The following is a 72,089-nucleotide window of genomic DNA, read 5'->3' on the forward strand; positions in this document are numbered from 1 at the left end:
AACATTACACTAATTTCCTATTGTTAAAGTTAAAAATTGAACTACAAATAGGATATTGTTTAAGAAAACTTATATAAAAAAATGTTAAATTAACAAATATAACTATTTTAACTTTTTAAACGCAAGTTATATTATCCTTTTAAGTTTATAAACTTTGCGATTTTTAATTCTACAATAGCAACAAAATCAATCAATTTTAAGGAATTAATTAATTTTAAGTATAATATAAAAATGTAGTAGTCATGTTATGTGAAAGCAAAATATATTTTCGACTTTTATTTTTCATTATCTAACATTGTATTTATAGTGCTTAATACGTTTTTACAATTTTATTCAACAAAAAATTGATTATATTTCTGGAAAATAAGATTTTTATATTTTAGTTAACTATTGTAACAACTCAAGTTAGTATATACTACATGTTTAATCATTTGTATTATAAAAAATCTTTTAAAAAACTTTTTTACTGTAGTTTATTTAATAATTCAGTGTGAATAGTAAAATAGAATTTTGTAACTTTATTATAGTTGGAATATAAAAATAACAAATAGTAAAGTTTTTAAACATTAACGGTTGCTTTTGAAAATTTATTTTATTGATAAACACAGTGAGAACATAACAAATACTATATTATAGACCAAGCTAAGTATTATAAAACAAATACTACACATAAAAAGAAGCTTAATATAAAAGTATATCTGTCAACTCATAAAACCTTACTTTAAATATTTACTGTGAATTCAAGTACGTAGAAATTATTTGTTTTCAACTATTTTTATGTAACTACAATGGGTATATACCGATATTTATTCTAAAATATTATAAGTAGGGCTTTAAAGATGTTAAAAAGTTCGCGTTTTAAGATTAATGTCAGTTAAGATATATGTATAGAGAGAATTCTAAATCAGATAAAAGTTTAATACGATTTAATACGTATATAATGTTTTTTATATCTTAAACTTGAATATCTATTTTTTTAAAGGATTTAAGGGTTTTTCAAAATTTACTAAAAATATTTTAACAATAATTTCTTTAAAATTCAAAATAGTTTACAAAGTTTATAAAACTTTGAATAAAAAAAGGGATTAGTATTTTCTAGATTAAACTAAACAAGATATGTTAGAACTAAAATTGTTTCGAAGTATACAATTAGCAAACTTGTTTGTATTTTTTTTCAACAAGTCAAAACTTGGAACCTATTTTTGACTTTAGTTGTTAAAATACAAGATTGTACAAAAAGGTTTAGATTTTTAACAAAGTTTAAAGTGAAAACTTATTTCGTTTTACTGATAAATTGTTATAAAGAACAATTAATCAAGCATACTAACAAGCAGATAATACTTATTTAATTAAAATTCTAATTTAGCTTAGCTTCGTAAAAGTTATTAGACTAAAATTAAAAATAAACATAATAATTAACAAAAGTAAAATGTTTTTTGCTATTGCAACTTATTTAATTGGTATACTCGAAAATTCAACTCTTTTTTTTTTATTAACGAACTTTATGCAGATTAGTTGTGCTGAACTAAAATTAATGTTTAGTCAAATATTCAAGTGATCACAACCGTTTACAACTTATTTAAACCCAAAATATAGGGAAAATTTATTTTATTTTTAACCGACATATTTTAAAATTAAAAAACCTTCGAACAGTAAAAGTTAAACAAATTAAAAAAAAATATTAAAACCGTTAAGGCTTTATAAAACAGAAAAAACTTAAATAAGCATATTTTTTTTGTATTTAGTTGTTAATAATCATTTAAGAATTCTTTAAAAACTTCAGTTAAATTTTTTACCAAAAATAGTTTTTGTTTTATTAAATTGATTTTTTAAACATTTTAGTTGTATGGTCTTTTTAGAATTTAAACTCGAAAAATAAAATAAGTAGAAAAATATACTTAAACATAGTATTGCATGTAGTATTTGCTATGATTGTTTTAAACTAGTTTTTCTTCAATTATCTTACCAAATTATAGCTAAATAACTTTTTTTTAAATTAAATGAAGATAAAACTTTATAAAATTATTTTAAAATGTTTGATTAAAAAAACGAATATTTATTGTAATCTTATTTGCTTTTATTTTGTGACTGGGTGTTTCAAGTTTTTATTTATTGCTTAATGTATGAATTCATAACAATTTTAAGTTACGTAATTTAAAAGAATAATTCTAGAAAGTAAAATCTCGAAAGTACTTTCTATAAATCGAAATTCTAAAAAACCACTAAATTAATTATCACTTTAGGAGTTTCGTATAAAACCTTTTTTAGTTCGTTTTGTAAATTACATTGATTATGTTCTAATTATACTAAGCCTTATCATTGTTTTGTTTCAGCATTATTCAGTAAAATATAGTGTCAATCTTTTATTGAGGTTTATATAAATATCACTAATGTTCAAAATATTGTTTGAGAAGTATTTTGTATACTAAAAACAAATAACAAAACTAATAAATGATATGAAAAACTTTAGGTCATATGTACTTAATTACTCTATCGATTTTTTAATAAAACATAAAACACATCTTATCTTAAAGCTGAAACTGCTATAAGCTTGATTTTATATAGTGTTTTTTTTTCTAAAGTAAACTATTTTTTAGTACCCATTTTTTATGCCATTTACCCAGTAAAAAATTATACATGTTTTATTTGATAATAAATAACTACTGTAACCTAGTTAATTAAATAAGTCTTAAGCATAAACTAATCAAAAGTTTGATTTAATTTATGGTCTAATTTATATTAATAGGCAATTTAATTCAATACAAACTTATAAAAGAATTATCTTTTAAGTACCATAGTGTTAATATTGTTTTATGTCAGTATATTGTTATTTACTTTATTTTTGTTTACTTAATTTAAACCAACTACATCTATTTATATTAAAACTTAAAGCACCTAAAATACTTCTATAAAAAATTTTGACAAAATTTTTTATTAAATAAGCAGTTTTTCTTATAACGATTAGTAAAAAAAATTAGGCTTTTTAGTAAATTTATTAAAATTATTAACATTTTTATAAATTACATGCAAACATTATTCTCAAAATTTAAAACAGTTTTAATAAGTTTCTTCTAAGTTTTAGATTATTAAATTCTTATTACTTCAGTTTGACTTTAAATTCCGAGGTTTTAAAACATTAGATTAATGTGGATTTATCATAAAAATAGCAAAAATGTTACACAATCATTACAACACAACAAGTTTTTATTAAAAATTTCCCGATTAAAATTACATTATAAATCACCAGACCTTAAGCTAATTTAAATTGTTTTATAACCACATAATATACATCCGAAGTAAAGAGTTTTTTAAGGTGGTTGATTTGCGGAAAATGTATCGTTGAGAAGCACGAAATAGTTTTTAATATTTTTCATCTTTTTGTGTAAAATAATGGTTACTTATAACCTAATAAAAAGTTTAATTTTTTTTTTATATTTTTACTAAAGTTAAAACATTTTTTTGGAATACCACCAAAAATTTAGGTATTTTTTATTGAAAAAATTATAATTTGCAGCTGTACTAATACCGACAAAAGTCATTATTTATTAAGTATTTCATTTTCTTAAATAGTTATGTATACTGCATAAACGTATTACAATTTTTAAAATGGTAGTTGCAATATTTATATTTATAATAGTAACGTTATTTGAACTTAAATCTGTGAAACAATTTATAAAATGTGACAAATTTTAATGTGATATGCGTATAGTTTATAACTACATATTTTCTGGTTAAAATACTTACTACTGAATACAAATTTTCTGTTATCTGATCAAATTTTCTCTTTTATTTTATGTCATTTAACTGACATCAACCTCAAAATACAACGCTGTTGACGACTTCAAGTTTAAAAAAAAAGTTTGGTGTTTTATAAACATACATTTGCATATGCTTATAAAAATAATCGTAACAATTATATTTCTTATATCGTTCTGAAATAAACGTTGTACAGCTTGCTTTATTGTTAATTGTTTGAACAACTTTTATTTTATTTTGTAGTTGGTATGATTTACATTAAATATGCCTAAATAAAGTTTTTTTAACTCATTTTGTATTAAAGTACGTGACTTAAGTTTTGCTTATCAATTACAAAACTTCTGATCTGTTGTTTAATGGAAAAAATATAAATGTACAAATAAAACAATCAATAATCTATGACCATATAAAACACTAAAAAAATTTTCTAGTATATTTTAACAAAGATTAAATAAATACAAAATTGATCAGATAAGTAAAAAAAATCTTACAATTGATTTACGTATTTTAGCACAAAAGCAATAAAAATATTAGTTAAGTATTTGCTTTGCAATCGTAAAATTTTCTCTTTGAAAAAATAATAGTTTTCTAATTAAAACGAACTTAGATTATATTTTACATGATATTAAATAAGAGCGTTTGATTAAGACACGAAATTACAATTTTTATCTAAAACCATTATTTTAATTTTTTTTTAAGTTACAAAACAAACCGTATGTGTTCGAAACACAATTTTGTTTAATTCACATTTTCAGCTAAGTCTAAAGTATATTTTATTGTATAATTAAAAATTAAAAACTGATATAACAGCTAGACTAAGGTACTGACAAACGTAATGTTAAAAGTTTAACTTGTTAAATAAAACAGGTAAAGGAATAATCTCAAGCCTAGTACTTGAATACCTCTTTTGTTTATAAACATTTGTAGTTTTTATGATCAAAATTAAACTAAAGAAATTTTGAACTTTTCTTAAAAGATGTATTTTATGTCAGTCAGTTTAATTTAATTTATTTATTTCTTGTATTTTATATTGTTTGACAAGTATTATTTCGCTTCCGTTAAATTAAATGTTATATATGTATAACAAAAAACATTTGATTTATTTCCAAAGCTATCTGTCGCTTTAGTCAAAAACAAGTTGATGTAATTACTTAAATAACAACTATCTATAACAAATTTAAAATTTAAAAATTGTTGTAGATTTTAAACCAAACAACATAGTCGAACGCCTTTTAAATTAGTGTGTATTTCATTAAGATAATTGATTAAATTTGTTTTGTATTTCAACAATTTCAGTCGTAATACAAACTGCATAAAGTTTGTCAATGACATACACACAAATAAAAATAAAACTGTTTGTCACTTATGTATGATATTGTAATAAAACAATGTTAGATAAAGGGTTAATAAGTTAAATTTAAAAAAAGACATATAAACAAAGTTTAAAAACTAAAACTTACATATATAATATAAACTGACATGTAAGTCTACACAAATTAAAATTAAAAGATTTTATGATTGTTCAGTTTTTTGTTTAAAAATAATATAGAGAAACTGTAAGAGCTTTCTAAAATTTATAGATCGTTGTTTTTTTTTTTACTTACTTAACGATTTTATTTTAATTTGCGTATTTTCCATTTGACAACTTTAAATACAAAAGTGAAACTATTTTTTGGTTTAACATTAAGTACAACCTGACAAAAATTTTAAGTTTTAAGCTAATTAAGCATATTAAACTTCTACTTGGCCCTACTAAGTCTAAAAACTACGTTTTTCAAAGCTTTTACTTTGTAAATTTTTACTTAGTTAAAGTACTTTTAAATGGTTTTTTAAAAAAGTTTTATGTTTATAACAAATATCAGTCATTCACTTATTATGCAATATGTAGTATAATATTTATAAAAGTTCATCTAACTACTAAACTTTTTAAATCATTTGTGATTATAAGTTGAAATAAAAATGTTTACGTAACAGTTATTTTTTAACTAAATTAAAGTAAACTATCTTCATTAAATTAAACCAGATTGGAAATTCCCAGATTTATAATTTAGAAAGATTTACCTACATAATTTGCGCAACATTTTATTGTCTTCTGATATAGTTATGTAAAAGAACTGGTCCTTGAAAAACCTGTCAATTGGTTTTAAAATTTATAACTTTTATTACTTTGTACAACTTTTTAAGCTATTTCCAATTTAAATCGGTTTTAACACGTAATTTGATTTTATCTGATTTTCAGCTCTATTCAAATTTGGCTTTGATAAGCTGACACTAAATTTCAAAATACTTTGTACATTAATAAAAAATACATCAAAACTCAATAACTGTATTACACTTTTTAGTAATTATGTCTTAAAAATGCTGTACTGTCTTAAAACAAAACTGTTATATTATTAAAGATATGTTTTTATGTTCACAGTTAGGAATTTTAAACTGTTTATTTTGCTAAACTTAAATCAAAAACGTTTACTTTGTTTATTAATACAGATAAAAGTTTGCTGTTTTATTTAAAAATTAAACTCAATTGTTTGTTCTCAAAGAAAAATATCTTTATTAATTTAAGTGCATTTAAAAAGGGCACATGATAAAATAAGAACGAACAAAATCTAAATAAAAAGTACTTTATAGTAAAAAATTAGACAGTAATCTTCCTTTATTGTACCAAGATATGTTTCTGTGTGCTAACGGATTAAAACATTTTAACTGGGTTGTGTAAAAAAATAAATACTGTAATGAAAGAATAGAAGCTAAAGTAAGTGTATACATGTGTTCATTAAAATAAAAATAATTTTTACGGAATTTTAGAGGTTAATAGTTAATAGTAGGTAAAATACTTAATGTTAATGTAGCAATTATATTTTTTAATGAACACATGTATACACCTACTTTAGCTTTTTTTCTTTCATTACAGTATTCATTTTTTACAGAATCCAGTTGAAGTGTGTTGATTCGTTAACACACAGAAACATATGTTGGTACAATATAGAAAGATTAGTGTATAATTTGTTTTTAGTATACTCCAGTGAATTTGTTTCACTAGGTTCTTTTGTTGAAAAAACACTTAATTTTATATTTTTAATAATTAAAGTGAATTTTATTGAAATTAAATTTACTACATTATTTCGTTTCTTATGTCTATTTTGAAACGAAACTTAAACCAAAATAAAACTATTTGTTGATAAATTTTAGAAAAGATAATCGTGAATTGAAAAGTAATTAATATTTAATTATGAAAAACAATTCTACAAATAAAAAACTACAGAACAATATGGGTAAAGCTTTAAAGCAAAGTGTATTTTCTCATAGTAATTTTTGTATTTCATTTACTTAATTCGAATAACATAAATTTTTTAAGTATTCTGTAGAAGATAATTTTTCAAAAAATTAAACAAATTAAACATTTAATAAAAATAACTTTACCACCATGAAGTTTGAGGTTTAATTTAACATTAAAACCAGAACGATTGAACCATTATATGAAAACTTTCGCATTCGATATGACTACGTAGTTATTTATTGTCTGATCTTTGTTTATCACTTATTATAAACTATTGACTGACATTGTACCAAAACACAAAAACTGTTGACGACTTTAAAGTCTTAACTTACTTCATAAAAATCGTTTTTCTCAAAACATGTTGTAAACTTCCTATTTATAATTTTTCCATAACAACATAGTTTGTGTGAATAATCCAATATCTTTCACGTAATATTTCAATGTGAAAAGAAACTGATCAAAATATTTTGTAAGTTTGTTTCAAAAATTACACTTTTATTTGAGAATTTCTTACAGGTATTTCCAGATTAAACCAGTTTCGGGATGTAATTAGATATAAAGCTATTTTTGTATTCGCTTTTTATAAACTGACATTAATGTATTAGTACAGTAATTCAGCTACTTTATGCCATAATTTACCTTTAACGCGAGTTTTCTGTTTTCTAAGTTCTTTTTTTGTCAATATTTGTAAAAAATTACTCTTTTTCCTGAACTTTGTTTTCAAGTGCTTTTGCAACAGTTTAGATAAACAACTAATATAGGGTTTTCAATATCAACTTTTATAAAACAGAATAGTGTATTAGTTTTATATTAGTTTTTGTATCTCACTTTGTAATAATGATTTTAAAAAAATTATGTATTTAGAAATATGTAGTTTTAAAATCTACTTATGCTTAATATAAACGGGTTCTCATTAATACAACTTCAGTATTATGAAAATATTGTTAAAACAAAAAACTTTGAGTTAAAGAACTGTTATACAAGTTTTATTATTTCTAAGCAGCATGCTAATTACAAGTTTGATGAAAATATTGAAACATGTTTAATAAAATAGATTTTATAATGACATTTGTTGTTATACTTTTATTGTATATATATATTTGTTTGTTTTAAATAGTTATGATATTTTAGTAATTTTGAAGCAAAATAGTTGACACAGAAAAACTTTAAATGTCTGTAGTGTTTAGAGACTGTTTTATTCATTGTACACTTTAATTATACTTTAACCAAATGTATACAAAACAGATTACTACCAAAATGCTAATTTTTTATAATACTAAAGTACATTATAAGAAACAGTTGTCTAAAGTAAGTTTAAAAAACTTTATTTACAACTAAAAACTAAAAAGAAAAGAAAGCAAAAAACTTTATTCATGTGTTTTAAATTAAGTTTTTTTAAATACTTGTTTATAACGTGTTAACGGCTTTCGTAGTAACATTTAGTTTTAAGTGAAGTATTTTTTAGAATCTAAAACTAATTTTATCTTGTATTTATAAAATGAACATTATACAAACTTAACGTACTAGTGTGCTATATTAGAACGTGAACAATTAAATGTAAATTATATACAATTTGCAATATTTTGATAATATAAACCTGTTTTCTGTAAATTATTTAATAGAATACATTAAACACGATTCTTAGCCCCTATTCCTTAGCCCCTCAAAGTTGTTTCGAACTTTTAAAATTTTTTAATTAAGTCAGATTTGATAATGCTGTATTATTTCTTTAAATCAGTTTTAGTTTTTCAGCTATTTTTGAATATCTAGTTTCAAAAGTGTTTTACACTACTTATACTATAAGTTATAAAGTTAAATAAATGTAATTAAGCAAGTTTCACAATGAAAAGACTTAATAAATTTTATTAAATAACTTATGTTTGAACTAAATTTTACTTTTTGTTACTCTCATAATCGAAAAATAAAAGTTTAAACTTTGCTAAAATTTGACAATTTTTTTTTAACAGTTTAACAGGTTTTTATCATCAAAACTTGCCGTATAAAGGGTTTAAACCTTCTTTATATATAAAAATATGTTTGTTTAATCGTAATCACATTAATACTTTAATGCGATCAAAGTTATAAAAAGCAGACGTTTATGTCTGAAAAAAAAGCCTATAATCAGGTGCAAAATTCTAATTAAATTAATACACATTAAACCTTTTTTAAATATTTCTTTACAATATTTGACCGGCTTTTCATGGTATGATTTAGTTTTAAAATATATATTTTTTATAAACTAAAATTAATTCTATCGTGTATTTATTTTAATATTATAAATAATAAATAATGTTGTAATAAATAATACAACTCTAGCATGCTAATGTACTACATTAAAACGTGAACAATTGTTTAAAGATTATATATAATTTGCTATATTAGACAATATAAGCTTGTTTTCTGTAAGTTATTTGATAGAATGCATTAAACGCGTTTCTAATGCATAGAACTTTAGTTTACGCCCCTCGAAGTTACGTACTCTGAACTTTTTAAAGTTTTAATTAAGTCAGATAATGCTTAAGATAAGTTTTGATAATTCTACTAAAACCATAATTTTGCTTTATTGATAAATAAGTACATCAAAAAAATTATCTTGATTTCAGGCATTAAACTGTTTTTTGCTATTACATACTAATTTGATTTCTTATCATCCGTAAACCTTGTTTTTTGTTAAAAAAATTGTCAAGCTATTTCAATAAAGTTTTAAGTCTCTTTGATTTTTTTAAATAAGTAAATAATTTATGGCCGATTTCTATTTAAATATTTAAACATTAATGACCACCTATTATACAGTAAGATAAAGAAGACATACAATTCAGTAATTTTAACATATTTCGAGTAGTTCTCTTCAGTAGAGTACAAAGCTAAAAAAAGACAAGATTTAACAAATTTATATAGTAACAAAGTAATTATAAAGTAATTAAAAGAGTAATAAAAGATAATTTAAAATCATTAAAACTTTCTCACGTTATAATTAACCTATATTACAACTGCACATTACTATAATGACATTAACACGCTTTTTAAAGTATTACACTATACTGTTTCTATATTCTCGTAATACTTTATAAGGCGTATTATTGTCATTATAAAAATGTACATTTGTACTATAGGTTAATTATAACGTAGGTAAACTTGAATGATTATAATTGTTACTAATTGCTTTTGTCTTTTATTACTCTCAAAACTTTATGACTATATTGCTACTATAAAAGTTTGTACAATCATATCTCTTGTTAGTTGTGTACTCTACTGATGAAAGTTGTTCGAAATATATTTAGTTGACTGGGTTGTGTCTTGTGTATCTTCTTATATTTGATAAGTTATAAATATAAAACGTTTATCAGAACTGTTTTACTAGTTGTTCGTTGCTGAAAAATAAATGAAAAGTTTTATTTTATTTTATAACAATCATTACATTGCGAAAATTAGTTGAAAATTAACATTCTGATACTATATACTTGTAGATAGTTTTTAACTTCTATAAACTTTATTATTTTAAATTATTAAAATTTAAATTATTAAAATTTATTGTTTTATGTATTATTGTAATGTAGCATAACTTATTGTATTAAACCAATGTAAATACGTCAAATAAAGTTTTCAATAGCCTTTTAGGGTTTAAAAGTTTTTTTCTGTATTAATAAATTGTTGTTGTTGTTCATTAAACTTTAAGTTATATGTTACCATGAAAACTTCTACAGTTTTAAACAATCAGTAAACGAAAAGTAAATATAATGTGGCATATATTTAAACTTATACTTTTATAGTTAACATAAGTTTAATTTGAGTAAAGTATTGTTATACTAAGTGAACCAACTAATTTAAGATTAGCAAAAAAACAAGTTATTTAATCTTTTATAGTAAGCTGAGCTGATTTTTTATTCTATCTTTTTTGTTTATAATCAAAACAACAAATAAATTTCTTTTAATTTCACAAAAATTAAAATTAAGATCTCTTTAATAATTAACTTAAAAAAAACTGCTAGTTTTACTTTTTAATGTAAATACTTTTTTTAAAAGATTTATACTTTTGAAACATTCTTTGGCTTCATGAAAAAACAAGAGCTTTTTACGTTATATATAAATGACGTAAATACTATTAATCAAATGATAGAAAAAAAACATTAATTGTTTATTATTAGACAAAAATTTAGGTGTATTTCCTGTTAGAAAAGTCATTTGAAAGAGATTAAAATTCTTATATAAGTTCATGTTTGGTTTGTGTTTGTTATATAACTAAATAACTAAAATATATACGCAATTCAACCACAATTTTATATTAAATGCTTTGAAAATCAAAATTAAAAATGTGAAACAATTTAGTTTTATTTTCAGCAGTGATTTATAATAAAAAGGCAAGTGCTATAAAACAAAATGTTTTTGAGAAACAATGTTTTTAATGTTTGTTACGCAAATTTTTTGTTTGTTTTTTATTAATTATAAAAAATTGTGTTTTTATTTATTTATGTTTTTATTAATTTTTTATTGAGTAAACTTGAAGAATTAACTATATTTTTTATTTTATATTAAAATCTTATGTAAATTTGTAAGTAAGCTTACTTTATTTGTCATTAATGCTAATTTACTAAATCTATATGAAACCATTTGTTAAGTAAATAGTAGGAACTTGGAAAATTTTAACTGTAAATTTTTAGATATTCAAGCAAAATATTTTTCTGACAAGCGTACTTTAGCATCGTTAATGATTTTTTTTGAAACATGTTCATTAGTACAAGCTTAAATTGTATATTTTTAATACAAATCTATTTATTTTATTAGCATTTTTATCAATAACTTAACTTACAACTTAATATGTTTTTTCTGATCATACTAACATCTACATATTTTACTTAAATTATTTGTAATTCATACATCAAACTGTTGTTTACCACAATATACACTGTTGATATTTTTTGTGCTAATACTATTCTTAAACAACCATTTTCCCACTTATTACATATCATTTGAAAGATAATAACCGCTAACATAGCACTACATTATGTACTTTGATGTGATGATTAACACTGCGTAATTGTGAGTAAAAATATTTGCCCTGAAGGTAAATTGAAACCATAAAACTTTTTTTTTAGCTCAAGTATTCACTAAAGAAAAAAGAAAAAAGTTTAATACTATATTATATTAGGTATATATTAAAAGTTGTTAAACAGGTAACAGACTGATACTGTGTGCTAGCATTGTATACACTAAGCTTTTTCTAATTTTTTTTATTAGACACACAGTTTTCAGTTTTAAAACAACAAGCAACAGCAGTTAAATTAAAATTTATTTCAGTTTGTTGTTTAAAGTGATAATTATTTAAATTTAAAAATTAATTTGGTTAATAATGCTTTATAAAAATACAGCAACTAAAATTTAAAAATTGTTTGTTATAAGCAAGTTAAAAATTTTTTTTTGATAATTGATAATATTGTATAAGTTTTAATTTGTTTGGTCGTAAAACAGTTTTATAAATTATAATTATACGAATACTTACTAGTGACTATATTTTAACTTGACGAAAACTTTCTTATACATTATTATTTGCAAATTTTTTCAAATGCTAAAAAATATATGATTAAGCTATATGATCAAGGATAGTAAGTTAGAATATAGTATTGAATATATAAATCAAAATCAAAACACTTTATTCGTTAAGTTTTTGTTCGATCTGTTTACACTAATTTAAAAGCTGTTTAAGTTTGGTTTTATGATTAATAACCTTATATTTCAAAAATTATTCGATTTTTTTTTATTACACCAATGTTCAAATTTAAAGTATAAAACAAACTTTTGTTTAATGTATTTAATATATACATGTTTATTATGTTGCATCTACAAGTATGTTTTTGTTTATGTTAAGTTATAACATGTTATACAATTTGCTTTTATTAAAAAAAACTAAAACTCTGTTAAAAAACAATTTGCAAATAAACCTGTCAATAAAAATACGCTGTTATTTGCAAGTATAAAAATGAAAATGTTTTTTTTAAACTAATTTTGTCTAACATTTTTGCTACTATTTATATATTTTTTCTAATAAAGTCTGAGGTTGTCATTAAATAAACATTAAAAAGAACTTTATCTGGTATTGTCCTCATTATTTTTAAAGCTTGAAGTTTTAGATTTTTCGTCAATACTGATTTCTTTAATTTAACATATTACAAAAAAATAGTTTAATCTTTAAACTTCAAATTTATTACAGGATTTTTAGTTCATAAATTAAAGCTATTACACAATTACTACGAACATGAGTCTGGAAGAATTGTATCCATACGATTTAGATGATTCAATTGGAACAATAATAACTGATAACATAGCTGCAGTAATCATGTTATTTTTCAGCTTTTCTATTTGGATTTACTCTTTTGTTAACAAAAAATCTTACAATAAAAACAAAACTACCAAGTTGAACAATAAATTTGACTACTTCGAAGAAAACGATTCAGAGATCCAAATCAACAAATTTCAGAGCAAAAGTTTACAACTTTCTTGTTTCACAGGATCTGTAATGTTCTCATACGCCTTAACGTTTCTGTTTGGGGGACTTGTTCATAAAAACGTTCATGATACCGAGTTAGAAGTTGACAGTAGAAATTATTTTCAATCAAATCAAACTGCAAGAAATATTCTTCTTCCTTCAAGATGCTTGTGGGCAGTCGCTTGTATTTTTGCTGGTTTAACTTCTGCGTTTCTCGTAATTCTTTCATATTTTGTTCTTTCAAATGAAGTCAAGTGGAAAAATATAGAAGAATTGGATCAATCCAGGTCAAGAGCTTCAACAGATAACTCGCAAATTCGTTTAGTTGATTCAAGAACTCCTAAAAAACCAAGATTTTGCTTAAAAAGATTTGTTCAAAATTATCTGGCTGTATTAAAAATTGTATTTGTTTGCTGTAGTTTACTTATTTTCTGCGCAATCTTCAGTATGGAAGTATTGAGTCTATTATCTTACATTGATGAAAACAACAAAAATAATGCACTGTTAGAGCTTGTTGTTGATACAAATACAACTTTAGAAGGATTTTATTTGTTAGATACAAGTAAAATGTGGCTTATGAAAATTCCTGCAGCTTCAATATTTTTCACGTCACTTTTATATGCAGTCATTTCAACAATTGTTCTTATTACATCAAACAATCCAGAAAACAGGATATTCAACAAACTGTATAAATATTCAACTTCTTACAAAAAAGCGAGATTATTTCAAACAGTCGGTTCGTGGTTGCTTGTGATTGGTCCGTTGCTGCAAGTGCTTCTGCAATCATGCGTGACGAGCTGTCCAAATGTGGGTTTTAACCACAATGCCGTCTACCACTTGGTGGTTGCAGTGGCTTCAGTTATAATAGGTGGCGCTGCTGATTATATGCAAGTGTTGAGCACTAAAATATGCAAATTGAGACTCGTTCATTGCGAAACAAAAATTGTTGAATGTTTGTATCATGACAGTTTTGATGTCGTTTAATTTTTTTACACCCTTCCTTATTAACTTAATTATTTCATATCGCGTTAGTCTAACTTTTAGTTTAACTGTTTGTTCATTTGTGAGTCAAGAGATTTTATATCTATGTGAAAAGTTTTAGTCTGAAACTATGATACTTGACAAAGTTTATAAAAAGACATTTTATTCTTTAATAAATTTTTGAAACATTTTTAGCCTAACCTTAATTTAATTATACACTTATCTGTGTAAACGTGCTTTTAAAATATATCATTATTTTATTACAAACGTGTTATAAAGCAAACCAAGAAAACCAATAAAAATTATACTTAATATATTTGATGTCTGTAAAATATTTTAATTCTAAACAATGCTTTTTGTCAAACTTTGCTTGTATTTTTGTGATTAACCACGTAAACGAAGATATATCTTCAAATTTTTCATACTTTTATATTTACAAATCAATAATGAACTTATAAAGCTACTTTTTCGTATCTAGAACAGGTGGTTACAAACTGTGAATACTTTTTTAGTTTTTTCATTTATACTTATATTAAACGTGTATTACATATTTTTTAATTTTGATTTAGTCTAAAGAATGCCAAACTTAATGTTGGTGATCCAAAATATTTTATGGTTAAACACATAAATGGTAATATATCTTCTAAGTTTTCAAATATTTATTTTGCAAAACGTAATATTTTGTACTAAATAAAATTGCACTTTTCTTTGTAAGTATGCTGTTTATAGTAAATAAATACAAAAAGTGATTTTTTATTGATGCTAGTGTGAACAAAATTATTTGTTTTTCAATTCAAAAGATATTTTATTTTTAATAATCATTCAATAAAACTATTTAACATTTTTTAAATAAAACTTTACTTAAAACTTCTATACAAGTATTAATTTGACTAATTTTTTGCTAACTTAATATATTAGAATAATGTTATTGGATGGTTAAACGATTCAATAAAACCAACAAACAACTAAATTTGTGTTATATCGACAAGTTAAGATACATATTAGAAGTTTAATTTATATAAATAAAAATGAAGTACGTAGTAAACTACCACAAAACAAAAATAATAACAAAAATAGAAATGAAAAATTAATATTATTTAGAAAAAAACACTAAAATGTATAATCAAAGAATAAAAAATTATATTGAACTATTAACATAACAAAGTATTTTTTAGTTATTAAAAGCTTTAAACAAATTTTATACATTTTGAAACTTGTATGATTACTTTACTATTTTTATTTAGCATAAGTAGTAAGAATTTTCTACGAAATATATTAAAGACAATGTTAAAATTTGGTAAAAATAGAAAACTTTACAAATATTTGTTTCAATTAATGCGTAAAACCTTAGTGTTCAACAATTTACTAAGGTTTTATGGGTATAAATTATTTTTTCGCACAAATAATATGCTAACACTTGTAAAAATATGTGGTAACAGAAACATTAATCTTACTAAAACTTTAATCAGTGGATTTTTACCGATAAAGCGTTTCTTTATCTGATTGTACAATCAAGTTTACTAATCAAAATTTCAGTTCAAGCTGTAAAGCTATATTCGTTTTTGTAGTTTAAATTTTCCTTGATTTGAAAGAACGAAAAATTAAAATATCATGTTATTTCTATTAAGTATAAAAGGCCAGATAATTTTTTTAAGCTGTCTTTAACTATTTAAAGTTAAACAAATTTATCTCATGATAAGCGTGTGTCTCGTGTATACTTGTAAACTAGAATGAAAAAAAAAGGAAAAAAAAACGTCGCAAATCTGTATAAATAGCCTTGCTAGTTTGTAATATTTAATTGTTGTTTTTGGTATATTAAGCAATAGCAAACTTAAGAAAAAGATTTTTTAATCTACTACTAGACAAAGGGCCTCCTAAAATAGCCTACCGATTGTTTTTTGTTTCTCTTACAATTATGAATTAATCAAAATAAAATAAAACACTTTAATCTAATAGGTTCTTAATTTTTTTATTTTCGATTTAACAATAAAGCAAATAGTGAGGTATTGATATTTGTGTTCAACACTATTTCTAAAAATTTTAGTACTACGAATTACGTAAAAGACTGTCAGATTAGTTAACCATTAAAATATTAGTTTTTCCGAGTACTGTTAAAGTTTCTAATCTCTTAGCAGAATAAGAAATAATTTTTTTACGAGTACTACAAAAACAGACCCTTTTATACTTCTCAAAACAATGTTTGCCCGTTTATTTTTTTTTTATTTGTTATACAGGTTTTTTTAGCTTTGTAAGTTACGTGATATTATTTTAAACATCGCTTTATTAACTTTTTCACAGATAAGTATTTTTTTAATAACTATTTCGACTTATTTACTATGAAGATAGGTAACAAAAATGCAGCCTAGACGATGTTTTACAAAACAAATTTTGATATTTAGTCCTTGTTGTTTATTTTTCTTTGTTTGAATTGAACTTTTAATTAGTAAAAAAATCTATATAAACTTAGATTTAACAATAAATGATAGTTTATAAACATAAGGGTTGATCATACCAATTCAATCATCACTACCACAAGACTTCGGTATACTGAGGCCGATTTTATCCTAACTTGTTTAACTTTAGCTTGTTTCAAGGCATACGAAAGTCGTGACTTAGACTTTCACCGATGTTTTCGTTAGTTTAGAAACAGTAGTAAACATAAAAAATTAGAATTAAAAACAGACAAGAAACTATAAAGCAATATTTATTTTAGATTAAGTAGTATATTTAGACTTTTGGTATTAATTTAAAAATTGGTTAAACATAAAGTTTAATCTATGCGTTTAAACAAAATCTATATATAAAATAGCTTTACTAAAAGTTTAGAAAATTGTTAGTCTAAGCTAAAATGTTTTGAACAGTCTGTACAAATAATTTCATTCTAGTTTATGCTTTAACTATTTAAATATTTCCATGCTAAAGTTACTTTTCTCGTTTTATAGTTTATATTTTTATATCTCAAGTTGTTAATTTTAAATAAACAAAAATAATTTTTCTACAAACAAAATGTTTGCTAAGCACCACATTAAATCTACTTACAACCGCAAAACTTTATTTTAAAAATATTTTATCATTAACTGTTAGGTTTTTTTGGTAAATAATGTTGATAATTTGCTAAACAATAATTACTCTAAATATAAATGTTTAAATTTTCTAAAAAATATAAATCCTTGTGTCACATTTTAAATAACCAAAAATAGCAATTTTTACCTAAAATACAAAATAAAGTTTAAAAACAGAAATTATAACTTGTACCATAACTTAGGAAATAAGTTTAAAAGTTATTTGAAATAAAAGTTTAGAAACTTTTTTTTTAATTATATAGTGAAAATGCAATTAACGTAACTAATAATAATAAAGCAAAGAGTAATTAACAGTACATAAGTACTTTTAATTACAATGCAACTGAAAAAATAATACCACAGAGCAACAACTTATACACAATTTAATAAAACAACAAAACAGTATAATCAAAATCTTTATGTTTACACAATTTAGGTTTTCTTAACAAAAAACAAATAGCTTTAAATTAAAATAAATCTGAAATCTGAAAACAATTTTTAACAATCTTTTTAAATTATGATTACGAGCACAATCAAGGTTATTTACTAAGTGTTCAGTAATAGAAGATCTCTTTGAAGCATTTATAACTCTTATAGATTTAGTTTTCTTGTTACTCTTGCAAAATTCATCGATACTTTTTGGAATATGTTCTTTTATTCTTTTGCCAAATTGTCTTGAGGTCATCCCGACATAACTAGCTTCACAGAAGCAGTTAAACTGGTAAACTACCATACTTTGTTTAAATTCTGCTATCGGATCTTTTCCTCCAGGTCTGAACATTGCTTTGGATACGAATATAACAATTGGCTTTGCCGAATGATAAGTCCTACTTACTAATTACCAAATCTCTCTTTCTAAAACTCCTGAGTTCTTATTGACATAAGGCAATACTAAAGGAATCAAGCATTTCTCCGGCCCTACTGGCTTTATTTTGTTCAAACTATTAAGATGTAAATTGATAATTTTATAAACAAGTTCTTGTGGATAGCCATTTTTATTTAGTATCAATTTTATCTGTTTAATTTATTAATTGTTTTTTTGAATGTTATAAATAATTTTTACATGAACTGTTATAACTTCAAACATAAAATTTTTAACTTAATTTTGTTAAAAAACCAATAATGTAAAAATTTTCCAAAATATTTAATTTATCTTTATTCTATCATATAAATGCAATGTATTGTAATTTATCTAAATATACAAATTTAACGTTAAATTTCTTTAAAACTATTTAAATTGAAACAATACAGGTTTTCATACGTTATCCAATCATGAATTTATCGATCAAATATTAAGTTTACAATACAAACTTTGGTTAATACTTCACAAGTGTTCATTTCCTAATTTTATTTTTTAGTTAACAAAAAAAAATCACATAAGATAAGAGTAAACATTTTATGTGGTTTTTATAAAGCGTTGGTATAAATTCACGAAAATTTCACAACACTATTTTGTATACAAATCAAAACTTTTGTAGTGGTAAACCACAAATCTATTTTTGAATGTTTAAAGTTTTAAAAACATACCATCTGGAATTTGCTATTGATTTAATTTTGGTATGTGTTACAGGTTTACAAAACTTTACCGGCTTTTTTTTATATTGAAACTGATTAAGCTGAAAAACAACTAAATAAATAAAGTATTAAACTATAATCTAAATAAACTTACGGAGTTTTTGTTTAACAGTAAACTAATTTAAAACTTACTGAAACATTAAGATTAAAACATTTTTAATTATAGAAGTGTTTTAAACAATTATATATTCTAATAAAACAACAAAAATCATCAATTTGATTTAAATCAGAAAAATCGAATAAAATATGTATAGTACACTTAATAGTACACAAATTTAAAACTTTTTCAAGAGTTTTTTAATAAAATTAAACAAAAATTATACGAAAAACGCATAATTCAAACAATAAATTTAAAAAATTTACAATTTTTTCAAAACTTATCTAAAAATAGTATAGATATATGTTTACATAAGTCAGTTTTACAAGTAAAATTTCAGATAAGAATAACTCGAGTCATAACTTTATTTTTTGTTTCTATTTCTAAATAAGTAAAATATTAATTTCTATGCCTTGTTTTTATCAACTCTTAAGTCAGGTACAACTTATTTTGTCTTATTTAAGAGTTATACATTACAGTTATTTAGTAATTTAAAACTAACTTGATAAGATTATAGAAAATTTTATTTTTTTATTTTTTTACAAACTCAACTAACTTTAATTTGATAGTTTTAAAAGCTTTTCAAACAAAACAAATCTAGGAAACTTCGAACTCATCTTTTAAAGATCTTTATTTAAGTAAACAAAAAAACAGTGAAATAACTTAAATTAACTTAAAAACTTACTTTTTTAATTTGAAATATTCAAAAAGGTTGGCTTTACTTTTAGTTTAAAATATTTTTGATACTGACATTAAATACCAAGATCTTATACATTAAAATTTTCGAATTTTATTTTAAAAAGTTATCATATAGTAATTGTTAAATTTTGCAACAGTAAATAAAATCAAAATAAATCAATAACAATCCTTTAGTTTTGTTTTCAAACCAGATTACTTATACAAGGTTTACTATAGTAAATTGTTATTTCTAATGCAAAAATTTAATTAAACAATTTTAATTTAAGCTTATATGTGTGTTTGTCATTTTTATGTTTTGTAAAGTTTGTCAGTTCAAGCTTTTCTCAGTAATGTTTTTTAAGTTTCTTCATCTTTAAGCTAGGTTTAAAGCATTTCTTTGACAACACACTTTTATAAGAACTGTTTTGTATAAAATAGAAAAAGTTAAATAAATCTTATTTTTTTATTAAAAAAAATGCAGAAGTATTCAGAAATACAATTTTAGTCAAAATGTAATTTTTTATTTAACTTATAAATAAAAATTTAAAAACAGAAAATTTGAGATTGTATGAAAATATGTACAAATATATAGCAGAAATTGTATATTAACATATCTATGTCAGTTTATATAAAGTAAATTTGAAAAGAACTTCAATTCTTCCGGAAATTGATTTTTATCTGGAAATACCTTAAAAAGTTGTGCAAAAATATTAGGAATTTTTGTAACCAAGTAACTGACATTTTTTTTTGCTTATCTTTGTATTTTGACATCAAGTGGTAGATGATGATATACAAATTATGTGAGAAAACCATAAATGGGAAGTTTTGAATATTTTTGAAAAACGATTTGTATAAAACTAAGTAAAGCTTTAAAGTCAGTTTCGTTTTTTAAGATTAATGTCAGTCAATATTAAACTTAAATCAGATAATAAAAAACTATTTTGCTCAGGAGAAAAATTCATGTTGTTAATTAAAAAAAATACATTTTTATGCAAGTTTAAATCATGTTGAAGGATTTTTCACATTTTGTAACACAATTTAAAAATAAACAAAATTAACTAGGTTTTTTTTAATTTTATTTTAGTGGTTTTTAGTCAAAACATTATAGTTTAAGTAAGAACTTTTACTATCTAGCTTAATGAATTCGTAAAATTATTTTTTTAACCTTTTTAAAAGTAAAAAACGGATAATTCTTTAACAAATAAAAAAACATTGTTCAATTTTATGTAAAGCATAGAGAAATTTTTGATTACAACATTTTTTCAAAACAAAACTTATTAAAAGAACTGGTTTTTAGATAATAAAATAAACATATATGAGCCAATTTTTTTCACTCAACTCCTTTCAAAAAAACAAAAGGAAACATTGAATACTTAGTTTATTTTTATTTACTTACTATATTTTCAATATAAACCTAACGACAAAAAATTAAAAAAAGCTTTTAGAGTTGTATGAATAAAACAAATCGTAAAACTCTAATTTCTGATATTAAAACAAATTTATGTGTCACAATTTATCTTTGTATATTATATACGTGAAAAATTTAAATACGTTTTAAAAACAATATTTTATGTGCTTCTATATTAGAGGTTTAAGTCGTCAACAATTTAATATTTTTTGATAACTGTCAGTTAAACAACGCAAAACAAAAGAGAAAATTTTAATCAGATAACAAAAAACTACGTATTTATACCGGATACGAAGTATTTTACTTAGAAAGTATGTAGTTATAAGTTATACACATATCAAATTTAAAAACTAACACATTTTTTGATTTTTTTTGTAGTTTTAAACTAGCGTTTTTAACATATACGTTATATATATATACATATATATATATAAGTGAATTGTAATACATTTATGCAGTATACCTGTTATTTAAAAAGATAACAATTTTCAATAAATTATTTCATTTTATTCGCATTAGTACAGCTACAAGTTATATTTAATTTATATATATAAAACTTTAGTATAAAATAAGTATTTGCTGTTCTTTTGAATATACTATATGCTTTAACTTTTATCGGATAACTTTATTAAAAAGACTAACATTTTAGGCTTTTAGGTTATAAATAACCTTTATTTTGCACAAACGAGAAAATTTAAGTTTATTTTTTTCTGTAAAGATTAAATTTTAACAACTTGAATTTCATAACATAATTCTTTTCATCGGAAGTTTATTATTTATTTTAAAAAACAAACAAGTTAAGCTAAAGTTCTGACGATATACAATTAGACTTAAATCGGGAAATTTCAATAACACCTTTTTGTTTTGTAAAAGCTGTGTATTTATTTGTATACTTTTGTATCAATTCTTAGTATTTGAAATTTGTCAAACCTCAGAATTTCAAACAAAGTTGACGTAATTAGGTGTTAAATACGTCTAAACTTAAGAGAACACAACACATATAAAAATTAAACCTTTTTGGTTTTAAATTTAGTGTATTTATGGGGTATCTTTTTTTCTTTTACAAATATTAACAAATTTCTTAATAAAGTTTGTATTTGATTCTAACCAAACTTAAAGGGTAAATAAAATCATTTTGTACGCAAGTGTAAGTTTATTTTTAAACAAGTTCCTACTTCAGTATATAAATTTAGCAAAATATTTTACTTACTTTTACTTTTTTAATAAGTAAACACAACTAACGTGATGTTATTAAAAGAAAAATAGTTAATTTAAAAAATAAGTATTTAGAAAAGTTTATATTTCTTAACTCACCTGTTAATCTGACTTAGTAATTGAATTAAATAGGTTTTTTTAATAATTTTTGGCTTTTAACTTTTTTGAAGAGTTAAGTGTTTATAAATTATTTTAAAATTGTAAAAGTTTATTGCTTTCGTGTCACATTAATATAATATCCCGTACTAAATAAATAAAGTAGCTTGACAAACTAGGAAAAAAAAGAATATATAAAACTTGGTTTATAGCAACTTTAATCTGAAAAAACAGTTGTTTGTTATTAGAAAGTATCATTAAAAGTTTTAAATATATTCTAATTAAATGATAAATTTAGACCAAATTTATGAAAAATACTATTTTATATAATTATATTTATTAAATTTACTAAACAACTGTAAAATCGTATACTGACAATTAGGGATATTTGTTAGGTAAACATAAGTTTATATATATTTTAATTGAAATTGTTTACCATTGAATGATAAAACCAAATGAAGAACATTAAAACTAAGTATTTATTGAACATATGCCAAATAATTTATAAGACTAGCAATAAAGTATTTTATCTAAAAATCAAATGGTTTCATGGTTTTCTGAACTTAAATTTACAGAAAGCACTTTAAATTTTTTACTTTCAACTATAATGTATTTTATCTAAAAATCACATATTTTTGTGTTCTTCTGAACTTAAGTTGCAGATTTAATATTTTAGTTATCTAACTTAAAACAAATTATGAATCGTTACATTAAGCAATATATTATACAAAAGACAGGAAATACCCAGTAGTTTTCCCAAGGAAAATCAGAATACAATCTGTTTTTTTATTTGAATTTTTTGAAATAATATTAGAAAGTTTAATATAATTCTTCAAAAAAAATAAGGTTTTTAGCTATGTTTTTTATAAAAATTGAACAAAAATAATGTTAAACAATCAAAATAATATTTTACACATAATATTGTTTTGTTATATTTATGTTAAGTGATTGCACTAATCATATAGTTTATACTTTAAATGAACTATATTACGAAACTAATTCAAACAACGCAATAAAAATAATAAGTATTAGGTTTAGAAATACTTGTTGATGAATTGTTTAAAGAATATTATTTGACTTATAAGCAACTTAATATAAAGTATACGAATAATGATTGTACAATAAACGTAAAAGTATATTCCGTTTCAAAAACTTTAAAAATAAAAAAATAAAACTATCTCCTTCACGTTAATATTTAGAATAATTAAATTATTTTTTAACTGCATTTAAGCTTTTGTTGTATGAAGAAGTTATAATATTAAAAATCGTAAATTAAAACATAGTTTCTAATTGTAATCATTTGAATTTTAGAGAAAAACTTTTTTAAATAACTTTTTTATATCCTACTAAGGTATGCCCAAGCGTTTTACAATAAATTCGTTCATAAATACGAAAAGTGAACTTTTAATGTGAGAAACAACAACAGTTACTAGTTACTGCAATAAAACAAGCCAGCTCATGTTTATTTAATTTTTTTATTTTAATTTCAATCTAATAAGTTAGAATAAACATAAGTTAAAGAAGAATTTAAGTTTAATTTATATAAGCTACTAGTTGATCCTCTGGATTAGTATATTACTTTTACTAGAAAAACTTAATGAAGTATTTTATTCATCCTTTTAATTTTATCTATATAATTTACATTTATTATTGTAGGCTAATTAATAAGTTGCAATCGTCAGAGTTTTTTATAATTTAAATTTATTTAAACATTAAAAACGAAAATGATTTAAAACATGAAACTTAAAAAAACAATAATGTTTTAGTTGTTTACTTTGAAAGTAATTATACTTAAGTGATTTTCAGTTTAAAATAAAAAATATATACAAGTTTTTTTTTTTTAAACTATAAAAAACTTTAAAAACATTTCTTTAAACTTTAAAGAATTTTTGTTAAAATAGTTTTTAATAAACGTTGGAAAAACCCTTATATACTTTATATAATAGATTATTTGAATTTAATGAGCTAAAAAACGTTCTACCTACATGTTAAAAAGTATTTTACTATTTCCTGAACTTAAATTCCTTTAAATTTTTATCTTTACTGACACTAATCGTTTAAAACAATTTTTTAACATCTTCAGAGTCTTAACATTCATTTTTAGATTAAACTTTAGCTTATACACACTTTAAACACAAATAAATTTATGAAAAACAAATGTTTTCTTCGTATTTTGAATTAATAGTGTATACTTGTAGCAAGATTTTATAAGCTGACATATAGACGTTTATATTAAGCTTCTTTTTTATGAAAAATATCTTATATTATATAACATTTAGTTTAGTCCTGATAAAAAAATGTATTGTTTTCTTACTATGTTGAATAATAGATCAAATCTTTAAAGGTTATACAATATGTTATTAACGTTATTAAATGTTATTTTTGTGTTTAACTAGAATAAAATTAAAGAATTCTATTCAAACTATTCCCACTAAATTATTAAACTAAACTTAATAACTAAGTTTTAAAAGGGTATTGTAAAATATTAATTATTAAGTTGTAAGTTGTACTAAAATCAGTTTTTACATAAACTAACTAAAATTTGAAGATTATCAACCTATTATTTTAAAAGTTTTTTTTTTTTTAATTTAATAATTATTATAGCAATTTTTATATAAACGCAGTAATACAATCGCATAAGAGCGCCTTTAAATATTAAAAGTAAAACATAAGGTACTGAAAATAAAAATACGTTTACACTTAATTAATCTTATAATCCAATTTAATTTTGACAAACACGCAAATTTCGAATTTTTAAATGCATTAACTCCTGTGGTTGCAATTGTATAATAAAAAATTTGATAATGTAAAAGCATGCAACTTGTTCTAAGAACATATAAATAAATTTATTTGCTTTGTTTAATTACAGTGGTTACTTAAATCTTTATTTTAATTTGCAGCTCAATACTACACTGTTAATAGTAAAAATCAATGTAATATTTATCAGCACAGTTTTCACAAACTCAATTAATTTTTTCTATATGGAAATTAAATAATACTTACTCTGCTTAATTTTGATATTTCTTACAATATGACGGATCTGTCGGTTATTTGGTTTTGGAGTTTTAAACTAAAAGCTTAAAAAACTAATTTGTAAAACTTACTAAGCATTCTAGATAACAACTGTTTGTAGACATAGTTCAATCTTATCTGATTTTAATTTCTTTATTAGTTTGTCATTTTAAATTGAAATTAATTTATGAAAATATAACTGTTGACGATTTTAATATTTGAAAAGTTCATCATTTGAAAACTCGCTTATGCATCTTTACCTAATGAAAAATTTTCTAAGTTCTTTGGTTGTAAAAATTATTCAAGTAACCAAACAACTTTGTAAAACGCAATAACAAGTATATTCAATCGTAATTAAATTTTTTTTGTTTAATAAAAATTATTTTGTGAATTTTACACTGATATAAAAAACTAAATGTATATTCAAGTTTTGCAAAAACCAACCGAAACCTGACAGCTACAAAAATTTAAACGCATTTCATGCTTAAACACCAATTTTTAAAAACCAATTTTAAAATTAGTTTTCCGTTTTTAAATTGAGGTTGAACTAGTTACATAAGATTGTGTTTGGTTTTGGTTCTAAAATAAAACTTTAAACTTAAAACCACAAGAAACGTATTTTAGTTATTTATACAGTCAGAAACGGAAATCAAGAAGTTAAAAGTTGTAAACTGTTGCAGAAATTATTTGAAAGAAAACGTAGAATGTGATATAAATAATTTTAAAATTCTAATAGTTTGTACTTCATTTTATTGTGTTTAAATAGTTGATGTAGTTTAACCTAATTTTACAACTTTATGATCGTTTTATAGTATAAGGTAATTTTTCTAAAGAGTATAAGACTTTATACAAATAAAATAGTTTAAAAAGACCGCAACAACAAATATTAATTTGAATTGAGCCATACTTTTTTCAAGTTTTCCTTACAATGATATATATTTAAACAGTTTTATTTAAAATAACTGAAATTGTTAAATGTTACGCTTAGATATTATAACGGTAAATTATAATATTATTTATTATTAGAACTTTTTTAACTAACCTTGTTGTTAAATTATGAAAAATTGTATAGTTATTAAATCATTCAAGTTTTAAGCAGTATTTTTTTCAATGTTTGAAATAAAATTTATTAATTTTTTATACATACGTAATTTACAATAAAAGCTAAATAAAACAACTACTTGTAGTTTAACAACACTTTCAAAAAGTTTAGTACATGCCTTTTTTTCAATATTAAATAAAATTAGAAGTGTTATTAAATCCAACAAATACAATTTCGATTTAGCCTAAGGTTGTAGAAGAATTTAACCAACTCATTATTATTCCTTATTTGATGATGAACTATTTCATAACATTATTCCGGATCTTCTCAGTACTATTAACCATAGATTGTTTTTTACATAGGAATTGTGTACAGTAGTATTATGTAAGTTAAATCTACCTTGTTTATAATTTTTTTTCATGTAAGTAAATTTTTCCTATATACGTATGTGACAATCATTGAATTTATACAAAACCAATTTATTATAAAAATATGAAAGACTACATATAAGTTTTATTGAAATCGTTGCTAAATGAGATAGTTTGACGCTTATGTTTAATTATCTAGCACTCAAATAAATTAGGGTGTATAATATCAATTACAACTATTTATTTAAACTAAAAAAGCAACTATTAACAAACTAAAAATTGTTAAGTATTTTTCTCATCGAATCTATAAACAATTTAAAGAAAATTTGTTTATAAACATTATTTAAAACACTTAAAGTAAGATTATAAAGTCTTTTGAGACTTATTTGAATTTTTTGTAATAGTTTTAATGACTTTTGTTATCCAACAAAATAATATTATATTCGTTTCTTTTTATTTTATCAAAACGTACATAAGTAATAGTTCATCATCATATATTTACAATTTCGCTATTTAAAACTATATTGTCAATTTATTAACGTATGATTGGTATATAACAAGTTAATCTTCAAATATATAATCTCATTAAGTTTATGTAAAAATTTTAATTATTGTACACCAAATAATTTTTTTTCTTAGTTTCGTAAGGTTATTACAAAGATATTTTGTGTAAGTTTTATGCATGGGTTTTAACCGATATTGCAAATTCAATACTAAAGAACTAAACATTTGTATACAATAAAAAATAGTTGATTTTTTTGTTGAAATAACACAGCTGTAAGTTCGTATTTTTTATTAGATTTTACTTAAAACAAAATGCAAAAACATTAGGTACAACCAAAAACTTTTTTTTAAAGCGAAAAACACTAAACTATAAATTAAATCAGAATCATTTTTATCTTTTTAACAAGATTTTGTAACTTTGACTTATACAGGTATCTTTTCTAATTTATAAACATATTCCATACATATTCACAGGGTATTTCTAATTACTTTTGAACAAAATAGGTGGTTATACCTTTTCTACGAAAATCGCTATATGTATATGTGTAATATATAACTGATGCAATTTAAATTAAGTCGGAAATATACAAAACCTCAAAGATTAACTAATCTCTCGTAGAATAAATTTTTTTAACATATTATATTTTTTAACTTTATGCAAATTGAGACTTGTTCATTGCAAAATTAAAATTGCTGAATGTTTATATTATCATGACCGTTTTGATGTTGTTTAATTCTTTTTTACACCTTTTTATATTTACTTAATTATTTTTATAGCTCTAGTTCAACGTTTAGTTTAACTGTTTGTTCATTTGTGAATCTTCAAACTTAAATAAATACAAATTTTTAAACGTTATTGAGTCAATAAATTTTGTATTTATGTGAAAAAATTTAATCGGAAACTATGATGCTTGACGAATTTTTCTATATTTTTTTTTTCTTTAGACAATTTTTAAAACATTTTTAGCCTAACCTTAATTTAATTTTATACTTATCTGTGTAAACGTGCTTTTTTTTATCATCTTTTTTATTACAAACGTGTTATAAAGCAAACCAAGAAAACCAATAAAAATTATACTTAATATATTTGATGTCTCTAAAATTTATTAATCTTAAACAATGCTTTTTGTCAAACTTTGCTTATTTCAAAGTATTTTTATGAATAACTAAGTAAATAAAGAGACATCTTCAAATTTTTCACACTTTTATATTTACAAATCAATACTGAACTTATAAAGCTACTTTCTTTCTTACTTTAGTATTTGAAATAAATGGTTACAAACTGTGAATACTTTTAAAGCTTTTAAATTTATACCAATACTAAACGTGTATTACATATTTTGTTATAAATTATTTAATCTATAAAGTGCCAAACTTAATGTTGGCAATTCAAAACATTTTATCGTTAACCACATAAATGGTGATAAATCTTCTAAGTTTTCACATATTTATTTTGTAAAACGTAATATATTGTACTAAATAAAGTTGCACTTTTCTTTGTAAGTATGCTATTTATAGTAAATGAATACAAAAAGTGATTTTTTAATTGATGTTAGTGTAAACAAAATTATTTGTTTTTCAATTCAAAAGATATTAAAACTTAATAAACGTTTAAAAAAACTATTAAACATTTTTTTTAACCAAAATTTTACATAAAATTTCTATAGAATTATTAATTTAAATGTTTTTTTTACTATTTAAATATTTTAGAATAATGTTATTAAAATATTAAACGTTTCAATAAAACAAACAAATAACTAGATCGTGTTATATAGACAAGTTAAAATACATAATATAAGTTTAATATATATAAATAAAAATAAAGTACGTAGTAAACTACCATAAAATAAAGATTATAACGAAAATAGAAGTAAAATATTAATATTACTAAAAAAAAGAAGTAAAATGTATAATAAAATAGAAAACATTCTTAGTTCTTAAGGAGCATTAAGCAAAATTTGTACAATTTGAAACTTAAGTAGTTACTTTACTACTTTTATTTAGCATAAGTACTAAGATTTTTCTATGAAATAAATTAAAGGCAATGTTAGAATTTGGTAAAAGTAGAAAAAAATATTTGTTTCAATTAATGCGTAAAACCTTAGTATTCAACAATTTACTCTGGTTTTATGGGTATAAAACATTTTTCGAATACATTATATTCTAACACTTTTAAAAATGTGTGGTAATAAAAATATTTAATCTAATTAAAACCTTAATCAATGGAATTTTACCGATAAAGTATTTCTTTTATCTCATTGTACGATCAAGTTTATTAATTAAGGTTTCAATTCATGCTGTAAAGCTATATTCGTTTTTGTAAATTAAATTTTGCTTGGTTTGAAAAAAAACGTCTAACTAAAATACCATATTATTATTAAAATATAAAAAGCCATATAATTCTTTAAAACTGTCTTTAACTATTTAAAATTAAACTAATTTATCTCATGATAAGCTTGTGTCTCGTGTATACTTTAAACTAGAATGGGAAATTAAGGAAAATAACAAAGTTTTCGCACAAAGCTACTAATCTGTATAAATTAGCCATGTTAGTTTGTAATATTTAATTGTTGTTTTTGGTATATTAGGCAATAGCAAACTTAAGAAAGAGATTATTTTTAATCTACTACTAGACAAAGTTCCTCCTAAAATAAATAACCGACTGTTCTGTATTTCTTTTACAATTTTGAAATTAATCAAAATAAATTAAAGCACTTTAATCAATTAGGTTATTAATTTTTTATTTTTCAATTTAACAACAAAGCAAAAAGTCAAGTATTGATATTTGTGTTCAACACTATTTCTAAAATTTTAGGACTACGTATTACGTAATAGACTGTCAGATTAATTAATCATTAAAATATTAGTTTTTCTGAGTACTGTTTTAAGTTTCTAATTTTTTAGCAGAATAAGAAATAATTTTTTTACGAATACTTTAAAAACAGACCCTTTTATACTTCTCAAAATAAATTTTGCACGTTTATTTTACTTTTTTTATTTTAGAGGTTTTTCTAGCTTTTTAAATTATGTTATACTATTTAAAAATGGCTTTATTAACTTTTTTCACACATAAATGTGTTTATAATAACTATTTCGACTTATTTACTATAAACATAGGTAACAAAAATGCAGCCTAGACGATGTTTTACAAAACAAATTTTGATATTTAGTCTTTAGTGTTTTTTTTTTCAATTAAACTTTTAGTTAATAACGAAATCAATATACACTTAGATGTTACAATATATGATAATTTATAAACACAAGGGTTGGTCATACAAATTCAGTCATCAGACCACAAGCCTTCGGTAGATTGAGGCCGGTTTTATCCTAACTTTTTTTAAATTTAAGCTTGTTTCAAGGCATACGAAAGTCGTGGCTTAGACTTTCACCGATGTTTTCGTTAACTTAGAAACAGTAGTAGATATAAAAAATTTCAAAAAAAGGCGAGAAACTATATAACAATATTTATTTTTAATTAAATTGTATTTTAAGACTTTTAGATTTAATTTCAAAGTCGGTTAAACATAAAGTTTAACATATGCTTTTAAACAAAATTTATATATAAAATAGCATTACTAAAAGTATACAAAATTGTTAGTCTAAGCTAAAATGATTTGAACAGAGTGTACAAATGATTTCATTTTAGTTTATACTTTAACTATTTAAATATTTCTACTCTAAAGTTACTTTTCTCGTTTTATAATTTATATTTTTACATCTCAAGTTGTTAAATTTTAATAAACAAAAATCATTTTTCTACAAACAAAATGTTTACTAAACACCACTGTAAGTCTACTTATAACCGAAAAACTTAATTTAAAAAATATTTTATTACTAATTGTTAGGTTTGTTTTTGATACTTAACGTTAATAATTTGGTAAACAGTAACTACTTTAGATAAATTCTTAAAAAAAATAAATCTTATGTATCAAAATTAAATAACCAAAAATAGCAACTTTTACCTAAAATACAAAATACAGTTATTAACAATAACATTTTACATATCGTGTAAAACAGTTAATATTTAAGAGGTGTATCTTTATTGTAGTAAACATGAATAATTAAATTTTATCAAAAATAATGTTTCTTGATTTGATTTAATCAGTTTTTTTTGTATGTAATTCTTATCTTTCTAATTTATAGCAACCATAATTTAGCTAACTTTTTAAAGCAGTTTTTTTTTTGTTAATTTTATAATTTTGTATAAACACATTTTAAAACTTTTTTTTTTGAAAATTTAGTTCAAAAACAGAAAATGATAACTCGTACATTAACCTTTGAAATCAGTTTAAAAAATATTTGAAATAACAGTTTAGAAACTTTTTTAATGTTATAAATAACTTTTACATGAACTGTTTTATCTTTAAACATTAAAGTTTTAACTTAATTTTGTTTAAAAACCAATAATGTAAAAATTTGCCAAAATATTTGTTTTAGCTTTATTCTATTATATATATGCAATGCACTGTAATTTATCTAAACCTACATTTTTTACGTTAAATATCTTTAAAACTATTTAAATTGAAACAATACAGGTTTTCTAACGTTATCTAATGATGAATTCATCAATCGGATTTTAAATTTACAACTTTAGCTAATACTTCACAAGTGTTTGTTTCCAAATTATTTTTATTTAGTTAACAAACAAAAATTACATAAGAAAAGAGTAAACGTTTTATGTGGTTTTTACAAAGCGGTGGTATAAATTTACGAAAATTTCACAATACTATTTTGTAAACAAATCAAAACATTTGTAGTGGTAAACCAAACATCTATTTTTGATTGTTTAAAATTTTAAAAACCGTTCTTCTGGATTTTGCTATTGATTTGACTTTGATATGTTTTACAGGTATACAAAACTTATTTTATTTTGAAATTGATAAAGCTGACAAACATCTAAATGAAGTAATAAACTATAATCTAAATAATTCTACGAGGTTTTTGTTTAACAGTAAATTAATTTAAAACTAGTTGAAACATTAAAATTAAAACAATTTTAATTTCAGAAGTACTTTAGACAACTATATATTCTAATAAAACAACAATAATCATCAATTTAATTAAAATAAGAAAAATCAAATTATATATGTTTTCTCTGTCTTCATAGTACATAATTTCAAAACACTTTTAAGAGTTTTTTAATAAAATTAAATAGAAATTTTACTCAAAGCACGAAAAACACATAACTCTTGTAAAAAAGTTTAAAAATTTACAAATTTTCGAAAACTCTTCTTAAAATAATATAGATATATGTGTACATAAGTAAGTTTTACAAATAAGATTATAGATATAAATAACTCAAGTCATAGCTTTATATGTTGTTTCTAACTCTAAATAAGTAAAATTAAAAAAATTATTCTTTGTTTTTATCAACTATCAAGTCAGATACATTTCATTTTGTTTTATTTAAGAGTTATTTATTACAGTTATTTAGTAATTGAAAACTCATTCGATAAGATTATAGAAAATGTTTATTTTTTACAAACTCAACTAATTTTAATTCCGTAGTTTGTAAAGCTTTTTCAGATAAACAAAAATCTAGTAAACTTCGAACTCATCTTTTAAATATGTTTATTAAAGTATACAAAAAAAATTTTGATTAAACTTAAAAACTTATTTTATTAATTTGAAATATCCAAAACGGTTGGCTTTACTTTTAGTTTAAAATACTTTTGATACTGACTATAAATACCAAATTCTTATACATTAAAAATTTCGACTTTCATTTTAAATAGTTAACGTATATTTATGTTAAACTTTGCAAAAGTAAATTAAAAAAAAAAAGTTCTTAATAACAATCTTTTAGTTTTGTTTTTGAAACCAAGTTATACAAGGTTTACTATAGTAAATTTTTATTTCTAAAGTAAAATTCAAATAAAAAAAATTGATTGAAGCTTATATGTGTCTGTCATTTCAATGTTTTGTAAAGTTTGTCCATTCAAGCTTTTCTTAGTAATGTTTTTAAATTTCTTTATATTTAAGTTGGGTTTAAAATATTACTTTGACAACAAGCTTTCAGAAAAACAGTTTTGTTTAAAGCAACTAAATCAAGACAAATATTTCTGTTTTAAGTTATAACAAAAAAAGCAAAAGTCTTCAGTAATACACTATAGGTAAAAGTATTCTTTGTGTATAAGAATTTGAAAACAAAATTATGAAAACAAAAATAAAACCTTGCGATTATAAAATAAAATACACATATGTATCATTTTATACAAAGTAATATAATAATTAATATAAGTGTATTAATATACTATTGTCAATTTTTATTAGGCAGATTTAAAAAGAATTTCAGTTACACCCGGAAGTTGATTTTATCTGTATATACCTTAAAATATTTTGCAAAGAAAATTAGGAATTTTTGTAACCAAGCAACTGACAACATTTTTTTGCTTCTCTTTGTATTTTGACATCAAATAGTAGATAATGATACACAAGTTATGTAGTTATGAGAAAACAATAAATGGGAAATGTTGAACACTTTTGAAAAACAATTTGTATAAAACTAAGTAAGACTTTAAAGTCAGTTTCGTTTTTAAGATTAATGTTAGTCAATATTAAACTTAAATCGGATAATAAAAAACTAATTAGCTCAAGAGAAAAGTTTTGTTGTAAATTAGAAAAATACATTTTTATGTAAGTTTAAACTATGTTTAATTATTTTCACGTTTTTTATCCCAATTTAAAACTAAACAAAATTAACTAATATTTTGAAATATTTTTTTTTTAAGTTTTTAGTCAAAATATTATAGTTTTAGTTAGAACTTTTACTATTTACCTTAATGGATTTGTAAAGTTATTTTTTAACACTTTTAAAAAAAGTAAGTAACGGATAATTTTTAAACAAAAAAAAAACATTGTTCAGTTTTAAGAAAAGCATAGAGATATTCTGATTACAACAATTTTTTAAAACAAAAATTATCAAAAGAACTGGTTTTTAGATTTTAAAATAAACATATATAAGCCAAATCTGTTCACTAAACTGCTTTCAAATGGACAATAGGAAACATCGAATATATAGTTTATTTTTAATAACTTACTTTATTTTCGATATCAACCTAAAGACAAAAAATAGATAAAAGCTTTTACAATCGTAAGAATAAAACAAATCGTAAAACTCTAATTTCAGATGATAAAACAAATTTACGTGTCACAATTTTTTTTGTATATTATATACGTGAAATATTTAAGTGCGTTTGAAAACAATGTTTTATTCTATATTAGAGATTTATGTCGTCAACAACTAAAAATTGTTTGATAACTGTCAGTTAAACAACGCAAAATAAATGAGAAATTTCAATCAGATAACATAAAACTACGTATCTATATGGGATAGGAAGTATTTAATTAGGAAAGTATGTAATTATAAGTTATACGCATATTAAATTTCAAAAAATATCACATTTTATAAATTATTTTGTAGTTTCAAACTAGAGTAGCGTTTTTGCCATATGCTTAAATATATCAATAACTGTTTAATGAAATTAAAAACTTCAATAATTAATTCTTTTTTGTCCGCGTTAGTACAGCTGAAAAAAATTATTTTAAATAACATTTTAGTATAACCTAAGTACTTGCTGTTCTCTGAAATAAACTATATTTTTTAACTTTAATCGGAAAACTTTGTTTAAAAGTCGAAATTTTTAAGTGTTTTGGTTATAAATAACTAGTTTTTTGCACAAACGAGAAAATTTAAGTTTTTGTTTTGTAAAGATAAAATTTTAACAACTTAAATTTCTTAATGATATTCTTTGTATTTGAAGCTTATTATTTATATATAAAATAATCAGGTTAAGCTAAAGATCAGACGATCTATAATTAGACTTTAATCGGGAAATTTCAAAAAAACATTTTTGTTTTGTAAAAGCTGTGTATTTATTTGTATACTTTTATAACAATTCTTATTATTTGAAATTTTTCAAACCTCGAAATTTCAAACAAAGTTGACATAATTAAGTGTTAAATACGCCTAAACTTTAAAGAACATATGAAAATAAAACAATTTTAGTTTTGAATTTAGTGTATTTATGGGGATTTTGTTTTTTTTTTCACATAAACTATCCAATTTCTTAACAAAATTAACATTTTGATTTAAATCAAACTTTAAAGTTACAATATAATAATTTTATATGGTAGAGTAAGTTTTATTTTTAAACAAGTTAATACTTTCGTATATACATTTGGCAAAACTAACGTCGTGTGATTAAAAGAAAAATGGTTGAGTAAAAAAACACTTATTTGGAAAAGTTTATAAATATATAAACTTACCTGTTAATCTGGATTAGTCATTAATTAATATACGCTTTTTTAATAATTTTGGGCTTTTAATTTTTGTGATTAATTTCGTATTTACAAATTATTTTAAAATTGTAAAAGTTTATTGCTTTCGTATTCTATTAACATAATGACCCTTACTAAATAAATAAAGTGACTTGACAAATACAGAAATAAAAATACTTTATAGGATATAAAACTTGGTTTATAGCAACTTCAGTCTTAAAAAACAGTTATTTATTATTAAAAATTATCATTAAAAGTTTTAAATATATTCTAATTAAATTATAACTTTAGACCAAATTTATTGAAAATACTATTTTATACTTATTAAATTTACTAAACAACTGTAAAACCGTCTACTTACAATAACTGATATTTGTTAGGTAAAAATAAATTTTGATATATATTTTAATTGAAATTTGTTACCATTGAATAATAAAACAAAATGAACAATATTAAAACTAAGTATTTACAGTACATATGCTCAATAGTTTATAAGACTAGCTATAACGTATTTTATCAAAAGATCAAATGATTTTGTAGTTTCCTGAACTTAAATTTACAGAAAGTACTTTTAGTTTTTTACTTTCAAATATAATGTATTTTATCTAAAACTCACATAATTTTGTGTTCATTTGAACTTAAATTGTAAATTTAATATTTTTAATTATGTAATTTAAAGATATTATAAATCTTTACATTATGCAACATACAAAAAACTGGAAATACCCGGTAATTATCCCAGAGAAAAACAGATTACAATCTGTTTTTAATTTGAAAAATTTGAAATAAAATTATAAAGTTTATATAATTTTTCAAAAAAAAAAAGGTTTTTAGCTATGTTTTTTATAAAAATTGAAGAAAAATAATATTAAGAATCATAATAATGTTTTAGATATAATATTGTTTTGTTTTATGTATGTTAAGTTTTTACACTTATCATATAGTTTCTAATTTAAATGGATCATGTTACGAAAGCAATTCAAAAAACGCAACAAAATTAATAAGTTTTAGATTTAGAAATACTTGTTAATAAATGTTTAAAGAATTCTATTCAACTTATAAGCAACTTAATATAAAGTATAAAAATAATAATTGTACAATAAACGTATAAAAACAAAAAACTTTTAAAAGTGCTAAATAAACTATCTCCCTCACGTTAAGATTTAGAATAGTTAAATTATTTTTTAATTGCGTTTAAATTTTTGTTGTATGAAAAAGTTGTAATATTAAAAAACGTAAGTTGAAACATAGTTTCTAATTGTAATCAATTAAATTTTTGACAAAAATATTTTTGAATAACTTTTTTATTTCCTCACAAGGTATGCCAAAGCGTTATACAACAAATTCGTACATAAATACGAATAGTGAACTTTTTGCGTGCAAAACAAAAACAACAATTACTTATGACTACAGTAAAACAAGCAAGCTTATTGTTTATTATAATCTATTATTTATCTCAATTCTAATTTCAATCTAATATGTTAGAATAACCATAAGTCAAAGTAGAATTTACGTTTAAAAACTATTAGCTACTTGTTTATCTTCTTTGCTAGTTTATCCCTTTTACTAGTAAAACAAAATAAATATTCTATCATTCTTTTATAATAGTTTTTAATGTAAGCTAATTAATAAGTTGCAAATGCAAAATTTATTTTTAGTTTTTATTTATTTAAACGTGAAAAACGAAATAGGTTTAAACGTAAAATTATTGATAAAAAATGCTCTAGTTATTTACTTTGAAATTTTTTTTATTAAAACAGTTTTTCTAGTTTAGTCAAGAAAATATTTACAAGTTGTTTTTTGATTAAAAAATAGTCTAAAAAATTTCTTTGAATTTCGAAGAACTCTTGTTAGAATATTTTTAATTAACTTTAAAAAAAACTCTTATTTACTTTATATAACAAATTAATTAAATTTAATTAGACTAAAAAAAATCTACATACGTATTAAAACGTGTTTAATTGTTTTTGAAATTTTAATGCTCTCTAAAGTTTTATCTCAATTGACATTAATCGTTAAAAACAAGTTTTTTAACATCTTTAAAGTCTTAAGATTCATATTTTAGATTAAACTAAAGCTTTTACACCCTATAAATACAAACAGCTTTCAGAAAACAACTACTATTCTAGACGTATTTTGAATTAATAGTAAATACCTCTAGCAAGGTTTACATAATAAATAAGTTGACATGTAGACGTTTACATTAAGCTTCTTTTTTATGCAAATAGTTTTTATTGTAGAACATTTAGTTTAGTCCTGATTTAATTGTGTATTGTATATGTTGATAAAAGATATAATTATTGTAAATTATACAATATGTTTTGTTCCGTTATTATATGTTGTTTGTGTATTTCAACTATAAGAATGTTAAAGAATTCTGTCTAAACTTTTCGCACTAAAATAATAGACAAAACTTTATTAACTATTTTTTAAAAGTGTATTGTAAAATATTAGCAACAAAATTTAAATATATACTAAGATGAGTTGTTACAACAACTAACTAAAATTGAAAGATCTTTAACCAGTACTTTGTAAGTTTTCCTTTTTTAGGATTAAAACCTTTTTTTTATATCAACACAATTATAAAAACGCATTTGAGCGCCTTTAAAACTACAAATAATATACTAGATACTTAAAATAAAAAGTCTAAACATATTTTGCACTCAATCAGTCTTTTAACTTAATTCTATTATTGAAAGTAACGCAAATTTGAAATTTTTCGAATACAATTGTATAATTAAAAGTCACAAAGTTTAAAAACGTAAAATCATTTATCTTGTGCTTAAAACATTAAAAAATCCTTGATTTGTAACGTTTTAATACAGTTTATATACTATTTTTTGTTTTTAGTTTTTAGCTTAATATTTTACTGTTAATAATAATAGTTCAATGCAAAATTTATCAGCACAGTTTTAACAAGTTTAATTAATTTTTTATAAGGAAATTAAACAATACTTACATTGGCTGTTTTAGAAAGTTTTTACAATTTGACAGCTCTGACATTAATACGATTTTTAAGCTTTCAACTAAAAATTTTAAAAACTTATTTGCAAAACGTATTAAATATTTTGAGATAAAAATTAAAAAAAACATAATCCTCTTGATTGGTTTACTTCTTTTACTAGTAACACTAAATAAAATATTGTGTTTATCCTTTTTCCTATAGGTAATTTATAAGTTGCAATCGTCAGAGTTTTTTATAGCTTCTATTTGTTTAATTAAACGTTACCGACGAAAAAGGTTAAAAACGTTAAAATTCTTAAAAAATATTGAAATTTTAGTCTTTTATCTTGAAAATATATTGTTTTAGTAATTTTTCTAGTTTAATCTAAAAATTATTTACAAGATTTTGTTTTAAATCTCAAAAACTCTTTAAAAATTTTTATTAAAATATTTTTTAATAAACTCTGGAAAAACCCTTATATACGTTAGATAACAAGTTATTTGAGTTTAATGAGATAAAAAAATGTATATACGTATTAAAAAGTATTTAGTTGTTATCTGAACTGTCTCCAAAAATTAATCTTAAGTGTCATTAACCGTTGAACGCAAGTATTTTAACATCTCTAAAGTCTTAACATTCGTTTTTTATATTAACTTCAGCTTATACACACTTTAAATACATAAACATTCGGAAAACAAATTTTTACTACGTATTTTGAATTAAAATTTAATACCTGTAGCAAGGTTTTATAAGCTGACATATAGACGTTTATATCAAGCTTTTTTTTTTCATTATATAACATTTAGTTTAGTCCTGAATAAAGTATGTATTCTATTCTAACTATAATGAAAGAAAAAAACGTAAATGCTTATACAATATGTATAAAAATGTTACTATATGTTATTTGCGTATCTGAAACTGAACTAGAAAAAAGTTACAAAATTCTATCTAAATTATTCACACTTAAGAATTACACTAAACTTTATTAACCAATTTTTAAAAGTGTATTGTAAAACAATAACTATTAAATCTATATTATAATAAGATAAGTTGTTACAATAACTAATTAAAATTTGAAGATATTTAACCTAGTATTTTGTACGTTTTCCTTTTTTTAGTAACAAAATTAATTTTCAGATACACATAATTATAAAAACGCATTAAAGCGTCTTTAAAGATTAAAAGTAAAACTTTAGGTAATGAAATTTAAATATCTAAAGTATATTTTCACTTAACAAGTCTTTTAATTGAAAGCAATTAATGACAAACACGCAAATTTCATAATTTTAAATGCATTAATTTATGTGGCTGCATTTGTATACTTAAAAGTTTATAAACGTAAAAGCATGCAACTTGTTCTTATAACATGTAAATAAATTTGTTTGGTTTTGTTTTATTACTGTTGAAATATGAATTTTCGTTTCTAATTTACAGCTTAATATTTTACTGTTAATAGTAATAATTTAATGCAATATTTATCTGCACAGTTTTCACATATTCAATAAATTGTTTATGAGGAAATTAAATAATACTTACTTTGGTTGTTTGTGAAATTTCTTACAAGTTGACAGCTTTGACGGTAATAAGATTTTAAAGTTTTCAACTAAAATTATCAGAAACTAATTTGCAAAACGTATTAAAAATTTATTTATAAAAATAATTCAAAGGTATGTACTAAAAGTTTTAATAGTCTTGTTAAACTACATATAGTTGTTTTATTTAGTCTTTTTTTTTAAATTACGTTTGTATACAAAATGTATACAACTAACCATAAACAAAAAAAAACTAATTAATAAAAAATATAGTTTTTATTTACAGTACAATTTTCCGAAGTTTAACAATAAAATCGGAAATAATTTATCAATTTACAATTTAAAGTTCGGATGTTCGACCCTTTAACATAATTAAGTTCAGTTATGTTCTATAAAGTTTTTAAAGCTTAGTACGTTGGTGACAATCTTTATTTGTTATTGCATTCTTTGTTTACTACAGTTTTTCAAATTTAACCAGTTACTTTGTATAATCTTTAAAGCATTACTGTTTATATATATTATAAATAAATTACAAAAATATAAAATAAGGTAATAACTGTTTAACTATATAAAAATACTAGTTTTAAGTAGAAAATTTAAATTTTTAAGTTTTTTTTCATCTCATAAATTAAAATAAAAAGCTAATTTAAACACGAAATTTAATCTCTCGGGTTTAGTTTTTTAGCCGTCAGGCTTTGATTTATTGTTTCAATTTATGAGTTTATATTGAATCGTGTACATATGTGTATAGTTTGATAAATATTTTTTTGTTTTAAATAGTGAAGTTTTATTAAAAAGAACTAATTACGATTAAAGAAACTTGCTTTTACCAAAGCTTATAGTTTATTTGAACTTTTTATTCAAACAAAATTACTTATTATTAAGTAAAAATGCAAAAGTGAGTATTTACGTCTTCGAATGATGAATTGTCATGTCAAAGTCGTCAATATTAATGCTTTTTTAATTTAAGTTCAACTTAAAAATTTACAATATAGCAGTGATATAGCATACAGATATAGCATACAAATCAGATAAAAACAAAATTACGTCTCAAAATGGTTTTTATCTGTAAATGCTTTATAAGTTATGCAAATTAGTTTTAAAGTGTTATACTACAAAGAAAATATTTACTAGCAAGAATTTGTAAAGCTAAAGTAATAAAATTATAAGGCAAGTTCATTTATTTTAGTAAGTTAAGCATAAGTTCTATGCTTTTACGTTTTTAAACTCGTGACTTCTAATTATACACTTGCAACCACAGGAATTCATGCATTTAAAGAATTGTAACATACGTAATTGTAACATATTTACGTAGTTGTAAATTACTTAAATTAAATGATTATCATTGTAAGCATGACTTAAATAAGTGTTCGTTTACAATTTGTTATTGTATTATTTGCACACAACAGTTACTGCGAATGTAACCAGTTACTTCGTATGATCGTTTAAGCATTACTGTTGTATATATTACATAAGGATTACAAAAGTATAAAAAAGTTATACTATTTAAATATTTAAACACAATAAAGTTTTATATAGGTTTTTGAAACTCCAATTCTACTTTGATCTTACATCTTACGTAATTTCTCTCAAGTTTCAGTCTTTTGACTTCCGTTTCTGACTACATATATTACTTAATGAATTTGTAGTGGTTTTAATGTTAGTTTTAAAGTTTTAACTAAAAACAAAAACTAATCACGATCTTATGCAACAAATTTTACCTCAAAATTTAAATATAAGCTTCTTTAGTAATGACAATGGTTACTGACTTGCCTTTAATTTTTTTTTTTGTAATTGTAAGGCTTTAATTTTTTTTTTGTAATTGTAAGGCTTTAATTTTTTTTACAATCGGGTAATAAAAATTTAACCTTCTGTTGTGTAAATTTGCAAAATATTGTTTCCTTAATAATAAAATTATATTAAAAAAAACTAGTTACAAGTAAATATACAAATCGTATTCATTTTTAAAAGTTTATCATTTATAAAAAAATTATAAATAAACACAAACTAGTATAATATCAAAAAATTAGATAACTGATGTTTACTGAAAATGCTTTATAAGTCAAATAAAATTGTATCTACTTCAAGTAAGAACATTCTGTAACTAATTTACATAATTTAGATGTCATTTTGTATGAATTAAAAAAAATTAATTCTATACTTAAGGCCTTTATTAAGACTGTGCCAATAAGTATTACACTGAATTATTATTACTATCAAGAATTAAATATTATGAAACAAATAAAATAACGTTTTACAAAAACTTTTATAACAATTTTAAAAAACCAAAATCAAATCAATTTATAAAGATTTTTTTAAACACAACTTATATGCTCTTGCGTTTTCAAATTTTGAGACTTTAGTTAATCATTTTAAGCCAAATGAGTTTAATTTAATGCATTAAGAAATTTTAAAATTGCGTAGTTGTCAATGGATTAACTTAAAAGATTTATTGAAAGCAAAATAAATTTAGTGCTTTTAATTTTTAGTGCATAGTATTTTACTTTTGACGTTTAAAGGAGTCCAAATGCGTTTTTATAATACTGTATATTTTAAACTCATTTTTTACTAAAAAAGAATACTTAAAAATACTAAGTAAAGATATTTTTGTTTTGGTTAGTTATTGTAACAACTCAAGTTAGTGTATATTTTATAATTATTAACCTATACTTTATGTTAGTATTTTTGAAAACTTAGTTAATGTAACTTAGTTTAATACTTCAGTGTGAATGGTTTAGATTTAACTTTCTAACTTTATTATACTTGTAATATACGAATAAGAAATATTCAATATTGTAAAAGTATTCTGATAATTTTAATGATTTGTTTTATTATTAAACATAGGAAGAACATAATAAATACTTTAGTACATACCAAATAAATCGTTATAAAAAAAAAATTATTTACCATAAAAAGAAGCTTAAGATAAAAGTATATCTGTCAACTCATAAAACCTTACTTTAAATATTTACTGTCAATTCAAGTACGTAAAAATTATTTGTTTTTAACAAGTTTTATGTAACTGTAATTAGTATATACCGATATTTATTCTAAAATATTATAAGTAGGGCTTTAAATATGTTAAAACGCGCGTGTTTTAAGATTATTGTCAGTTAAGATATATGTATAGAGAGAATTCGAAATCAGATAAAAGTTTAATACGTTTAAACACGTATACATTTTTTTTATATCCTAACTTTAAACATTTGATTTTTAAAGGAAAAAAGGGTTTTTCCAAATTTACTCAAAAGATTTTAACAATAAGTTTTTTAAAGTTCAAATAAATTTATTAAAACTTTAAAAACTTTAAATAAAAAATGGAGTAGTATTTTCTAGATTAAAGTAAACTATAAATTTCGGAACTATAATTGTTCGAAGTATAAAAATAGCAAACTTGTTTATATTTTTTTTATCAATAAGTCAGAATTTAAAACCTATATTTTATTTTAGGTGTTAAAATACAAAATTGTACAAAAAGGTTTCTATTGTTAAAAAAGTTTAAAGTGAAAACTTATTGAAGAAACAACAAGTAAAAATGTTTATTTAGTTTTATTAATAAAACTAAGTTCTTATTACAAAATTCAACTAATCAAGCGTACTATCAAGCATAAGATACTTATTTAATTTATATTATAATTTAACTTAATTGTTTTTAAAGTTATTAGATTAATATCAAAAATAAATATAATAACTAATAAAAATTAAACAATTTCTAGCTTATTTTATTTTAAGTTTATTTATTATTACTACTTTTATTATTTTCTTGCACTTCAAAACTAAACTCTTTTTTATTTTACAAACGAACTTTATGCAGGTTATTTGTGCTAAACTAAATTTAATGTTTAGTCAAATACTAAAGAGGTCACAATCTTTTACAACTTATTTAAACCCAAAGTATTAAAAACAATTAATCAATTTTTAACCGACGTATTTTAATATTAGAAAATCTTCAAACAGTAAAAAAGTAAATAAGTTAAATAAAATCTGATCATTTTAAACTACAACTTTGCAGGTTTTACATAGTTTATTTTATAAAACGGAATAAAGTTAAATATTAACATCTATATTTTGTATATAGTTGTTTATAAGCATTATAGAATTCTTAGAAAACTTTAGTTAAAAGTATTACCAAAAAAATTTTTCGTTTTATTTTTGGCGCTATTTAAATTGCTTTTGTAAATAGTTTAGCTATATTATCTACTTTCAATTGAACTCGATAAAAAATATTATTTACTAAAAATAAGTAGAAAAATATACTTAAATATAGTACTATATGTAGTACTTTGCTATGATTGTTTTAAACAATTTTTTCTTCGATTTTTGTACTAAATTATAGCTAGAAAACTTTTTATTAAATAACATGAAGTAAAACTTTTAAAAATTATTTCAAAGTGTTCAGTTACAAAAACAAATATCTATTGTAACCTGATTTGCTGTTATACTATTACTGGGTGTTATTAGATTTTTGTATTTTTTATTACTTAATGTAATAACTCATAATATGTATAATTTAGATAATTTACAAGATTAAATCTAGAAAGTAAAATCTCGAAAGTACTTTCTGTAAATTTAAATTCTGGAAACTACTAAATTATTTATCATTTTTTTAGTTTCGTATAAAACTTTTTTTAGTTAGTTTTGTAAATTACATTGATTATGTTCAAATTATACTGAGCCATATCATTGTTTTATTTCAGCATTATTCAGTAAAGTATACTGTCAATCAAAAGTTTATTGAAGTTTATGTTCAGCATATTGTTTGAGAAGTACTTTGTATACTCAAACAAATAACAAAACTAATAAATTATATCAAAAATTTAAGGTCCTATGTACTTCATTACTTTGTGGTATTTTTAATGAAACATAACACACATCTTATTTTTAATGCTGAAACTGAAATGTTGTATAGTTTCTTTTTCTAAAGTAAAGTATTTTATTTACTACCCATTGTTTACGCTCATGTAACCAGTAAACAGTTATACATGTTTTACTTAATAGTAAATAACTATTGTAGCTTGGTATATTAAATGAGTCTTAAGCATAAACTATTCAGAAGTTTGACTTTATTTATGGGCTAAGTTATATTAACTGGCTAGTCCGTTTAATACAAGCTTTTAAAAGAATTATCTTTTAAGTACCATAGTGTTAATATTGTTGAATGTCAGTAATTGTTATTCAATTTTTTTTCTTACTTAGTTTAAACCAACTACGTTTGTTTATATTAAAACTTAAAGCACCTAAAATACTTCTATAAAAAGTTTTGACCAATTTTTCATTAATGAAGCAGTTTTTCTAAAAACGATTAATAAAAAAACTAAAGCATTTTAGCAAATTTTATTAAAAGTGTTAAACATTTTATATATTATATACAAACATTATTCTCAAAATATAAAACATTTTTAATAATTTTTTTCTAAGTTTAAGGTTTTTAATTTCTTATTACGTCAGTTTGACTTAAAATTCCGAGGTTTTAAAATTTTCGATTAGTGTGGATTTCTCATAAAAATAGCAAAAGTGTTACTTTATCATTACAATAAAACAAGTTTTTATTAAAACTTCCCGATTAAAGTCTCATTATAACTCACCAGACCTTATAATCATCTAAATTGTTTTAGAATACACAATATACATCCGAAGTAAAGAGGTTTTTTTGATGCGGTTGATTTGGGAAAACTATTTGAGAAGCAAAAAAATCGTTTTTAATTTTTTTCGTCATTTTGTGCAACATAAAGGTTATTTATACCCTAAGTATTTAAAAAATTGAGTTCTTTATTAACTTTTTTCTTAATTTAAGCATATAGTTTATTTAAAACACCAGCAAATGTTTGTATTATACTAAAGTTTTATATAAACAATAAAAAACTGGCAGCTGTACTGGCTTAGTAAATAATAACAAATTATTTATTAAAGTTTTTATGTATTTTAATTAGATAGGTTTAATGCATAAACATATTATATTTCACGCAACAGTTATTGCTACATTTAAATATATGATAAAAAAGCTAGTTTAACTTGAATCTATAAAACAATATATAAAGTGTGATAACTTTTCATCATTTAATATGCATATAATTTATAAGTACATTATTCTAGATCAAACAACTTTCTACTCGATATGAATACGTATTTTACTGTTATCTTATAAAAACTTCTCATCTTATTTGATGTCATTTAACTGACAGTTATCAAATTTAATAATCATTTAAATATAATAAACACATAAACTGTATATTTCCAAGCTTGTTCAGTTTTCACCTTAATATTAAACAAAAATTAACTTTGAGGCACATAAATTTGTTTTATCATTCTAAAAAAAAAGTTACTTCTATAAAAAGTTTTTGGTCTAATGCTTCAGATTAAATTATATCTTTCCTACTATTAGTTTAAGTACATGTATTATTATAATACTACATATAAGATACGTAAGTTTTACCAAGTTTTAGATACCAATCACCTTTTTTTCCTGTAGTTTTTAAAATATACCTATACAGATAAATAATCAAATAAACATCTACCTTAGAAAAATTTAAATATTATTTTTAGTTAATGATTTAGTTTTAAGAGAAAATTTCTTTATTAATTAAATTTAATTTTATTTTGTATTTAGTTTTATAATATGAACTTTATGAAGAACTAGTATGCTAAATTATTACATTAAAACGTTAACAATTGTTTTTAGATTATATTTAATTTCCTATAATAGATAACATAAGCTTTTTTCTGTAAATTATTTGTAAGAATGCATTTAACACGTTTCTAATTGATAGAATTTTGTTTACTCCCCTCAAACTTTCGTTTTTATAGTCTTTAGAATTTCTAATTAAGTCAGACTTAATATGCTACATTATTTCTTTAAATCAGTTTTAGTTTTTAAGTTTTTTTTTTAATTCTCTAGTTTCAAAAGTTTTTTACACTATCGATACTTATAAGTTGTAAATTTAAATAAAGGTAATAAAGCAAGTTTTATAACAAAAAAAAAATATATATAAAAGTAGTTATGTTTAAGCTAAAATTTACTTTTCTTACTGTCGTAATCGAAAGGTAAAACTTTAAAACTAAGCTAAAGGTTAACATAATTTTTTTTACGTTTTTATCATAAAAACTTGCTATATAACACTTTTGAACCTTCTTTGTAATAAAATATATATTTAAATATATATGTTTAATTGTAATCTTATTAATAGTTTAATGCGATCAAAGTTATAGAAAGCAGACGTTTATGTCTGAAAAAAAAAGCTTTAGTCAGGTGCAAAATTTAAATTAGACCAATACACATTTTGTGCTTGTTTCATAATTTCACACTAAATGTTATTTAACATTTATTTTATATGATTTCAAATATAGTTTTCAATACAATTATAGTGTAATGGTTGTTTTATCTCCAAGTTTACGTACGAAAATATTCAAACAGTTATCATGAAATAAAAGTACTAAATGTTATCGTTAGATTAAGTATAGATTAAACCATATTTGATTTTTGATTAAAAAAAGTACTGTCAATTTTATTTAACTTAAATTATAAATAGAATCAAAAAGGAGTTTTGTTTGTAATCTCAAAAATTTTCGATTTTAAATAATTAGTTACTTGTACAGTCGATTTATTTTTGTTCTAAAAATCTCAAAAGTATTTAAGTAACATTACAAAGTTTTAAATTTCTTTATTAAATTTAAAAGAGAAAACTATATTTATTTTACTAAACATTTGATTCAAAATAGTTTTTCAGAAATCTACAACATAACAAAATATTTTTATGTACTAAAAATTGTTCATGTTTTAGTACATAAAAAACAAGTTTATACAATTTAAATTAGAATTAAGCATTTTATACAAAATAAAACCATAATGTACTTATAATCTGAATATAATAACTTGATATTACTTGGCAGTTTTAAGTGAATATTTGTAGACATGAACTAAATAAATAATATAAACAAACAACTTTTCTGAAAACTACATAATGTTTAGTTGTTAAACTTTTATGTTTCAGTTCTTTTTAGATGTTTGACAAAACTTCAAATGTAAAAAAAAACTAACGATAAAAAATAGTTTTACTATTTACTTTTAAACAAAAAATTTATGAGAATTGACAGTTAATATTACTACTTCATGAAAGTTTAAATATGAATTTTTCATAAAAACTTGACTTATATCGGGTTTATATAAACATTCGGTTTTAAATACATATTATTTATTTAATCTATGTAGTTCTATTTTAAGTTTAGTACGATCAAAGTTTTAAAACGATTTTTTAAGCAAACATTTATGTCTAAAACAAAAAAAATTCAAGCGCAAAAATGTAAAACGTATTTGGTGTTAGTCAATTTTATTTAGCTTCTAGACATCTGCAGTGTTATTTTTAGTATAGTTGCATAACTTTTTTAGTTAGTTTTTTTTCAATTTGTTACATAGTTTGTATATAATTACAGTATAATGATAGATTTTTCGTCACATTTGCCAACAAAATACTTGCAAGTTATCATGAAATAAAAGTTTAAATTTTTTCCAAAGATTTAAAACAGGTTAAAGTTTCTTTAATTTGTAAGTATAAACGTACTGAAGTAGTCGTGAAATTTTAGTTTTTATTTAACAAAGAAAAGTATAAACTTAAATATATAAAAAATATGTTATAAGCAAATAAAACTTACGAAGTTTTGAACACAGTATTCTTTACACTGTAACACACAAATTCATTTTAATGTCACTCACTTCTAATGTCTATAAAATAAACATTAAAAGCTTGATTTACTGACAATAAAAAGCTTTTTTTTAACTTAATAATAGTTAATAACAAGGTTTTATTATACTCTTAGATAAACTATGATAAATTAGTTAACTTTTTGTTGTATAAAAATTAACAAACGTTTTTCATGTTATATATAAATGACGTAAATACTATAAATCAAATTGTAGAAAAAAACCTTAAACATTAACTGTTTACTATTAGACAAAAAGTTAGGTGTGTTTCCTGTTAGAAAAGTCATTTGAAAAAGATTAAAACTCTTATATAAGTTCATGTTTGGTTTGTGTTTGTTAGATAACTAAATAATTAAAACATATACGCAATTCAACCACAATTTTATATTACATGCTTTGAAAATCTAAATTTAAAATGCGAAATAATTAATACTTGTTTTCAATATTTTTTTAGTAACAAGATCTTTGAAAAACAATTGTTTTTCAATGAATTATTATTTTTATTATCGTTTGAAACATTTTACCCGCTAATATAATATCATAATACGTACTTTGATGCGATGATTTAACATTGTGTTAATATGGATAGAATATTTTGCCCGAAGGTGAATTGAAACCATAAAACTTTTTTTCTTTATTGAAGTATTTAGTAAAGAAAAAAAAGGAAAAAAGTATAACATTATATTATAACAGGTATGTTTTTTTTATTTATAAAACATTTTGCATACTCATACAATGAGCTAGCGTTGTACAAACTAAGCTTTCTCTGAAGTTTATTTTCATTTACTATATAAACAGTTTTCGGTTACAAAACGACAGGTTATAGCAATTAGTTTAAAGTTTATTTTAGTAAAGTTGTTTAATACTAATAATCATTGTTAGATTTTGGTAAATTATTTTTTTATTGTGCATTGAGATTAATAAAGCTGCTATACTTTATAAACATTTTTGTCCTAAGCGAAATACGTAACTTTTTGTAAAAATAATATAACTATAAAGAACTTTATTTTATTTGATTAAAAAACAGTTTTTTTTAGTTTAATTGTACAAACACTTATTATACAATTATACTATTGTTGTAAATTACACTTAATTTTCTATTGTGTTTTTATATGCAAAAGAAAAATTTCATAAATGCTTAAACAATTCAATGACAAAGGATACAAAATTAGAATAAAATATTTAATGAACAATTCATAGTCAAAACACTTAATTTATCAAGGTTTTGTTCAAACTGTTTACACCAATTAAAAAACTGTTTCAATTTGGTTATCTGATTGATAATCTTGTACTACAATAAAAAATTAGTTATAGTGTTTTGTTTGTTTTGTTTTTACACCACTTTTGAAATTAAAAATAAAATGAAGCTTTTGTTTTACATTTATCATATTTTTTTTTGCTTATACTAAATTCTGACATGTTATGTTATATAATTTTGTAGTTAATAAACTTTCAAATTTAGTTAATAACTAGTTTTTTAATAAACCCGTCAATAAAAATAAGTTTTTATTTGAAATTTGTAAATGTATATAATATTTGTAAAAACTATTTTTGTATGACAATATTGCCATGCTTTATGTTTTAAAATTCAATTTCTCAGACTTTTTTAAATGAAAATCATTAAATGCTTTGTTTAAGAGTCTTAAAAAATGATATCATTACTTTTCAAAGTCATAAAAAGTTATAAAGGCTAAACATGATTTATTAATGAACCTTAACCATTTACTAATAATTAAACTTATGATTAAATTCAAGATTTATTACAGAACTTTGAGTTCATATATCATATTTAGTAAACAATTTCTACCAATATGACATTACAAGATTTGTATCCATACGACTTAGATGATTCAATTGGAACAATAATAACTGATAACGTAGCTGCAGTTATCATGCTATTTTTCAGTTTTTTTATTTGGATTTACTCGTTTATAAACAAAAAATCTTACAACAAAAACAAAGCTTCAAAAATAAACAATAAATCTTACTACTTCGAAGAAAACGAATCTGAAATCCGAATCAACAGTTTTCAGCGCAAAAGTTTACAACTTTCTTGTTTCTCAGGATTTGTAATGTTCTCATACGCTCTAATGTTTCTGTTTGGAGGACTTGTTCATAAAAAAGTTCATGATATCGAGTTAGAAGTTGACAGTGAGAATTATTTTCAATCAAATCAAACTGCAAGAAATATTCTTCTTCCTTCGAGATGCCTGTGGGCAGTCGCTTGTATTTTTGCCGGTTTGACTTCTGCGTTTCTCGTAATTCTTTCATATTTTGTTATTTCAAATGAAGTTGGGTGGAAAAACATAGAGGAAATAGACCAATCCAGGTCAAGAGCTTCGACAGATAACTCGCAAATTCGTTTAGTTGATTCAAGAATTCCTACAAAACCAAGCTTCTGCTTTAAAAGATTTGTTCATAAATATCTTGCTGTAGTAAAACTTTTATTTGTTTCCTGTAGTGTACTTATTTTTTGCGCAATTTCTAGTATAGAAATAATCAGACTGTTATCTTACATTGATAAAAACAACAATAATAATCAACTATTAAAGCTTATTGTTGATTCAAACACAACTTTGGAAGGTTTTTTTTTTGTTAGACACAAGTAAAATGTGGCTTATGAAAATTCCTGCAGCTTCAATATTTTTCACGTCACTTTTATATGCAGTTATTTCAACAATTGTTCTTATTACATCAAACAATCCAGAAAACAAGATATCCAACAAACTGTACAAATATTCAAGTTGTTACAAAAAAGCGAGAATATTACAAACAGTCGGTTCGTGGTTGATTGTGATTGGCCCGTTGCTGCAAGTGCTTCTGCAATCATGCGTGACGAGCTGTCCCAGTGTGGATTTTAACCACAATGCCGTCTACCACTTGGTGGTTGCAGTGGCTTCAGTTTTAATAGGTGGCGCTGCTGTTTATATGCAAGTGTTGAGCACTAAAATATGCAAATTGAAACTTGTTCGTTGCAAAATGAAAGTTGTTGAATGTTTGCATTATCATGATAGTTTTGATGTTGTTTAAATTTTATTATTACACATTTTCTACATTAACTTAATTTTTTTTATAGGGTTAATCAAATGTTTATTTCAACTGTTTTTTCATTTGTGAATCTTCAAATTTTGAACAATATTTATGTTAAACTTTATTAAGTCAACAGATTTGTTATTAATAAAAGTGTTTAAAACCTGAAACTATTAACCTCACAAAATCTATCAAAAAACTTTTTATTAATTGCTAAAAAAGGTTTCATCTTTACTGACATACCTTAATTTATTTATATACGTAACTATGTAGACGTTTTTTTTTAATTTATTTATTTAATTTTCATACACGTTAAAAAAACTTCCATAAAAACTAACAAAAATTGATATAAATTGTATCATGTCTTAATGTCTAAAACAATGCTGTATTTTAAAACTTGCTTATTTCAAAATATTTTTATGGTTAGCAACATAAATGGTGATATTTCTTTTAATTTTTCTCATTTTGTATTTACAAAACAACACTGAACTTACAAAGTTACTCTTTTTCTACTTTAGTATATAAAGTAGATGGTTATAAACTGTGATTACTTTTAAAACTTATTAATTTATACTAATATTAAACGTATATTAAATAACTTGTTTTTACTAGTTTAAGTTAAAGAATTTAAATGTTAACTTTGATGATAATTAAAAATACTTAATGGTCAGCCACATAAATGGTGATATTTCTTTAAAGTTCTAACATGTTTGTATTTACAAACATATTTGTTTTGTACTAAATAAAGTTGCACTTTTATTTGTAACTTTGATTTTTATAGTAGATGAATACAAAAGTTGATATTTTATTTATGTCGTGTAAAAAACTATTACTACTTTTTTCAATTCAAAAGATATTTTAGTTTTAATTTTAGTTTTGAAACTATTAAATATTTTTTAAAATAAAACTTTGCATAAAGTTGCTATAAACTAATTTTTTTATTAATTGAATATTTTAGAATGATGGTTTGGGATATTAAAAGTATTAATAAAACAAACAAACAAATAGATTGTGTTATGTTGACAAGTTAAGATACATAATATAAGTTTAATTTATAAATAATATACTTCTTAGTTATTAAATAGCTTTAAACACACTTTGAAACTTAATTAATTAATTTACTATTTGAATTTAGCATAAGTACTAAGATTTTTCTATGAGATATATTAAAAGGCACTGTTAAAATTTTGTAAAAGTAGAAAACTTTAAAAATATTTGTTTCAATTAATGCGTAAAACTTTAGTATTCAACAATTTACTAAGGTTTTATGAGTATAATTTCTTTTTTCGTACAAATTATATGCTAACACTTGTAAAAATCTGTGGTAATAAAAATATTTAATCAAATTAATCGCATTATTAGTGGAATTTTACACATAAAATATTTCTATGACTCATTGTACTAATAATTTTATTAATCAAAGTTTCAATTCAAGCTGTAAAGCTATTTTCGTTTTTGTAGTTTAAATATTGCTTGATTTGAAAAGAAAACACAATTTAAAATATCATTTTATTATTATTAGAATATAAAAAGCCAGATAATTCTTTTTATTGTTATTTAACTATTTAAATTTAAACAAATTTATCTTATGATAAGCTTGTGTCTCGTGTATACTTATAAACTAAAATGGGAAAATAAGGAAAATAAAAAAATGTCGCACAAAGTTACAAATATGTATAAATTATCCTTGCTAGTTTTTAAAATTTAATTGTTGTTTATAGGTATATTAATCGATAGCGAACTTAAGAAAAGATTTTTTTTTAAATTACTACTAGACAAAGTTCCTCCTAAAATAAATTACCGACTGTTCTGTATTTCTTTTTTAACTTTGCATTTTAATCAATTAGGTTTTTATTTTTTTATTTTCAACTTAACAAAAAAGCAAATAGTGAAGTATTGATATTTATGTTCAACACTATTTCTAAAAATTTTAGGACTACGAATTACGTAAAAGACTGTCAGATTAGTTAACCATTAAAATATTAGTTTTTCTGAGAATTGTTTTAAATTTCTAATCTCTTAGCAGAATAAGAAAAAAAAAATTTATGAGTACTTTTAAAACAGACCCTTTTATACTTCTCAAAACAAAATTTGCACGTTTATTTATTACTTTTTTATTTTACAGGTTATTTAGCTTTTTAAGTTACGTGATATTATTTTAAATATAGCTTTATTAACTTTTTTTACATATAAATGATTTTTTAATAACTATTTCGACTTGTTTACTATAAAAATAGATAACTAAAATTCAGCCTAGACGATGTTTTACAAAACAAATTTTGATATTTAGTCTTTAGTGTTTTTTTTTTGTTTCAATTGAACTTTTAGTTAATAACGAAATCAAAATACACTTAGATGTTTCAATGGATGATAATTTATAAACACAAGGGTTGGTCACACCAATTCAATAATCAGACCACAAGCCTTCGGTAACTGAGGCCGATTTTATCTTACTTTTTTAACTTTATGTTGTTACAAGGCATACGAAAGTCGTGGCTTAGACTTTCATAGATGTTTTCGTTTATTCAGAAACAGTAGTATTTATAAAAAGAAAAAATTAAAAACAGACAAGAAACTATAAAGCAATATTTATTTTTAATTAAATTGACTTATTAGACTATTAGTATTAATTTCAAAATCGGCTAAAAATAAAGTTTTACCTATACTTTTAAACAAATTTTATATATAAAACAGAATTACTAAAAGTATAAAAAACTGTTATTCTAAGCGTTAGTCTAAACTAATAAGTGTTATGAAATAACTGTACAAATAATTTCATTTTAGTTTATACTTTGACAATCCAAGTATTTCTATTCTAAAGTTACTTCTTGTTTTATAATTTCTATTTTTCATCTCAAGTTGTTCGTTTTCAATAAATTTATTACTTTAAAATCCCAAGAAAAAACTTTATTAATAGTTTTTAATTCTTTTTCTGCAAACAAAGTGTTTACCATGAATCTACTTTCAGCCAAAAAAAATTATTTATGAATTGCTTTGCTTACTAATTGTAAGGTTTTGTTTTGATGATTGACTTTGCTAATTTAAATATGCTTTTTGTATATCTATTTTACCTTTATCTAAACCTACAACATCTATTTTTAATTTCTTTAAAACTATTAAGTCTGAAACAATACCAGTTTGATACGTTATCTAATGATAAATTAATCAATGTGGTTTTTAATTTACAACACAAACTTTGGTTTATACTTCACACATTTTCAAATCTAACCTTTATCTTTTAATTCAAAATATCAAAGAAAACCATTAAAAAGAGTGAACTTTTTATGTAGCTTTTAATAAGCGTTGCTATTCACAAAACTTATAAGTTTTGCGCATACAAAACATAAATTTTGAAGCAAGTAAACCACAAATATATTTTTAAAATATTTAAAATATTAAATACACTCCTCTAAATTTTGCTATCGTTTCAATTTTGATATGTTTTACAAAATTACACCTATTTTTTTATTTTGAAACTGGTTGAGCTTAAAAACAACTAAATAAAGTTAAAAATTAAAATGTAAATAAATTTACAAGGGTTTTGTTTAACAGTGAGTTCAGTTTAAAACTGACTAAAGCAATAAAAATAAAACAAATTTAATTACAGAAGTATTTTAAAAAACTATATATTCTAGTAAAAGAACAAAAAACTTCAATATAATTGAAATCAGAAAAAATCCAATGAAATATGTTCTCTATGTCTACATAGTACATATAATTAAAAACATTTTCAGGAGTTCTTAAATAAAATTAAATATAAAATTTAGCCAAAACACGAAAATCGCGTAATATTAACAAAATCTTTAAAAAATTTACAACTTTATTGAAAACCCGTTTGAAATAATATATGTTTATGTATATTTGTTTAAAATATTTGTTTGGCAACATACTTTTATAAAAATTGTTTTGTATAAAATAGATAAGTTGAAATTTTCATTTTTTTAATTTATATCGACAAAAATGAACAGAAGTATTCAGAAATACAGTTTTAGTCAAAATATTATATTTTATTGAACTTACAAATAAACTTTTAAAAACATAAAGTTTGAGATTGTAGGAAGATATGTACAAATATGTAGCAGAAGTTCTGTATTATTATATTTATGTCAGTTTATGTAAAGCAAATTTTAAGAGAACTTAAATTCTTCCGTAAGTTAATTTATCAGGAAATACATTAAAAAGTTGTTTAAAAAATTTAAGAATTTTTGTAACCAAGCAACTGACAAAATTTTTTGCTTCTCTTTGTATTTTGGCATTAAGTGGTAGATAATGATAAACAAATTATGTGATAAAACGATAAATGGGAAATTTTGAATATTTTTCAAAAACGATTTTATAAAACTAAGTAAAATTTTAAAGTCAGTTTCGTTTTTTAAGATTAATGTCAGTCAATATTACACTTAAATCAGATAATAAAAAACTACTTAGCTGAAGAGAAATTTTTTTATTGTATGTTGAAAAATACAATTTTAGTGCAATTATAAACCATGTAAAAGTCTTTTTCAAATTTTTTATCTCAATTTAAAACTAAACGATATTAAATAAGTTTCTTTTTAATTTTTCTTAGTATTTTTTAGTTAAAACATTAAAGTTTAAATTAGAACTTAAAATTATTAACCCTAATGGATTTGTAAAAAATTTTTAATTTAATTTAAATTTAATCTTTAATTTTTAACACTTTTAAAAAAATAAAAGACGGATATTTCTTTAACAAAAAAAAAACACTGCTCAGTTTTATGTAAAGCATTGAAAGTTTTTTGATTATAACATTTTTAAAGACAAACATTTTCAAAAGAACTGGTTTTTAGACTTTAAAATAAACATATACAAGCCAAATCTGTTCACTCAACTGCTTTCAAATGCACAAAAGGAAACATCGAATACATAGTATATTTTTGTTTACTTACTATATTTTCAATATCAACCAAAACACATAAAAAAAGAAACTTTTAGAACTTTAAGAACAAAACAAATCCTTTAAATCTAATTTCAGAACAATAAAACAAATTTATGTGTCACAATTTTTTTTGTATATTATATACGTGAAATATTTGAATAAGTTTGAAAAACAATACTTTATGTAATTTCTATATTAGAGCTTTAAGTCGTCAACAAGTAAAAAATGTTTGATAACTATCAGTTAAACAACGTAAAATAAAAGTGAATTTTTAATCAGATAACAGAAAACTACGTATTTATACCGGAAAGGAAGTATTTAACTTAAAAAGTATGTAGTTGTAAGTTATACACATATTAAATTAAAAAAAATATTTATATGTTATACTTTATTGTTTATTATTATTATTTTATTACTTTTTTTTTTTAATATTTAAAGACTTATTTTAAATAATTTTGTAGTTCCAAACTAGTGTTTTTTACATATATATAAATATAAGTGAATTGTAATACATTTATGCAGTGTACCTTTTTAATAAAAATAAAAATCCGCGTTAGTACAGCTGCAAATTATATTTGATTTAGTTTAAATAATTTTTTAGTATAACCTAAGAACTGGCTGTTTTCTAAAATAAGCTATATTTTTGAACTTTAATCGGAAAACTTTCTTAAAAGTCGATCTTTTTAGGTATTTAGGTTAAAACCTTTATGTTGCACAAACTGAGGTGAAAATTTAAACTTTTTGATCTGTAAAGAAAAAATTTTAACAACTTAAATTTATTAACGATATTCTTTGTATTGGAAAATTATTATTTATATATAAAATAATCAAGTTAAGCTAAAGATCTGACGATCTATAATTAGATTTTAATCGGGAAATTTCAATAAAACATTTTTGTTTTGTAAAAGCTGTGTATTTATTTGTACACTTTTATAACAATTCTTAGTATTTGAAATTTTTTAAACCTCGAAATTTCAAACAAAGTTGACATAATTAAATGTTAAATACGCCTAAACTTTAGAGAACATATAAAAATAAAACAACTTTAGTTTTGAATTTAGTGTATTTATGGGGATTTTTTTTTTCACAAACACTATCCAATTTCTTAACAAAATTAACATTTTGATTTAAATCAAACTTTAAGGTTACAATATCATAACTTTATATGGTAGAGTAAGTTTTGTTTTTAAACAAGTTAATACTTTAGAATATAAATTTGGCAAAACTAACGTCGTGTTATTAAAAAAAAAAATAGTTGAGTAAAAAACAGTTATTTGGAAAAATTTATATATATATATAAATTTACCTGTTTATCTGGATTAGTCATTAAATTATATAGGTTTTTTTTATAATTTTGGGCTTTTAATTTTCTGATTAATTAAGTATTTACAAATTGTTTTAAAATTGATCCATTAACATAATAACCCGTAGTAAATGAATAAAGTAATTCGAAATTAACAGAAAAAAAAACTTTATAGTATATAAAACCTGGTTTATAGCAGCTTCAGTCTGAAAAAACAGTTTTTTGTTATTAGAAAGTATCATTAAAAGTTTTAAATATATAATAATTAAATGATAACTTTAGATCAAATTTATGAAAAATACTTTTTTATAAAATGAAAATTATTAAGTTTACTAAGCAACTGTAAAACCGTATACTGACAATAAGTGATATTTGTTAGGTAAACATAAGTTTTGATATATAATTTAATTGAAATTATTTATTATTGAATAAGAAAAATAAATGAACAACATTAAAACTAAGTATTTATAGAACATATGCAAAATAATTTATAAGACTAGCTATAAAGTATTTTATCTAAAAATCAAATTATTTAGTGGTTTTCTAAACTTAAATTTACAGAAAGTACTTTTTTTTTTACTTTCAAATATAATGTATTTTATCTAAAAATCACTTAACTTTGTGTTCTTCGGAACTTAAAATGTAGATTAAATTTTTTAAATTATCTAGTTAAAAGATATTATAAATCGTTACATTAAGCAATATCATATACAAAAAACTGGAAATACACAGAAAATATCTCAAAGCAAATCAGATTTCAATCTGTTTTTTCATTTGAAAGTTTTAATACAAAACTATAAAGTTTTATGTAATTTTTAGAAATAAAAAGGTTTTTAGCTATGTTTTTTATTAAAATTAAAGAAAAATAATGTTATACAATCACAATAATGTTTTACATATAATATTGTTTTGTTATATTTATGTTAAGTGATTACACCTATCATATATTTTGCACTTTAAATAGATCACATCACGAATGTAATTCAAACAACGCAATAAAGATAATTCGTATTAAATTTAGAAATACTTGTTAATAAATTGTTTAAAGAATTCTATTCGATTTGTAAGCAACTTAATATAAAGTATAAAAATAATAATTGTAAAATAAATGTAAAAGTTTATTTCGTTTCAAAAACTTAAAAAAAAAAACTATTTCCTTTATGTTAAAATTTAGAATAGTAGAATTATTTTTTAATTGCGTTTATCTTGTTGTATGAAGAAGTTATAATATTAAAAGACGTAAGTTGAAACATAGTTTCTAATTGTAATCATTTGAATTCTTGACAAAAAATTTTTTGAACAACTTTTTTGTTTTCTCCTAAGGTATGCCAAAAGAATACAACAAATTCGTACATAAATACGAAAAGTGAACTTTTGAAACAACAAAAACAATTAATGGTGACTACACAAAAACATACAAGCACATGTGTACTTTAATATATTATTTATTTTAATTTTAACTTGAATCTAATAAGTACAAGTTTAATAACTGTTAGCTACGCGTTGAAACTAAATAAATTTTTTTATTTAATAATTACTAATGTAAGCTAATTAATAAGTTGCAACCGTCAGAGTTTTTTATAATTTATATTTATATAAACATTGAAAACAAAAAAAGTTTAAACCGTTAAATTTAAAAAAAAAAACAGTAATATTTTAGTTGTTTCAAGTATCGATATTTAAGTATTATTTCTAGTTTTAAGTATAAAATACATAGAAGTTTATGTTTTTAAACTATAAAAAACTCTGAAAGCATTCATTTAAACTTTAAAGATTTTTTGTTAATATATTTTTTAAAAAACGTTGGAAAAACCCTTATAAGTTTATATAACAGTTTATTTGAATTTAATGAGCAAAAAACGTTCTATATACGTTTTAAAAAGTTTTTAATTGTTATCTGAACTTAAATTCTTTCTAAGTTTTTATCTTCGCTGACATTAATCATTAAAAACAAGTTTTTTAACATCTTTAAAGTCTTAACATTCATTTTTCGAGATAAAGCTTCAACTTATACACACTTTATATACATATAACTTTCTGAAAACAAATGTTTTCTTCGTATTTTGAACTAATAGTAAACACTTGTAGTAAGATTTTAAAAGCTGACATAGAGACGTATAAAAATGTTTTATATTACATAACATTTAGTTTAGTCTTAAATAAATTGTGTGTTGTATTCTTATTATGTTGAATAAAAAAAATATTTAAAATGGTTATAGAATATGTTAAAAACGTTACTATATGTTATTTGCGTATCTGAATTGGAAAAAAGTTACTAAATTCTATCTAAACTGTTCACACTTAAGAGTTACACTAAACGTTTTTAACCAAGTTTTAAAAGTGTATTGTAAAACAAAAATTATTAAAATTTATATTATAATAATATGATTTTTTACAATAACTAACTAAAATTTGAAGATATTTAACCTAGAATTTTGTACGTTTTCCTTTTTAATGTAATAAAATTAATTTTCAGATACATATAATTAAAAAAACGCATTAGAGCGTCTATAAATGTTAAAAGTAAAACATTAGGTACTGAAAAGTAAAACTCTAAAATATATCTTCACTTAACAAGTCTTTTAATTGAAAGCAATTAATGACAAACACGCAAATTTCATATTTTTAAATACATGAACTCCTGTAGTTGCAATTGTATAATTAAAAGTTTAAAAACGTAAAAGCATGTAACTTGTTGTTATAACATCTAAATAAATTTGTTTAGTTTTGTTTTATAACAGTAGTTATATGAATTTTTGTTTTTAATTTACAGCTTAATACTTTACTGTTGATAGTAACAATTCAATCTAATATTTATCAGCACAGTTTTCACGAATTCAATGAATTTTTTAAAACGTAATTAAATAATACTTACTTTGGTTGTTTGTGGATTTTCTTACAATATTCAGCTTTGACGGTAATAAGATTTTGAAGCTTTCAACTAAAGTTATCAGAAACCAATTTGCATACGTATTAAACATTTATTGATAAAAATAATTTAAAGGTATGAAACTAAAAGTTTTAATAGTCTTCTTAACCTACATATAGTTGTTTTATTTAGGTTTTTTTTAATTACGTTATAAAACAAAATTTATACAACTAACCATAAACAACAAAAACTAATGAATAAAAAATTAAAATTTTATTTACGGTAAAATTTTCCGAAATTTAACAATAAAACCGAAAATGATTTATCAATTTACAATTTAAAGTTCTGATGTTCGACCGTTTAACATAATTAGGTTCAGTTATGTTCAATAAAGTTTTTAAAGCCTAGTACGTTGGTGACAATCTTTATTTGTTATTGCATTCTTTCTTTACTACAGATTTTTCAAATTCAACCAGTTACTTTGTATAATCTTTAAAACATTACTGTTTATAAATAAATTACAAAAATATAAAATAAGGTATTACCTGTTTAACTATATAAAAATACTACTTTTAAGTAGAAAAATAAAAAAATTTAATTTTTTTTTTCATCTCATATTTTAAAATGAAAATATATTTTAAACATGAAATTTACTCTCTCGGGTTTAGTTTTTTAGCCGTCAGGCTTTGATTTATTGTTTCAATTTATAAGTGAATTGAATCATGTACATATGTGTATAGTTTGATTAGTTTGATAAATATTTTTTTTTGTTTTAAATAGTGAAAGTTTATTAAAAAGAACTAATTACGATTAAACAAACTTGCTTTTACCAAAGTTTATAGTTTATTTGAACTTTTTGTTCAAACAAAAAACATAGTCGTTGTCATAGCTAATATTTCTTTACGTTATATAATGACGAAAGCTTCTAAACTAAATAAATCACTATTTGTAAGATGTTACATTGACGATATATTATTGATATCAGAGAGTATTTCAGTATCAAAAGAAATAATAAAAGATCTCAAGAAAACATTTAAAGAGTACGATCTAGATTTGACATCAACAATAATGTCGGGAGAAAATGAGTTTGATAAGTTGCCTTTCCTAGATATTAAGCACATTCTTACTGGAGTAAACGAAAAAAGTTTTTTCTATACCAGAAATTTTACAAAAACTACCGCTGTAAATTCTACTTTTTTGAGCGGAAAATCTTTTCACCCACTGAATATCTTTAAAGGTATAATTAAAGGCGAAGAAAAAAGAATGAAAAGAATAAATGAAAGAAAAGAAGATTATTATGAAAGTTTGAAAAAAATTAAAACTAAATGTCTAGCATCCAATTTCAATCCCAAACTAGTAGAAGACCAATTTAAGAAAATTTATTCCAAAAATAAGAATAAGAACGTTCCAATTGAACAAAAAGACATAACTAAAAACGTAAATGTATATTGGTCTACTCAATTTAAGAAGCTCGTAAGTTTCACTAAAGGGGAAACAAAACTTTTCCCTCTAGGTAAAATATCTTTTACAAAACCAGCGAGTCTAAAAAAACTTTTAAACGATTTTAGTCAAATTGCAAAACAAAAACAAACGAATGCTAAATTAAGCAAAAATGTGAAAAATGCGCACTATGTGGAAATCATGGCAAACATAAAAACATGGTATTTGATAAAGAAATTTTAAACATTCAGGGTAAGACAATAAAATTGAAACCGAATCTGATTTGCGAGAGTTATGGAATTTACGCAGCTATATGCACAAAATTTAATAGCAACTATGTAGGACAAACTAAAAATAGCTTCAGTACAAGATGAACGTCACATAGATTTAGTTGGAATAGATCAAAGTCAAATTTTAACCCAAAAGATATAACAGATGAAAATGTCTTATATAGACACTACTATGTTAAACACAAGAACGATCTACAGCGAGTTGGTTTTGATGACGCGTATGAAGTTGCTTTTTTGGAAGAACCAGATTTTAAGAATCTTAACTATAAAGAATATTTTTGGATAAATAAACTCAAATCAAAAAATAATTTAGCTAAAACACAATACAGTGATTTATAGGGGTAGAATAGTTAAAGTACATATTGTTAAATGCATCTTTCTTGTATTTTTTTTGTATATGTTTATGTTATTTAGGAGATCGTAATATACATTTATATATTTATTACATATGTAATTTTATAAAACAAAACTCTTTTTAATATTATAGGAATAAAGTAAATGTGTTTTTTATTTAGTAAAAAATTCCCTATATAAAGTGTTTTGTTTGCTTTTAATAGATATCATTTTATCAATAAAAAACATTTTTTTATATATATATTTTATATTTTAATTTTAATTTTTGTTTTTACTGCCGTATTTTTGCTATGAAAATGTTCTAAATAAAGGACGAAAACTTTGCAACTAAAGTGTTTTGGTTATTGTTTCATTAGACAGCTGTTTAAGGGCTAATTTTTAGCTTTTTTGTATTTGAAAATTTAAGTATAGCTTTGTTTGAAACAATAGTTAATTGGATTTGTTTTTGGACCCCGGAGTACGGCTTACCTGTTTTCTTAACAAAAAAATACTTATTATTAAGTAAAAATGCAATATTGAGTATTTGCGTCTTCGAATGATGAATTGTCATGTCAAAGTCGTCAATATTTATGCTTTTATAATTTAAGTTCAACTTAAAAAATTACAATATAGCAGTGATATAGCATACAAATATAGCACAAATCAGATAAAATTAAATTACGTCTTAAAATGTTTTTATCTGTAAATGCTTTATAAGTTATGCAAATTAGTAATAAAAGTATTATACTAGAAACAAAATATTTTTTAGCAAGAATTCGCGTAGCAAGTGTATTAAAATTATAAGGCAAGTCCATTTATTAAAGTAAATTGAGCATAAGTTCTATGATTTTACGTTTTTAAACTCGTGACTTTTAATTATACATTTGCTACCACAGGAATTCATGCATTTAAAGAATTGTAACACACGTAATTGTAACATATTTACGTAGTTGTGAATTTCTTAAATTAAATGATTATCATTGTAAGCGTGACTTAAATAAGTGTTCGTTTACAATTTGTTATTGCATTATTTGCACACAACAGTAACTTCGAATGTAACCAGTTACTCCGTATGATCGTTTAAGCGTTACTGCTGTATATATTATATAAGGATTACAAAAGTATAAACAGGGTCATACTAGTTTAAATATTTAAACATAATAAATTTTTCTATAGGTTTTTGAAACTCCAACTCTACTTTGATCTAACATCTTACGTCATTTCTCTCTAGTAACTTTCAGTCTCTTGACTTCCGTTTCTGACTACATATAATACTTAAATGAATTTGTAGTGGTTTTAATGTTAATTTCAAAGTTTTAACTAAAAACAAAAACTAAACACGATCTTATGCAACAAATTTTACCTCAAATTTTAAATACAAGCTTCTTTAGTAATTCAATGGTTACTGACTTGCCTTTAATATTTTTGTAATTGTAAGGCTTTAATTTTTTTTACAATCGGGTAATAAACATTTAACCTTCTGGTGTGTAAAATTCACAAAGTATTGTTTACTTAACAATAAAAGTATATTAAAAATAACTAATTACAAGTAAACATACACATCGTATTTATTTTTAAAAGTTTATTATTTATTTAAAATTAAAAAAATAAAACTAGTTTAAAAAAAAATAACTGATGTTTACTGAAAACGCTTTATAAGTCAAATAAAGTTGTACCTACTTTAAGTAAGAACATTGTGTAACTAATTTACATAATTAAGATGTAAATTTGTAAGAAATTCAAAAAAAAAAATTTTATACTTAAGGCGTTTACCAAGACTGTGCCAATAAGTATTACCCTGATACTATCATTATTAAGAATTAATTAAGCAAAAAATAAAATAACGTTTTAGAAAAACTTATATAACTATTTTAATAAACCAAAAACAAATAAATTTATATAATTTTTTTATAAAAAAAAGTTATACGCTTTTACGTTTTTAAATTTTGAGACTTTAATTATTTATTTTAAACCAAATGAGTTTAATTTAATGCATTAAGAAGTTTTAAAAATTCGTAGTTGTCAATAATAGCATTAACTTAAAAGATTAAATGAGAGCATAATAAATTTAGTACTTTTAATTTGTAGTGCATAGTATTTTACTTTTGGCGTTTAAAGGAGTCCAAATGCGTTTTTGAAATACTGTATATTTCATATTCATTTTTTTACTAAAAAGAAAAGCTTAAATAAAACTAGGATAAATATATTAATGTTTTGGTTAGTTATTGTAACAACTCAAGTTAGTGTGAATTACATATTTTTTAATTTTCATTTTAAGTTAGTCTTTTTAAAAATTTAGTTAATGTAGTTTAATTTAATACTTTAAAATGAATAGTTAAGATAGAACGCTGTAACTTTATTATACTTATAATATACAAATAAGAAATATTAAACATTACAAAAACATACGAGTTCTTCTAAAAGTTTGTTTCATTCTAAACATAGTAAGAACATAACAAGTACTTTAGTACAGACCAAATTAAGTGTTACAAAACGAAAAACATTTAACATAAAAAGAAGCTTTATATAAAAGTATATCTGTCAACTCATCATACTTTACTTTAAGTATTTACTGTTAATTCAAGTACGTAGAACGCATTTGTTTTTAACAAGTTTTATGTAACTACAACGGGTATATACCGATATTTATTATAAAATATTATAAGTAGGGCTTTAAAGATGTTAAAACGCGCAGGTTTTAAGATTAATGTCAGTTAAGATATATGTATAGAGAGAATTCGAAATCAGATAAAAGTTTAATACGTTTTAATACGTATATAATAATTTCCTATCTTAAACTTGAATAACTATTTTTAAAGAATTTGAGGGTTTATCCATATTTATTAAAAATATTTCAGTAATAATTTCTTTAAAATTCAATAAAGTTTATTAAAATTTATATAACTGTTAATAAAAAAGGGATTAGTATTTTTAAGATTAAACTAAACGAGAAATCTTGGAACTAAAATTGCTTTGAAGTTTACAAATAGCAAACTTGTTTATTTCTTTTTTACCAACAAGTCAAAATTTGAAACGTAATATTGATTTTAGTTGTTAAAATATTCAATAGTACAATAAAGCTTTAGATTGTTAACAAGTTTACATTAAAAACTTATTGAAAAAATAATAAAGAAAAAAGTTTTTTTAGTTTTACTGATAAATTATTATAAAGATCAACTAATCAAGCGAACTAACAAGCAGATAATACTTACTTAATTTAAATTCTAATTTAACTTAAATTTTCTAAAAGTTATTAGACAAGTATAAAAAATAAACATTATAACTAATAAAAATTAAATTTTTTCTTGCTTATTTTATTTTAAGTTATTTTTTTTTACAACTTATATTATTATTTTGCACTTCAAAATTAAACTCTCTTTTTTTTAAACGAACTTTATGCAGATTATTTGTGCTGAACTGATATTAATGTTTAGTCAAATACTTAAGTGATAAAAATATTTTACAACTTACTTAAACCAAAGGTATTGGAAAAATTGGTTAATCTTTAACCGAAGTATTTAAAAATAGGAAAATCTTCAAACAGTAAAAAGTTAAACAAGTTAAAAAAAAAACAGAAAATATTAAAACCACAGTATTGCAGGTAGCAGTTTAGTTATAGTTTTATAAAACGGAAAAAAACTTAAGTAATGATATTTATTTTTTATATTTAGTTGTTTCTAAGCATTTTAGAATTCTTTAAAAACTTCAGTTAAAATTTTTACCAAAAATAGTTTTTGTTTTATTTTCGTGCTATTAAAATTGCTTTTGTAAGTAGTTTAGTTTTATGGTCTTTTAAGAATTTTAACTCGATAAATGAAATTAATTACTAAACATAAATAGAAAAAGATACTTAATTATAGTAATTTATGTATTAATTTGCTATGATTGTTTTAAACTATTTTTTCTTTAACTTTTTTACCATATTATAGCTCAAAAACACTTTTTAAAAAAATGAAGATAAAACTTTATAAAACTATTTAAAAACGTTAAACAAAAAAACCAAGTATTTATAAGTAATCTAATTTGTTTTTATTTTAATACTGGGTGTTTCCAGTTTTTATAATTTATTGCTTAATGTATAAATTCATAACAATTTTAAGTTACATAATTTAAAAGATTAATTCTAGAAAGTAAAATCTCGAAAGTACTTTCTAAAAATTAAAATTTTGGAAACCTCTAAATTGTTTATCATTTTAGGAGTCTCGTATAAAACTTTTTTTAGTTTGTTTTGTAAATTATATGGATTGTGTTCTAATTATACTGAGCCTTATCATTGTTTTTTTTTCAGCATTATTTAATAAAATATCGTGTCAATCAAAAGTTTATTTAAATTTATGTTAAGCATATTGTTTGAGAAATACTTTGTATACAACAAATAAAAAAACTAATAAATGATATGAAACATTTTAGGTCATATGTACTTAATTATTTTATAATATTTTTAAATGAAACATAACACACATTTTTAATGCTGAGACTGCTACAAACTTCATTTTATATTGTGTTTTTTTTTTTCTAAAGTGTACTATTTATCTTAGTACCCATTGTTTATGCTCATGTAACCAGTCAAAAGTTACACATGTTTTAATTAATAATAAATAACTAGTGTAACTTGGTTAACTAAATAAGTCTTAAGCATAAACTAATCGAAAGTTTGATTTAATTTATGGGCTAAGTTATATTAATAGGCAATTCAATTTAATATAAATTATAAAATAATTATATTTTGAGTACAATAGCGTTAACATTGTTTTATGTCAATGTTTGTTATTTACTTTTTTCTTCTCTTACTTAGTTCAAACCAACTACACTGATTTAGATAAAATTTAAAGCACCTAAAAATACTTCTAATCAAAAGTTTTGACAAATTTTTTTATTAAATAAGAATTTTTTTCTATAAATGATTAATGAAAGAATTAAAGTTATTTAGCAAGTTTTAATAAAATTATTAACAAGTTTTATATATTACATACAAACATTATTCTCAAAATTTAAAACTGTTTTAATAAATTTTTTCTACGTTTAAGGTTTTCAACTTCTTATTACGTCAGTTTGACTTAAAATTCCGAGGTTTTAAAATTTTCGATTAGTGTGGATTTCTTATTAAAATAGCAAAAACGTTACACAATCATTACAATACAACAAGATTTTATTAAACTTCCCAATTAAAGTTACATTATAAAACACCAGACCTTAAGCTTATTTATATTGTTTTATAATACACAATATACTTCCGAATTAATATTTTTTGTAAGATGGTTGAATAAAGAATACTGTATCGTTGAGAAGCAAAGTATAGTTTTTAGTATTTTTCACCATTTTGTGCAACATAAAGGTTATTTATACACTATAGATTTAAGCATTTAATTATTTGTTATATTTTTTTCACTCCATTCAAGCATATAGTTTATTTGAAAGATCAGAAAATATATAGGTTATAGTAAAGTTTTATATAAACAATGAAAAAACAACTAAAATGATAAGAAATTATTTATAATTTTTTAGTAAATAGGTTTACTGCATAAACGTATAACATTTAACGCAACAGTTCTGCTATACCGAATTACTTGATCTCTTAAGCATTAGAATACTTAAATCTATAAAGCAATTTATAAAATGCGAAAACGTTTCATCACTTGATATGCATATAATTTATAACTACATATTTTCTGGTTAAAATACTTACTACTCGATATAAATACGTAGGTTTTCTGTTATCTGATTAAAACTTCCTTTTTATTTTATGTCATTTACCTGATTTCGACCTCAAAATACAATGCTGTTGACGACTTCAATTTAAAAAAAAATTGGTGTTTTATAAACGTACATTCGCATATGCATATAAAAAATCGTAACAATTATATTTCTTAAATCATTCTGAAACAAAAGTTGTACAGCTTGCTTTATTATTAAGGTTCTTTAATCTTTTCAACAACTTTTATTTTATTTTGTAGTTGTTATGGTTTACATTCAATATTCTTTATTATCATTATTTTAACTCATTTTGTATTAAAATTACTACATTCTACAAACGTGATGTATGTTTTAGCAAGTTTTGTTTATCAATTACAAAATTTCTAATCAGTTGTTTAAAAAGAAAAAATATATATTTGTACAGATAAAACAATCAATAATCATTGCATCATAAAACACTACATACATTTTATAGTATGTTTTTGAAAAGATTAAATAAATACTAAACTGATTAGTCATGTAGTAAAAAAATCTTACATTTGATTCACGTATTTTAGCATAAAAAAAATGAAAACAATAGTTAAGTATTTGCTTAACAATCGTGAAATTTTCCTTTTGAAAAAACTTTTGTTATCTAATTAAAACAAACTTAGAGTTTTTTTTTTACATGCTATTAAATGAGAGTGTTAAATTTAGACACGAAAATAAAATTTTTATGTAAAAACAGTATTTTAGATTTTTCTAAGTTAAAAAACAAACATGTATGTGTTAGAAATACAATTTTGTTTTAACCACAAGTTTTTACATTTTCAGCTAAGTATAAACTATTTTTTATTGTATAATTAAAAATACAAAACTAATATAGCAGCTAGACTAAAGAAGTAAGAAAATATTTTTTTTAATTTAATTTACCATATAAAACTGGTATTTAAGAAGGAATAATCTCAAGTCTAATACTTTTATATTTTATTTTGCTTATATAAGTTTCTAATTTTTATGATCCGAATTAAACTTAAGAAATTAATTAGTTTTCTTAAAAATTGTATTGATTTTCAATAAATTAATTTTAATTTAGTTTTTTTTTTGTGTTTTATGTCATTTGAAAAGTTTTAGTTTCGCTTATATTAAACTAAATCTTATATATGTATAAAAAATATAATATTTTTTTTGTTACAACTATCTGTCGTTTTAGTCAATAACAAATTGAAATAACGATTATTGATAACAAATTGATTTTAATCATAAAAATTGTTGTAGATTTTAAACCAAACACCATAGTCGAACGCTTTTTAAATTAATGTGTATGGCATTACGATTATTAATTACATTTATTTTCTATTTTAACAACTTTAGTCGTAATAATGATTTACACAGGGTTTTTTAATGAAAGTGTTTGTCACTTATGTATAAAATTGTTTCAAAATAATCGTACAAAAAGGATTAAAAACAATAAGTTGAAATTAACAAAGCAAAAAGACCTATCAAAAATATTGTTATTATGTGCCATTATGTTTATAAAAACATGTGTTTAAAAATTTAAAATTCCATAAATGATATAAACTAACATGTAGGTCTACATAAATTAAAAATAAAAAAAAAAGTTTTTATTTAGTTTATTGTTTGTCTAAAATATTAAGAAACTTTATGACCTTTTTTAAATTGATAGATTGTGGTTACTTTTTTACATACTTTATTATTTTATTTTAACATGCGTTTTTCCAATCAAAACGTTAACTAAAAAGGTGAAAATCTTATTCGTTTTAATTTTAATACCACCTGACAACAACTTTAAATTTTAAAGTAATTAAATTGATTTAACTTTTATTTGTCCCTACTAAGTCCAAAGACTACGTCTTTTAAAGCTTCTAATTTGTAAATTGTAAAGTTAAAATGCTTTTAAATGCTTTAAAAATATTGTGTATTTGTAGTTTCAGTCGTTTACTTATTATTAAATATGTAGTATAACATTTTTACAAGTTTATCTTAATACAAAATTAAACATTTTAACTTGAAACTAAATGTTTTACTTGAATAATACTAAATAATATACTAAATAATACTAAATGTTTTTCTAAACTAAATTAAAGTTAACTAACGTAATTAAATTAAACTAGATAGGAAATTCCCATATTCATAATTTCGCATAATTTACCTACTCAATTTGCACAATACTCTATTGTATTCTGATATCATTATGTAAAAAAATTGGTCCAACAAATACCTGTCAATTGGTTTTAAAACTTCCAACTTTTATTACTTTGTACAACTTTTTAAGCTATTTCCAATTTAAATCGGTTTTAATACGTAGTTTAATCTTATCTGATTTCCCATTCTATTCAAATTTAGCTTTCATAAGCTAACACTAAACTTCCAAATACTTTGTACATTAATAAAAAAACACATTAAAATTCAATAACTATATTACCCTTTTTAGTAATTATGTCTTAAAAATGTTGTATTGCATTTATACAAAATTGTTATATCATTAAAGTTTAATACTTATGTTCTTTTAACGAATTTTAAACTGATTATTTTGCTAAACTTAATACTATAACGTATATTTTTTATAAATACAGATAAAATTTTGCTGTTTAATTTTAAAATTAATCTCAATTGTTTTTTGTGAAAGAAACTTTTTTTTATTAGTTTAACCGCATTTCAAAAGGGCAAAGGATAAAATAAGAACGAACATAATCTAAATAAGATGAATTTTATAAAACGAATTTAAACAGTAATCTTCCTTTATTGTACCAACATATGTTTCTGTGTCGTAACGAATCAACACACTTCAACTAGGTTCTTTAAAAAAATGAATACTGTAATGAAAGAAAAAAAAAGGTAAAGTAGGTGTATACATGTGTTCATTAAAATAAAAATAATTTTTAAATAATTTTAAAGGTGAATAGTTAATAATAGGTAAAATGCTTAAACTTAATGTAACAATTATATTTTTTAATGATCACATGTATACACCTACTTTACCTTCTATTATTTCATTACAGTAATCATTTTTTTACAGAACCCAGTTGAATTGTTGATTCCTTAACACACAGAAACATATGTTGGTACAATAAAGAAAGATTAACGTATAATTTGTTTGTATTATATTCCAGTGAACTTGTTTCACTAGGTTCTTTTGTTAACAAACACTTAATTTTGTATTTTTAATAGTTAAAATGAACATTATTGAGATTAAACTTACTACACTATTTCGATTCTTATGTCAATTT

The sequence above is a fragment of the Thalia democratica genome, chromosome 4 (genome assembly GCF_965202585.1).
Source record: "Thalia democratica chromosome 4, ktThaDemo2.hap1.1, whole genome shotgun sequence".
NCBI classification, from domain to species: domain Eukaryota; kingdom Metazoa; phylum Chordata; class Thaliacea; order Salpida; family Salpidae; genus Thalia; species Thalia democratica.